At 39.8% G+C, this 72,089-nt stretch overlaps 1 protein-coding gene and 1 long non-coding RNA gene across 7 annotated transcripts in view; one reads left to right on the top strand and one right to left on the bottom strand.

Moving 5' to 3' along the window:
- Window positions 1–1,688, top strand: part of LOC142174157 (uncharacterized) — a 4,206-nt gene extending 2,518 nt beyond the window's left edge. The window contains exons 2-4 of the long non-coding RNA XR_012703495.1: window positions 1–752; window positions 832–973; window positions 1,040–1,688. The exon at window positions 1–752 is cut by the window's left edge and continues 999 nt beyond it. This is a non-coding gene — a long non-coding RNA (uncharacterized LOC142174157). The remainder of the gene's footprint in view (window positions 753–831; window positions 974–1,039) is intronic.
- Window positions 1,689–22,097: 20,409 nt separating this feature from the next.
- On the bottom strand, window positions 22,098–31,962 carry LOC107812177 (polyadenylation and cleavage factor homolog 4-like). Of its 6 annotated transcripts, none has more exons than XR_012703464.1 (7): window positions 31,431–31,962; window positions 30,677–30,778; window positions 30,327–30,590; window positions 25,066–25,758; window positions 23,691–24,641; window positions 23,056–23,576; window positions 22,098–22,310 (listed from the first exon to the last, which is right to left on the bottom strand). XR_012703464.1 is itself a non-coding variant. In XM_075239859.1 (7 exons), the coding sequence occupies exons 1-7, from the start codon at window positions 31,776–31,778 to the stop codon at window positions 22,269–22,271; spliced, it is 2,901 nt and encodes a 966-aa protein (XP_075095960.1). In that variant the 5' UTR covers window positions 31,779–31,962; the 3' UTR covers window positions 22,098–22,268. The 6 variants fall into 6 exon arrangements, 4 of the variants coding, with proteins under 4 accessions (XP_075095960.1, XP_016492698.2, XP_075095959.1 ...); XR_012703463.1 differs by having other exon boundaries at window positions 23,691–24,653; XM_075239859.1 differs by having other exon boundaries at window positions 23,056–23,556.
- Between the last annotated feature and the right edge of the window lie 40,127 nt (window positions 31,963–72,089).

The following is a 72,089-nucleotide window of genomic DNA, read 5'->3' on the forward strand; positions in this document are numbered from 1 at the left end:
ATGAATCCGAAGAAGAAGAAGAAGAAGAAGAAGAAGAAGAAGAAGAAGAAGAAGAAGAAGAAGAAGAAGAAGAAGAAGAAGAAGAAGAAGAAGAAGAAGAAGAAGAAGAAGAAGAAGAAGAAGAGAATTCCAAGTTAGTGGCATGTGTGTGAGGCAACATTGCATTACCTCAACCAAGGAAGGCTGCTGAGGGGGCAGTGACCGGGGCCTCCAAAACGGAGAGGGGCAAGGCCATTTTGCCCCAAGCTAGGGAGGTCGATAAGGAGACCATGTCCGGTATTCCTAGAGCAGAGGAAAATTCCTTGAAGGATGCATTTGGGGTGATTGATCTCTCTGAGTCTCCTTTATTTACCAATGCCAGGATCAACGAGGCCCATATGCTGAAAAGGCGTTCACACGAGAGGCCTCAAGGGGCGGCAGATTTTAGTAACTTCTTTGATGGCATAGAATCTACCACCTCGGAGGACGTCACCAGGTTGGGTGACTTATCGGTGCCAAAGAAGGCACTATTTTTGAGAGCCAGCGGGTCTTCTTCGAGTTCGAGGTTAGTGGACCGATTATCGGCTCCGAGTGCAGATCCTAATGGAAAGAAATCAATAATTATATCTATCCAGGAGGATGCCCGGGTTCTCTATGCCCCCGTAGGGCTTGCCAGCTATCTTTGGTTCCCAGTTACCGAAGAGGACAAAGCCAAGATGGACGAGGTAGAAGCGCCCTACCTATTCAATGAAGCCCAACAGATGTTAAATCGGGTATTTTTGAACGCCTCTTTGTTATGTACTTAGATTTTTAAGTTGCAAACAATCGTAACACTTTTCTTTATGCTTGCAGACCTTGGTACTTCACCATGAAACTTTCCTCCGATATCAGGAGGAGTTAACCCAACACGGGGGACGCTTACAAGCTTCTCAGTGAGAAACTTCAGGCCGAGCTAAAAGCGGCTCGGAAGGAGCATGTTGAATGGGTCGAGCAGGTAAGACGAGTACTTGAACATAGTGACGTTGATTCGGACACAGTGGCTAACGATCTAAATCTGCAGGCTCAAAAGAGACTTGACCAGATCGAGCAACTCCAGGCAGAGGTGAACACAGTGAAAGCTGAGGCCGAAAAGTGGAAGAAAAACATGGACCTCCTAGCCTCGGAAAAGGAGACTGCCAGGCACAACTGGCATTGATTGAGTCCCAGCTCCGGGATGTAGAGGAAAAGGCCTCAACTCATGCCAAAACAATCGAGTAGATCCAGTCTTAGCTAAGCTCGGCGGTCTCCAGCCAAGAAAATCTAGCCATGGAACTTGAGGCAGCCAGGTCGGACATTGTTGTGGTCAAGGACGAGGCTGATGAGAAGGTGGCCCAGCATAAAGCCGATGTCGAGGCGGCTCAGACAAGTGAGAAATTTGGTGGAGCATACGAAGTGGCTATCTCGAATGGAGGCCCTCGAGGGAGTTCAAGCTCAGAGTTTTGATCTGCTGGCTGAGATCGAGATTGCAAAGGTATCTGAAGCCAAGGCCAATAAGATGGCTTATCTTGAGAAGGAGGATTCCGAGGGGTCTGAAGATTCAGATGAAGCCGAAGGTGATGGAGACCCCGAAGGAAACGACGCGGCCCCCGATGAAGATTAGGTCACTTAGGATCTTTTTAGACGTTTTTGTCTTTTGTTTTTGAGGCCGTTTTGGCCACTGTAGAGTTCTATATCGGGTCCATTTGGCCATTGTAAAGATTTTTGGATAAATATATAAGGTTTCTTTCTCTTCAACTTTCGAATTTTCCTTTGCTTTATTATTTATGTTCACAAAGATCAAAATGCCTTTGCATGAAATAATTTAGGTTATGCTCGAAGGTTCAAACAAACCTCGCCTTTATATTATTCTATTTTAAGGCGTCTTGGGGGTTCGGTATTACTAGAAACCTTCTTCAAATGTAAGTAATTCGGATTATAGTTTGCCGAGGGTTGCCTTTATTACCGATTATGAAAAAAATTTCTTTTTTAAAGGCCTAGTTTTTTGTTACGGGTATCAGACGTCTCCGAGCCATGGTAATATGGTCGTAGCCTATTAGTTTAGGAGTCTCCCAGTGGACATGCTTCCCCGAGTTATTCGGTCTTGCCCAATATAACAGTCCTCGAGCAGAGGTGGTCGTGGCCTTTAAAATTCTAGGGTTGTCTAATAGGTCTTATGCCCCCGAGGTCTAGTAGCTTGGACCGTCCGAATTATTTTTTAGATGGTAGTCCCCGAGTGAGAGAGTGATCATTGGAACTCAGGTTATAAGCATCCTTTGGGATCGTTACCTTTAGGGGATCGGAAGCAGGAAACTCCTTAAGGAATGTAAAGAGGAAATTTTAAAAGACAAGATGATTGCAAGGAAGAGACTTCTCTTTAGTCTTGTGCATAATAATAACATATGTGTACATTCTTTGTGTCAGGGTTCGAGCAGCCTATGCGGGCATGGTTCGTTTGACTATTTGGCTCTTACAATAAATTCTATCGATCAATACCCTTCAGCTACGAAGTTTCTTTCCTTGCTAAAGTCGATATCCAAGGGTACCCCTCCTAGTATTCGAGGTTGATTGTAGAGGAGCCTCGGATACTATTAATGTGGTCTTTGACACCGATTCGTGATCGGTCTTTGATTCTAAGTTAACACGATCCATTGTTCCTCATAAAAAACCTTGCTGAAAAACTCATTTGGGACAAAACCAGTTTAAAGGAAAAAGAGTGCAACGCATACTTTCAGACCTAAAAACTTCGTACTGCTACTTGTCGGTCACCAGCAAGTGTTAGTCCAAAATATAAATAAAAGAAAATGAGTGGGGTCTTACCTTAGCAGTAATATCGTTTTAGGTGAGTTACATTCCAATTGCTCGGTATTTGTTCATTGTTCCGAGCTTGTAGGATCCTTTTTCGGTGATTTCGATGATATGATACGACCCTTCCCAATTTGGCCCCAACTTTCCCTTGTTCGGGTTTCGAGTGTTCAATGTGACCTTTCTTAGTACTAAGTCCCCGACGTTGAAGTATCGAAGGTTGGCCCTCGTGTTATAATATCTCTCAATCTGTTGTTTTTGGGCAGCCAACCACACAAGGGCAGCTTCACGCCTTTCATCCAATAGCTCCAGGCTCGTATTCATGGCCTTGTCATTTGATTCCATTATTGCATATCGGAATATGATACTTAGCTCCCCTACTTAGACCGATATTAGAGCTTCGGTGCTATATACTAATAAGAACGGAGTGGCCCCAGTACTGGACTTCGAGGTCGTATGATATGCCGAGAGGACTTTGGGTAGGATTTCCTTCCATTTTCCTTTGGTGTAGGTCAACCACTTTTTAAGGTTCTAGTGTATGGTTTTGTTGGTTGATTCAGCTTGTCTCTTCCCACTGGGTGGTAGGGTGTTGGTAGGATCCTTTTGATCTTGTGATCTCTAGAAACTTGGTCACCTTGCTACCGATGAATTATTTTCCGTTATCGCACACTATCTCGGCCGGCATTTCGAACTGACAAATGATGTGGTCCTAAATGAAATCGATGACCTCTATCTCTCTGAACTTCTTATATGCCTGGGCTTCGAACCATTTAGAAAAATAGTCAATCATAAATAAAATAAATTGGGACTTATCCGGTGCCCATGGAAGGGGCCGACGATGTCCATTCCCCACTTCATGAATGGCCATGGCGATAAAACCGAATGCAGTAGCTCCCCAGGTTGCTGTATTATCGAAGAATTCCATTGGAATCCATCACATTTTCGTACGAACTCCTTCGCATCTCTTTCCATATCGATCCAGTAATAACCTGCTCTGATCACCTTTCGAACCAATGATTCGGCGCCCGAATGATTTCCACAGGTGCCCTCGTGAATTTCCCTCAAAATGTATTCAGTATCTCCTGGTCCAAGACATACTACCAATAGACCATCGAACATTCTCCCTAACAAGGTTCCATCATCGGACAAACAAAATCAGGTTGTCTTTGTATGGAGGACCCTCGATTCTTTTGGTTCTGAAGGTACTTTTCTAGTTTCAAATATTCTACATATTTGTTTCTCCAATCCCAAGTCAGGCTTGTAGAGTTTTTATCGGTGTGACCTTCTTCTACCACTGATCTCATGAGTTGCACCACTGCTCCCAAATTAAGCTCATTGTCTTCAACCGATGATCCTAAGTTAGGAAGGGCATCGACCTTACTATTTTGATCCCAAGGTACATGTTGTAAGGTCCACTCCTTGAACCAATGTAATGCTACCTGAAACTTATCCAGGTATCTTTGCATTCGTTCTTCTCTGACTTCGAATGTTCAATTAGCTTGGTTTACCACGAGGAGGGAGTCGCACTTAGCTTCGATCACCTTCTTCCCCAAGCTTTTGGCTAGTTCAAAACCTGAAATCATGGCCTCATATTCGGCTTTGTTGTTAGTCAATTTTACAGTCCTAATAAATTGTCTAACTACATTATCTGTAAATGGCTTTAAAATGATGCCGAGTCCGGACCCTTTCACATTCGAGGCACCATCCGTAAAGAGGGTCCAGATTCCCGAGGACATCCCCGAGTTTACCAACAATTCTCGCTCGACCTTGGGTATTAGGGACGGCGTAAAGTCGGCCACGAAATCTGCCAAAAATTGAGATTTGATAGATGTTCGGGGTCGATGCTCAATATCGTATCCACTGATTTCTATGGCCCATTTGGCCAAAAATCATCCCGAGAGCTCGGGTTTGTGCATAATATTTCTCAACGGATAAGTTGTCACAACACATATGGGGTGACACTAAAAATAAGGTTTTAGTTTCCTAGAGGTGCTTAGCAAAGCGAGTGCCAGTTTTTTCAGGTGTGGATACCTAGTCTCGGACTCTTCTAGGGTCTTGCTAACATAGTAAATTGGAAATTGCATACTTTGCTCTTCTCGAACCAGGACTCCACTTACCGCTATTTCTGATACTATCAAATACAAGTATAGCTGCTCATCTGCTTTCGGTGTATGAAGTAACGGTGGACTCAATAAATACTGTTTGAGTTCCTCCAAGGCTCGTTGACACTTCGGGGTCCATGAAAAGATGTTCTTCTTTTTTAGCAGCGAGAATAATTGATGACTCTTATCCGATGACCTCGAGATGAATCGCCCTAGGGCAGCAATGCGTCCAGTTAATTTTTGCACGGCCTTCACATTGTCCACAACCGTGATATCATCGATGGCTTTGATTTTGTCGGGGTTGATCTTGATTCCTTGGTTGGATATCATGAACCCGAGGAATTTACATGATCTGACTCCGAACGTACACTTCTCCGGGTTCAGCTTCATATTGTACTTCTTCAAAATGCTGAAAGTTTCTTGCAAATGTTTTAAATGGCCCTATGCTTGTGAGGGCTTAACCAACATGTTGTCAATATAAAACTCCATCGATTTTCCTATTTTTTCTTCAAACATCCGATTTAACAGGTGTTGATAAGTGGCACCGACGTTTTTTAGTCTAAATGGCATCACGTTATAGCAGTACGTGGCGTACTTGGTAATGAAAGAGGTTTTCTCTTGATCATTCGTGTCCATCCGTATTTGGTTGTACCCGGAATAGGCATCAAGAAAGCTGAGGATCTCGTGGCCGGTAGTGGCATCGATTATGCAATCGATGTTAGGCAGGGGAAAGAAGTCATTAAGAAAAGCTTTGTTCAAATCCTTAGAGTCTACACGCGTTCTTAGTTTGTTCCCCTTTTTAGGGACTATCACTGCATTTGTTAACCAATCCGGGTATTTAACCTCCCGAATATACCCTATTTTAAGGAGTTTAGATACCTCATCTTTGATGAAAGCATGTTTGACCTCGGACTAGGGCCTCTTTTTCTGCTTGACCAGATGGAATTCCGGGTCCAGGCTTAGCTTGTAAGAGGTTATTTCCAGGGAAACCCTGTCATGTAAAGATGGGACAAAGTGAAACAATCCATGTTAGCTATAAGAAATTGAATGAGTTTTTTCTTTAGCTCGAGGGTTAATCCCGTGCCCAGGTATACCTTCCGATCGGGCAGATGTTTGATCAATATGACCTGCTCTAGCTCTTCGACCATTGATCTGGTAGTGTTGGAATCATCAGGGACTACAAAGCATCGGGGAACCCCGTTATCATCGTCTTCGTGAGTCCCCTGCTTGTCTGGTAGGGTCGAGGACAGCATCGGTGATTGCTATTTGGTCTCTTATGTTGCTTCTGAACTTGGTTCCTTTGATGATGAGAGTGTTGATATTGGAATTACTTCATCGACTGCAAACATCTCCTTTGCGGCTGGTTGTTCTCCATAGATTGTCTTAATCCCTCCCGGCGTTAGGAATTTTAACACTTGGTGAAGAGTCGAGGGCACCGCTCTCATGTTGTGAATCCATGGCCTCCCAAACAAGGCGTTGTATCTCATGTTGACTTAGATCACATAAAACTTGGCCTTCTGGATGGTCCAGACGGCATTGACTGATAATTTTATTTCCCTTTTAGTGGTTTCACATGCCATGTTGAATCCGTTCAAAACTCGGACTGCGAGCACGATTTGATCTTGTAGACCAAGCTATTCTACGACTCTCAACCAGATGATGTTGGCCAAGCTACCTGGATCAATTAATACACGCTTAACTCAATATTTATTTATGAGTATAGATATTACCAGAGCATCATTGTGAGGTTGCACGATCCCCTCTGCGTCCTCGTCATTGAAAGACAAGGTTCCTTTCAGTATGTAATCTCGAGTCTATTTTTCCCTTGTGATGGACACTTTGGTGCATTTCAACATCGGTCCTTGAAGGACATCGACTCCTCCAATGATCATGTTGATAATATATTGAGGTTCTTCTGGTTCGGTATGTTTGTTAGAGTCCCTATTTATGAAATGATTCTTGGCTCAATCGCTCAGAAATTCTCGAAGGTGCCTATTGTTGAATAACCGGGCTACTTATTCTCTCAACTGTCGACAATCCTCTGTTTTGTGGCCATTACTACCATGATATTTGCACATTTGGTTCGGATCTCTTTGGATTGGATCGGATTGTAAAGGTCGAGGCCATTTGGTATCTTTGATGCGTCCGATAGCCAATACGATGGCAGTCGCATTAACATTAAAGTTGTATTCCGATAATCGTGGTGCTTCTTTAGGTCCGATAGGCCTGTCAAAGTCGTTCTTGCTCATGGGCCCATAAGAGCTCTAACCTCGATCGCTTCTCCTTACATTTTGCATAGAACTTCGCCCAGATCCGCTGCTTCTACGATCTCCATTATATGGAAGGTACCGATCTCTGTTTAACCTCAATTCCCAATCAATATCTCTCTTGATTCTGTCGACGGGTTTGACGGGATAAACGGACCCGGAAAGAGCCCCAAGTTGATCGTCTTTGACCCTGATCTTTGATTGGTACCGATTATGAACATCGGACCAAGTAACAGCCGGGTACTCTATTAGATTCTGATTCAACTGTTGTGAAGCCATGGAGCTTCAAACATTGAGTCCTTGGGTAAAATCTTGAACAACCCAATCATCAGCGGCCGACGGTAGGTCCAGCCGTTCCATTTGGAATCGAGACACGAATTCTCTGAGCATTTCATTATCCTTCTGCCTTACCTTGAAAAGATTCGACTTCCTAGTTTCGACCTTGATGGCCCCGGTATGTGCCTTTACAAAAGAATCTGCAAGCATAGCAAATGAGTCAATAGAATTATGTGGTAAATTATGGTACCATATCATATCTCCCTGTCATGACCCAATTCTATTATAGGTTGTGATGGCGCCCAGCACCGTCTATAGGTAAGCTAACAGTGAACTAACCACATGTTTTCCCTTTTTAATAGATTCCCAAGTAATTAAACTTTCCTTAATGTAAAAGATTTAAGAAATAATAGATTGAAAATAAATAAAACGAAAGCAACTGAGTGTAATCATAAACATAGAAATAAACCAAAACCACAAGTCTACTAGAATGTGTGTGAAGACCTGGTGTCACAAGTGTATGAGCAACTAGTAGAATATACAAAAAGAATACTACTCTACTGTCTGAAACAAAATAGACAGAAAATAAGCAAAAGGAAGAATTCGGCTGCTGCAGAACGGCTCGGAAGGCAACTTGCCATGAAGACTCAAAGTGGCAACCAAGTGTGCGCGCCGGACTGATATCCAAATGCACTAACCTCAGATCCTGCACATCAAGTGCAGAAGTGTAGCGTGAGTAGTAAACAACATGTACCTAGTAAGTATCTAGTCTAAACTCGAAAACGTAGTGATGATGGATCAACTCCGACGCTTACTATGGGCCAACAATATAATAATATGAAATTCCAATTGAACATGAAATATATAAATGACAATAGAACTCAGAGCAAGAAATATATAAACAATCCTTTCACCATCAGTAAGAACCAAATCATTTTCCTCATTTAACCATTTAACCTCTCAAGCCAATGTAACAATATCAAATATACTAGGGCTTCTCGTCACGTCGTGCGTACGTAGCCCCCACAAATAAAAACACATATTATAAGTTCACCTATGGGGTTAATTCCCTCTTACAAGGTTAGAAAAGAGACTTACCTTGTCTCAAAGTCTACTTTTCGGTACAAGATTGTGCTCAATCCCTCAATTCGGTGCCAAAAAATCCAAAACTAATCAAATATTATATAAAATAGTCAATACATGTTCAAAAGTTCATATATTAACTGTCAAAGTGATCCTATTTGATGAATCCCAAAAATTCACCCCGAGGCCCACATGCCTATATTCCGGAAATTTTTGAAGAAAGTTGTTACCATAACCTCATAAACTCAAATATGTAATTTTCACTAAATTCCATAACAAATTTCGTGGTTAAATCCCATTTTTATCAAAAACCTAGGTTTTCACCGAAACCCATGATTTTCACTAATTTACATGTTATAATATACTCATAAACTATGTACTTAACTCACATTGTGTAGAAATTACTTACCTCAAAGTGCTAGGTGAAATCCCCTCTCTAAGAACTCCAAGAATCGCCCAAACAATGTAATGAATGAGCTTAATAGGTCTAAGTCCCGCATTAAAATGGAGTCTGCCTCCAGCGATTTTTGCTTTTGCGGTCGCTGGGCCGCATCTGTGGCATCGTTCATGCAAACCAAGGTCCGCTTATGCGGAAAAGCCTAAGATCGGTTGCTTTCGCTTCTGCGGTCCCGCTTCTGCGGCCAACCTACCGCTCCTGCGGCTCAAGCAACTTTTGCGATTACAGCCATCGCACCTGCACGTTCGCAGGTGCACAAACTTGTTTGCTCCTACAATCCTGGAAGCCTTGGCTAGTCTGCTTCTGTGGCTCATTTCTAGCACCTGCGGCAGGCCAAGTACAGGTGCGATCGCACCAGTAGCTGAAAGCTTCAGCACTTGCCTTCAAGTCCAAACTTGATCTGAGCCTCGTCCGATTAACGCCTGAGGCCCCGCCCGAACATACCAACAAGTTTAAAATCATAAAACGGACTCGCTCGAACTCACGGAACGCATAAAACAACATTAAAACTAAGAATCACACCCCAAACCAATTGAATTAAAAATATGTATTAAGTTCTTCAATTTACTCCCAATGCGCCGAAACGTACTTAAACTACTCGGAATGACACCAAATTTTGCGCGCAAGTCTTAAATGACATTATGGAACTATTCCCGATCTCAGAATACCATTTGGACCTCGATATCACCAAAACCTACTCCAAACCAAATTTAAAGAACTTCAAAACCTTCAAAGAACCAACTTTCACCATTAGGCATTGAAGCGCTCTCGGGTCATCCAAAACCGATCTGAGCACACAACCAAGTTCGAAATTATCATATGAACCTATTAGAACATTCAAATCCCGATTCCGAGGTCATTTACTCAAGACGTTGACTATAGTAAAACTTAGCCTTTTTAGCCAACCTTAAGGAACCAAGTATTCTGATTTCAACCCGAACTCTTCTAAATCTTGAACTAACCATCCCCGCAAGTTATAAAACAGTAAAAGCACATACTGGAAGTCTTATTTAGGGGAAATGGGTTCTAGAAAGCAAAACGACTAGTTGGGTCGTTACATTCTCCACCTCTTAAACAAACATTCGTCCTCAAACGGGTTTAGAATCATACCTGGAGTGCTGAATAAGTGTGGATATCTGCTCCGCATGTCCTCCTCAGACTCCCAGGTTTCCTCCTCGACTAGTTGGCCCCTCCACTGAACCTTTATCGCGAAAATCCTCTTGGATCTCAATTGGCAGACTTGCCTATCAACATTGGAAACTGGATCATCCTCATAACCCAGGCTCTCATCTAACCGAATCGTGTTGAAGTCTAACACATGAGACAAATCGGCATGGTACCTTCGGAGCATAGACATGTGGAAAACCAGATGAACTCCCGACAAGCTGGGAGGTAAAGCAAGCTCATAAGCAACCTCTCCAACTTGTCTCAACACCTCAAATAGGCCTATAAACCTTGGGCTCAACTTTCCCTTCTTCCCGAACCTCATGATCTCCTTTATTGGTGAGACTTTCAAGAGAACCTCCTCGCCCACCATAAATGATAAGTCACACGCCTTTTGATCCGCGTAACACTTATGTCTAGACTGTGCTGTGCGAAGTCGCTCCTGAATTAACTTTACCTTTTCCAAGGCATCCTTCACCAAATTAGTGCCATATAACTTAGCCTCATCGGGTTGAAACCAACCGATGGGAGAACGACATCACCGACCATATAAAGCCTCAAATGGAACCATCTCGATGCTGGACTGATAATTGTTGTTGTAAGCAAACTCAGCCAAAGGTAAGAATCAATCCCACTGCCCTCCAAAGTCAATGACACATGCTCTGAGCATGTCCTCCAAGAGTTGGATGAAATACCGTGCTAAGCTCTACTCGGGTCCCCAACTCACTCTGTACTGCTCTCTAGAAATGCGAAGTAAACTAAGGGCCTCTATCTGATATGATGGAAACAGGCACACCATGCAACCGAACTATCTCCTAAATATAAATCTGGGCCAACCTCTCTGAAGTATACGTAGTCACAATTGGAATGAAGTGTGCCGACTTGGTCAACCTGTCGACAATGACCCAAACTGCATCAAACTTCCGCAAGGCCCGCGGCAACCCAACTATGAAATCTATAGTAATGTGCTCCCATTTCCACTTCGGTATAGACATCTGCTGGAGTAGGCCACTTGGCCTCTAGTGCTCATACTTAACCTGCTGGCGATTAGCCATCTAGCTATATACTCAACTATGTCTTTCTTCATCTGTCGCACCAATAATGCTGCCTCAGGTTGTGATACATCTTAGTAGCACCTGGATGAATGGAATACCGAGAACTGCGTACCTCCTATAGAATCCTTTCCCTGAAGCCATCGACAGTAGAAACACATAGACGACCAGGAGTCGTAGAACACCATCCTCACCGATAGAAACCTCCTTGGCACCACCATGTAGTATCGTCTCTCTGAGAACCATCAAGTGCGGATCATCAAATTGTCGAGCCTTGATCTGCTCCAATAGTGAAGACTAGGCAATGACGCATGCAAGAACTCGACTGGGCTCTGAAATACCCAACCTCACAAGTCTGTTAGCCAAGGACTGGATGTCCAAAGCTAGTGGCCTCTCCTCTACTAAAATGAATGCCAAGCTACCCATACTCTCTGTCTTTCTACTCAAGGCATCCGCGACCACATTCGCCTTGACCGAATGATAAAGAATGGTGATATCATAATCTTTCAGTAACTCAAGCCATCTGCACGACCTCAATTTGAGATTTTACTTGAACAAATGCTGCAAGTTGCGATGATCAGTGTAAACGTCACAGGACACCTCAATGCCTCCAGATCTTAAGAGCATGAACAATCACGGCTAACTCTAAATCATGCACAGGGTAATTCTTCTCATGGATTATCAGCTGATGTGAAGCATATGCAATAACTTGCCCCTCCTACATCAATACACAATCCAAACCAACACGTGAAGCATCACAATACACCGTATACATCCCAGAACCGGATGGCAACATTATAACTGGTATTGTAGTCAAAGCTGTCTTGAGCTTCTGAAAGCTCGCCTCATAATCATTGGACCAACGGAACGGAGCACCCTTCTGGGTCAATCTAGTCAAAGGTGCTGCAATAGATGAGAAGTTGTCCACATATCGGTGATAATAACCTGCTAACCCCAAGAAGCTCCTGATCTCATTCACCGAAGTGGGACGAGGCCAACTCTGAAATGCCTCAATCTTCTTGGGATCCACCTTAATATACTCTCTTGATACAACATGCCCCAAGAATGCTATAAAATCTAGCCAAAACTCACACTTGGAGAACTTAGCATATAGCTTCTGTTTCTGCAATGTCTGAAGCACCACTCTCAAATGATACTCGTGCTCCTCCATGCTGCGCAAGTAGATCAAAATGTCACCAATGAAGACAATGACAAATGAATCAATGTATGGCCTAAACACCTTGTTTATCAAATCCATAAACATCGTGGGGGTATTAGTCAAGCTGAAGGACATCACTAGAAACTCATAATGGCTATATCTAGTACAGAAAGCAGTCGTCGGAACATCTGAGTCCTGAATCTTCAACTGATGGTACCTCGATCTCAAGTCGATCTAAGAGAACACCATAGGACCCTGCAACTGGTCAAAAAAATCATCAATACGTGGCAACGGGTACTTGTTCTTAATGGTAACTTTGTTCAACTAGCAGTAATCAATGCACGTCCGCATAGTCCCATCTTTCTTCTTCACAAATAACATTGGTGCACCCCAAGGTGACACACTTGGTTTAACGAACCCTTTTGCTAGCAGCTCCTCAGGCTGCTCCTTTAATTCCTTCAACTTTTTCGGAGCCATACGGTACGGTGGGATAGATATAGGCTGGGTACCTGGAGCTAAGTCAATGCAGAAATTGATATCACCGTCTGGTGGAATGCCTAGAAGGTCAGAAGGAAACATATCGGAGAACTCCCGGACTATTGGCACTAAATCAATTGCCGAAGTCTCTGCGGTAGTATCCCAAGCATAACCTAGATAAGCCAAACAACCCTTCTTGACCATACGTCGAGCTTTCAGGAAAGAGATAACCTGACTAGACGTACTAAAAGATGAACCCTTCCACTCCAATCTAGGCAACTCTAGCATCGCTAAGGTGACAGTCTTGGCATGGCAATCAAGGATGGCATGATATGGGAATATCCAGTCCATACCCAGGATGACCTCAAAGTCGGTCATATCAAGCAATAGAATATCCGCTCTAGTCTCGTAACTACAAAATATAACCACACAGGACCGATAGATCCGATCCACAATAATAGAATCGCCTACAAAAGTGGACACATAAATAGGAGTACCCAAGGACTCACGAGGAATATCCAGGAAATGAGCAAACAGAGATGACACATACAAATAGATAGACCCTAGATCAAATAATACTGAAGCATCCATACCGCAGACAGAAATAATACATGTGATCACGGCATCTGAGGTCACTGCATTTGGTTTGGCCAGAAAATCATAGAACCTAGCTGGAGCACCGACTGAATGGCCCCCGCCTAACTGAACAATAGCTGGTTGACCTCTCCCTGCCTGGCCTCCACCTCTAGGACAGCCCCTACCCGCTTTCCCTCCACCTCTGGGCGGTCGGACGGCTAGTGTTGTAATCATGGGTTGATGACCCTGATATATTGCCTTGCCCCGAAGTCTGGGACAAAACCTCTTCATGTGACCCGGATCCCCATACTCGTAACAACCCCTTAGTGTTATAGACTGTTGCCTGAAGTTTGACCCTGATGTATGGCACTAAACTAGGCGCTGGAATAACCCTGATGGCCTGAGTATCTACTGGAAGAACCCTGAATAGCTGGTGGGCAGTAAGAACTCTTTGGCATGGCACTGAAATAGGGTCGCGCTGGAGCACCCCGAGGAGGTGGTGGTGCCAGATATGTTGGCCTGCTAGGCTGACCCCTCCCAAACTGACCTCTGCCCCCATCCGGGGCACCTTTAAACTCTCCCAAAAAATGGAACCGCTTATCCCGCTGCATCTGCTCTCTACCTCACTGGCGGTATCCCTCAATCCTCCGGGCTTCTCCACTACAAGCTTATAAGAAGTCCCTTCTCAACCTCCCAAGCCATAGTGGCCTGAATACCTTAGTGCAACCCGGCAAAAAATCTCAGCACTCTCTCCGCGTTAGTAGGAAGTATCATAAGTGCATGGCGAGACAACTCAGAGAATCTCTCCTCATAATTGGTCACTAACATCTGACCCTGCTGGAGCTGCTCAAACTAACACCACAACTCTTCCCTCTGGGAGGGTGGAATATACCTATCCAAGAAAAGGCATGTATACTGATCCCAAGTCATGGGTGGAGAACCTGCTGATCTGCCGAGAAGATGTGACTGCTACCGCCTGCGGGCCCTGCCCTCCGATTAGAAAGTAGTGAAATCCACCCCATGAGACTCTAATATACTCATGTTGTGCAATCTGTACCTGTACCTATCAATGAAGTCTTGGGGATCCTCATGTCGCTTACACCCGAAGATAAGAGGGTGAAGCCAGGTCCATATATCCAAAATCTTCTATAGCTCGTCGGTCGCAGCTGGTCTAGGCTCAGGTGCAGCTGCTACAACTAGCTGGGCCCCGCCTAATGGGTAGTGTACCTGGGGTCTGATATACTGTAGTTGCATGCCTAGGAGCCTGAGCAGTAGGGGTTTGTGCTCTCCCTCCCTCCTGAGATGTGGTTGGGTCTGCTGGAAATAAACCAGTCTAGGTCATAGAATCCATGAACCGTAGCATACGACCCATAACCTCTTAGAAATCTATAGGGGTTGGCTCTGGTGCAGGCACATCTCCCTACTCCTCGATAACGGGATCTTCTACTAGATCCGCTGGTGGTACAGTTGAGGCAACTTTAGGACGTCCTCATCCCCTACCTCGGGCTGGTCACCCGACCCCTGCCTCGGCCTCTAGCAACAGGGGGGAGCAGCTCCTCCCGGTTCTGGAACATCCGTTGTGTGCATTGTCACCATATGTGAGAGAATAAGAGAAAGACACTTAGTATAACATCAACTGCATGATAGAAGATGAAAAAAGAGTAGTTTCCTAACACCCTATAACCTTTCCAAGATAAGTACAAACATCTCCGCACCAATCCGTAAGACTCTATTAGGTCTGTTCATAACTTGTGAGACCTACGTGAACCTAGTGCTCTAATACCATGTTGTCACGACCCAATTCTATTATAGGCCATGATGGCGCCCAGCACCGCCGATAGCAAGCCAACAGTGAACTAACCACGTGATTTCCTTTTTAATAGATTCCCAAGTAATTAAACTTTCCTTAATTTAAAAGATTTAAGAAATAAGAGATTGAAAATAAATAAAACGAAAGCAACTGAGTGCAATCATAAACATAGAAATAAACCAAAACCACAGGTCTACTAGAGTGTGTGCCAAGACCTAGTGTCACAAGTGTATGAGCAACTAGTAGAATATACAAAAAGAATACTACTCTGCTGTCTGAATAAAAATAGACAGAAAATAAGCAAAAGGAAGACTTCGGATGCTACAAAACGGCTCGAAAGGCAGCTCACCATGAAGTCTCAAAGTGGTAATCAAGTGTGCGCATCTGACTGATATCCAGATGCATCTGCCTCAGATCTTGCACATTAAGTGCAGAAGTGTAGCGTGAGTACATAAACAATATGAACCCAATAAATATCTAGTCTAACCTCGAAGAAGTAGTGACGAGGGGTCGACTCCGACACTTACTATGGGCCAACAATATAATAATATAAAATTCCTACTGAACGTGATATATATAAATGATAATAGAACTCAGAGCAAGAAAAAAATAAACAATCCTTTCACCGTTAGTAAGAACCAAATCATTGCCCTCATTTAACTATTTAACCTCTCAAGCCAATGAAACAATATCAAATATAATAGGGCTTCCAGTATTATTACGCACGAATTATGCCGATGACATACGGCCCGATACAAATATACATGTACATTACTGTGTGCACTACCGAGGGTCGAATGACACAAACCATATATGCATCTATTAACCTGTCGAGGCGAATAACCCGCTCTCATGAGAGTAGTAAAAATTTACCCCGCTCGCGGAATATACTTGAGACGTGGTTGAACATAGATTTCTCAAGTTATCACAATATCCCTCAATTCTTTTCAAAATAAGAAATTCAACTAGAAACTTTTAAATCTTGAAATCATCAACCTCAGCTCTATTCAAGACAATTAATAAGCATAATCAAATAACGGTGTCAACAAAGTATGGTGTAATCCTAAAACTACCGGACATAAGCATGAATAGTAGTTATGCACGTACTCTTGTCACCTCATGCATACGTAGCCCCAATAAATAGAAACACATATTAATTAAGTTCACCTATGGGGTTAATTCCCTCTTACAAGGATAGAAAAGAGACTTACCTTGTCTCAAAGCCTATTTTCCGGTCCAAGATTGTGCTCAAACCCTCAATTCGATGCCGAACAATCCAAAACTAATCAAATGTTATATAAAATAGTCAATACTTGATCAAAAGTTCATATCCTAACTATCAAAGTGATTTCTCAATCCTATTTGAAGAATACCAAAAATTCACCCCCGGGCGCACGTGCCCGGATTCTTAAAATTTTTGAAGAAAATTGTTACCCATAACCGCTTGAACTCAAATATATGATTTTCACTAAATTCCATAATAAATTTCATGGTTAAATCCCATTTTTATTAAAAATCTAGGTTTTCACCTAAACCCATGATTTTCACAAATTTACATATTATAATATACCCATAAACTATGTATTTAACTCATATTATGTAGAAATTACTTACCTGAAAGCGCTAGGTGAAATCCCTCTCCAAGAGCTCCAAGGATCTCCCAAACAATGAAATAAATGAGCATAATAGGTCTAAGTACCGCATTAAATTGGGGTTTGCCTCCAGCAATTTTCAATTCTGCGGTCGCTGGGCCGCATCAGCGGCATCGCTCCTACGGACCAGGATCCGCTTCTGTAGAAGAGCCTAAGGCTGGATGGTTTCACTTCTGCAGGCGGGGTCCCACTTCTACGGTCCCGCTTCTGCGGCCAACCTGCCACTCCTACGATCGCTGCCATCACACATGCACGTTCGCAAAACGTTAAATCCCGATTCCGAGGTTGTTTACTCAAAACGTTGACCAAAGTCAAACTTAGCATTTTTAGCCAACCGTAAGGAACCAAGTGGATTTCAACCCCAACTCTTCCAAATCTCGAACTAACCATCCCTGCAAGTCATAAAACAGTAAAAGCACTTACGGGAAGTCTTATTTAGGGGAACAAGGTTCTAGAAAGAAAAATGACTGGTCGGGTCGTTATACTCCCTTTGACAAGGTCTCTCCGAATTTCTTTAGTAAGACAGATTCAATCTTATCATCCTCTAGATCATTCCCTTTGATGGCACATGTTTAAGAGGTGAAATGCATGTTCGTGTCAGTCGTTCCATTGTATTTAGGAATCTCGGGCATGCGGAATTTCTTAGGGATCGGCTTGGGAGCCGCGCTCGAGGGAAAAGGTTTCTGCATGAACTTTTTGAAGTCCATGCCCTTCAATATCGGCGGTGCTCCCCATTTGTCGACCCTAGAATTGTAGGTTTCCACCTTCTTGTCATTTGCCTCGATCTTCTTCTCTCCCGACTCAATTTGTTTTGTTAGTTCCTCGAGCATCTTCATGATTACAGGATTGGTCCCCGATTCCTTCTCATTCGATCTCCTTGAGACCGATTAAACTTTGTGGACAACTTCCTGGGATGGCTTGGGCTTTAAAGCTGGGTTATCACTGCCTGCAGAGCCTGCAACATTTCGAAGATCACCCGCAAGTTGACTCCGCCATCTTCGCCACCATGTGTGCTTTGAGCGGTTGATCGAACATCCCTACGGACGTTGTCCTCAGGATTGGTGGCCAAATTTGCATCGATGGATACATGTGAACTGACATTGATTGGATCTGCACCCGGGGCTCTATCGAGATCGACCGAGGGTACGTTGTTCCCAGGTGCTACGTTATCATTTTCACCGTGGTGGCCGAAATCATTGTCAACGTGTAGGGGTGCTGACTGAGAGTTCAACATTTTGATCCTGGAATAAAAGACACTCCAAAGAACAAGTGTAAAATAGTGTGTGTTATGAAAGTTTGTATCAAATAACCACTATTATCCTTGGCCCCACGGTAGGCGCCAAACTGTTTACCCACAAATTCGGATAACAATTGAATTTATACGCGATTTTAAGGATACGTGATGTAACTTGACACAAATTGAGAAAATAGATTAATATTGAAATTAATGACAGAAAAGTAAATGCAAACCACACAAGTTGAACAGTCTTAGCCTTGAAGGTTGGTCAACCTTGAGTCCAAAAGTGCCTCAAGCGATGCTGGAATAGAATGATAAGGTAATAGGAATGAGAAATAACAGTGTATTGCTTATGCGTGTTAGAATGTGTCTTACAAATAATTATACCCCCTTTATATAGTAGGGGAGTCCTACTCTAGATACAATTCTATAAAACGTAACAAATCTCATAATTTGTTGCCCCTCCTTGATGCGTGCCGAGATTTCCGCCGTGATATTCGACCGATTGCGGATATTTTGGCCTTACGTTATTTGGTCCGATAACATTTCCTCGATCTTGTTCGGAGTCGGGTTGGTTCCGGAGTCACGGGCTCAATGATCTTGAAGACGTATGCTCTAACTCTGTAGCTTGCTTCGATATAATTCGGGATCGATCTTCAACCCATCACGTTTCAGTCCCGATCTGTCATGCAATAGATGAGCCCGGTTTCGATCGTATACAATGTCAAAGCTGAAAAACAGAGTCCAAAATTCAAATCTCTCTGTAGTGTATGTGGTGTTTTTATTTTCAAGTTTCGGAGGGGGTTAGTTTCATAGTGTCACAAGTAAAGTTGCAATCATAATTGGTTATCTTCCCCGGATTAAACAAGATCTTGTATTTGTGTCATTCAAGGAATACAAAATTTAAAATAATAGATTTAACTTATGAATTAAGAGGCATTTCCTTCGGATCCGTATTTTCTTTCATTTAAAGTTTTTGTACACCTCTTGAAAAGGATATTTCTCCTGAAATGTTTCACTCAATTAACCGACCATTAAGTAGAATAGTAATGATAGATTTGGAGAAAATTTAATAAACAACATAACTTTTATTTTTCTTAAATGTCAAATATTTTAAATCAAATTCAATTTTACAAAACGATTAATATTTGCGACCGGAGAGAATAATACTATAACTTAGTGTAATTGAAGTTTTTAAAGATTTCGAAGCTCTATAGAAATATAATAGTCTCAAATATTCTGAAATTTTAGAACATGAAAAGTAAAGGTTACATGAATAATTAGGATAAAGAGAGTATAAATTAACAGCCAAATCAAATTGTATAGATTATGTGCCAGACTGCAAGTTATGGAATACCGAAAATGTCATCGCACTGACGACGTCCATTTGTAAACGCAATTGCCGATTTTCTGATTGATTACAATTTCATATTAACAGACAAAAGAAGTTGCACAAACGACAGATATTGCTCACATGTTTTTCTGCAAACAGGTCAGGTTGAGTAATAGATGTGTTTGATATAACAAATATCTAACTGATAATCTGGCCAAATACTAAATATAGTAGTATATCTTATTTCTTGCATAAAACTCTGCAACATTAATGCATCTCTTAGTATCATTTTCACTTTCAGCATAAATAATAAATGCATAAATTAAGTTAAAATATAAGATTAATTTGGATGGATTAATTTAGGATTTAATAATATTGAATCATTAACAACTAGAATATTGGATGTTGAAGAGATGTTTAAGTACGCAAATACGAAGACTCATAAGAAGACCTTTGTTGGCTATACTAGGTTGTGTATATCAAAGTTTCGACTTTAATTTGTTTATCTAATTAGAGATTGTAGAATTCTTAGTTGCTTTCTGTGACGGGCTTGTTTACCACAGCATTAGAAGTTAGAAAAAAATTGCACTTACCTAAACATATATGATGGATCTTTAGCTTTCAGAATCCGTTATTATTTCGCATATGAATTAGTATGAAGTTGGACAGAAACAGACTTTCATCCAGACAGTTTTAACATTTCTCTTCCTTTTCTTTTTAACATGAAGAGAAAAACAGATGCTCTGTGAATATATTATGACCATGAATAGAAAAGAAATTTGTCCTTCGTCATTTGAATGCAAGTGCTGTCAATCTGCAATCAATAGAGACTAGTGATGTTGCCCAACAAACTTTTGGATTCGAGTATAACACATTAACACTTTAGTAAAACTTGGGCATAACGATAAAATGTCAAAAAAATATTCATTTCTTTTTCAACGTCAACGAAATTATATAAAATGGACAACATGATGAAGGTAGCACCATTGTTTTTATGAGACACAAGATCTAAGAACTATAGTTGTACACCAAGTACGAAAGTGTATACAGGATTTTAAGTCATTATGTGTGCAAAGTACTATTGCACCAACTACTATTTGGTAGCAGTGGATGCAAACTCAGTATAACTAACAGATCAATTTAATTTTGGAAAATTAACTTCAGCATGTCCATGGATTTAAGGCCCTTTCGGAAGTAGGACGTAAACTTCGGTGAAACCAGGTATAGAATTAGCGTTCACTACTACAGTGATAATGTTTGGCTTCTTCGGACCATAGTTGTTTTTCTTATAATGTACTAACAAGATTTTCTAATTCCAGCTATTCCAATTGATAATTGTTGTAATTATTTCCACGAGTCACTCTAGTTCCAACTAGCGGAACCATAACTCACGTTATATACGTTCAACTAAGCCGATTTACTGTCACTTTATCACATATCCAAATAATCAAAGTACTGCAAAGAGCTTCAAAACGATTGTCTCGGGAGTAGTCCAATGAAAATCATGTCTAATTTGTTAAAACCAAACATGTACATCAAATCAGAACCAAAAAAAATCACAAAATAATGCTCTATAAATCATATAGGAAGTAATTAAGTAGTTAATCAAGGTGGCAAGAAAGATGAGTGAAAAACGATCGACCGGACGGTATAGTTGGGGAAATGGTTGTTTCTTACATATTTTGGACTATCACTCCATGGAAGAATATGTTACAGCTAAAGTACAAACGGAATGAACTGTTTAAACAAGATCCTTGAACAAATGTGACAGCGTCACCACAGAAAAACAGAATCTCTGAAAGGACTTTCCATCTAACTATAACATTCAATTCGCACTATCATTGGAATTTGAATTGTTAATAGACTTTATTAAACTCGTTTCCCGTCCTTGTGAATCTTCATTTGCCTTGGGATATTAAAATATTTCCTTTGCAACCCATTTCCTTTGCAACCCAAGTGAATAGCCAATTCTTTCCCTCAGAACAGCCTGATTAGCTTCAGCCATAGCAAGATCTACCATTTCTTAAGGAGGGAGGGAACAGTTACAACCAGCATTTAGACCAATGCATCATAATTTTGCTTGACCACACAACGTTAGTTAAATGGAATTACTCATTAAACAGTACATAGATCGCCACCACTATATATATATTATAGCAACCACGCACATATGAGATTGGCCCCCTCTCGAGCACATAACAAATACCAACATATTTCATTGAAGCAGATTACTAACTCAACAAGGAGAACTGATAAATACCATATCACACAGCTCTTACAACATCAAACTGTATATGCCTCGATAATTCAGTAAATAGAAAGAGTTCATATTTTTACATCTGATAAGGACTAGAAGTAAATCCTAATTGCATTGCACCTACAGTAGATTTATTCTTGCTCCCAACATTTCCCTGCAGAAAAATGTAGATTAATGCTGACACAGCACCAGCTTGCAGAAGATCATCGGAGCACCCTGTGCCTCCTGCAGAAACTTCTATGTGAAAAGGAGAAAAAATGGATTATACCCGCAAATTTGTTAACAGTCAAAGGATGCAAAAAGCACCTTCGCTGGTACAGCCTCTCAAAGTTGAAGAAAATAATAACAAATGAAAGAAGATCCACAAGGGAAGCAACAATAGAGAGAGCCAGTATATAAATGCTCCAAGACTGTATGAAACCTTTTTTGACAAGAAGCTTTGATGTTACAACTCCTGTACATGTACACGATTCTGGCATGGTACCTAAAAATAATCTAAAGAAAAATACTATCATGGAGGAATCTCAAGGTAAAGTTACAATGCACCTAGAAGCTAATTTAATGAAGCTAACTCCGCATTCGTTTCCTCTGACTTCCATCTTCCAGACCCTAGAGAAAATCAATTTCCAAATATAGAAAACAAATTAGAAACCTTAAACATTAGCCCTGAATCAACAAGCATATCCCCAGCATTTTGGGAAAAGTAAATATACAAGCAAGTCTTGAACATTTAAACAGTTTTGAGATTTAAAAACGCACCAGCAATTATGATAACCACTAAATACTAAGTAATGACTTTCAGGAGCTACAATTCCTCTGTCTCCACAACTTGCACCTAGCTATAGAATCAGCCACTCATGTTTCGCAGGTAAACTGTGTTGCTTTTTCTAATCACTTAGAAAGGCATGCACTATTTGTCACCAAGTACTAAACAACTTCAAGAACAAACTATAGAGATTCAAGCTTTGAGCTACTAGCCAACTTTATGTCCTCAACCACCTAATAGCTGTTAGGAATACGACTATCAGGGAATTTTTTTTTTTTTTTTGATAAGGTAAGATATTACTAAAAGCAGTATCAACAAAATACTGCAATAAATACAAAGAGCTAGACTTGGTACAACTATCAGGCAAATTAAAGGCACTACCGATTGAATTCCATTTTACGTGTAGGTAAGATATTCAGGAATAAGACACAATGATATTTAACATGCAATCAAATCATCTAAAGCAACAACTCCTCAGTCCCAAACAAGTTGGGGAGTCCCAATCAAGTCATCTAACCCCCCCCCCCCCCACACACACACACACACACAAAAAAAAAAAACAGAGAGGGGGGGAAGAGGGGAGCCCACCTCATCCACTCTTCTGGAGTCCTCATGTGGAGTTGCACTAGATTCAGACCTGCATTTTGCATGAATAATTGGACCCAACTGAGACTTTTCCATTCCAGCAGTTGACCCACTTGGTGCATTCATATAGACGGCCCCCTTATACATCCATTCTTCAGTCTCGTCACTGTAAAAATCATCAAAAGGCTCTCCACACAGTGCACAAACATTTTGCTCATCATCAGCAGGCACGGCCAATTCTTCATCATCCTTCTTTTCCACAACTTGCTCAGCGGGTAGAAACCCAGGAGCTGCATCAGATCCCAAAGCCTCCGTACCACTAAACCACATATTGACACTCACAAACCACTTACGAGAAGACTTCTGCTTGCGATTTTTTGATACTCGATTCTTAGTTACATGCCAATCCATGTGACTGCTGTGAGCCTCTTGGCATTTAAATCGTAGGCCACAAGTTTTGCACTGTCTTGGAAGATCGGCATATAAAGCAGTTACCGCAGAATCCTGACGAACCTTAAGGAGATCTGGATTAAAATCAAGGCCCACAGAATCCTAAAAATTGAATCACATGGCTGAGAAAAATCTTCACGAGAAAATTGACAGTTGAGAAAGCTTGACATAGAATAAATATCCAGTACCTGTGGGGGAGCCTGATTTGTCAACGAAATCAAACCTTGGGCCATGAGTGAGCTAATCAAGCTTGAAAAGCCCCCTGCCGGAGGGTTAGGTGTAACCTGACCTAGATTTTGGGATGTTGGCGTGAATTGAGATGACATGGGAAGTGGGCCTCTGGGCAAAGGTGGTAAGGCCCCTGACGAGAATTGTGAAGATGTATTTGGGATATTAACCAATGGCAGAGGCACCTGCGTACCTGAAACTGGCAGGGGCATCAGAGTACCTACAGAAGAACCAGGACCCTGTGGAGTGTATCCATAAATTGGCGGTAATAGCAAATGGTTCGAGGCTGGAAGTGAGGCACTTGGAACCGTAGTCTGATGCATACGCTGAGAAAACAATAGCTGAGATTCTGCTGAAGCCACTTGTTCAGAGTTTTGAAGACTTGCAGAAAATGATGCAGGATGTTGACTAGGAAATTGCGGAAACTTGATATATGAGTTGCTCTTCGAATTATCAATCTGTTGCCCAGGAAGAACTGACTTGTCCAGATTATGATTGACAACTGAACTGCTAGCATTCTTTACTTCAAAAGGACTTCTGATATGTTGATGAGGCAGAACAAAAGGTTTTGAAGTCAAAGATTGGGGATTATGCACATCTGTGGGAGGCCATGGTACAATCGGGACCCGTCCAGTAATAGCCCGAATATCCTGAACTGAAAAGTCAAAAGTAGGATTCATTCTTGGCGGAATATATGGCGGCCTCCAAGTATGTCCATCGGCAACCAAATTGCTAATCAAAGGATGCTTTGGTTCACCAGTCACTAATGAGATTCCACTTCCTTCAACCTTTAAATGTCTTTGATGCAACAGTGGCACATTTTCTGGAAGTTTTTGAAGATAATGTGAACCTGAAATCAGAGATGTCTCATCGCAATATCCAGTAATTTTATTTCTCGCCCCTCGACCAGACTGCCAAAAGAACTGACATAATTTCAATATGAAAAAAAAACATTCTTTTCCGCGAGGAAACAAAACCATGCCCTTACAAGACAAAGGAGCAAATGAATTTACTTATGGTGCATTATGATGATATCTTGACCAGGAAAACAAATGTTAGAATTACAGGTCCAGTCCACAACTGTGAAATAACTCGCTTACATGATAAATAGACCAAATAAAGCCACTAGGCTCCAATTAGGTTTGTTTAAGCCAATGAGAAGGCAGAAAAAGAATTCCAATCTGAACAATGGGCTGAAGATAAGATAACCAGAAATGCTGTTACGGGTAATTTTTATTGCTCTTATATCAGAGACATCAACAAAGTTTGAAGAGCATCCACAAGCAAAAAAAAAAAGGAAAAGATAACTGCATGCGACAAGACATCAATACTAACCGAGTGAACATCATCCAAGGAAGAATCATGAACTGACGAATATTGTCCTCGATTAGACCAGCTCCTTCTAGGATCAGTCACTAAAGGCACAGCATGTTGTGAATCTAAGCCAGGTCTCGTCCTAATACTCTGAGGATGACGAATAGATGTTGACAAATCATTAAAAGGACTCTGATCTGCTAAAGTTGGACTCATATCTTCCCAATTGAATTCTTCCTCTTCAGTATTTTGCCACGTCTTTACGGCTATCCTTTCGCCTAAGCTATTCATAGCAGCATTCCCCATCTTTCTTTGCCTCTGATTGGCTAATTTTTCCCTTTCATCAATTCCATAAGCATCAATCAAAGCTCTAGGTCCTTGAAGATCAAAATCCCTGTTCAGACCATATTTAACAGGAATGTCTGGTTGCTGATTGGCATCATCAGGCAAAATTCTCTGCCACTCATTCCTCTCATCATCTCTACCTCTTACTCTGTTAAGCCCATAATCAAGTGCAGAATGAGATGGTGAGGCCCCTTCTCTGAGTCCTATGGCAGAATTATCCACTGCAAACTCATCAAGGGTGGGTGACAATGACCTCGCGGGCCCCACTCTATAAGGAGAGGATGACCTTGCATTCCTTGAAGCTGTAGACAAAACTTGCTTAGCTTCCAGATCTGAAGATATATGGCCTGCAGGATTTTCAGCTCTAACCTGCAACAGTCAAACTTCACTGTGAGAAATTCTACTCATCATCACTTTTTGCAGTTAAAAATCCCTCCACATGTTTGACACCGAAGTGTAAATCTATTAACAAGTATAATAAAGCAAGGTGGCCACTGTAATTCAACTTTGAAGCCTATAACATTTTTCCAAAATAGTACCCTTAAATGCAAATAATTTACACATTTAGGCTCGTTATTCAATGACAGATGAAGATGTTACCCAAAGGATTAAAACTAGATGGTTGAAACGGTGCTACTGGAGTGTTATGTGATAGAAGTGCCTACCTAAGTGAAAGGTAAGTTCTATCTAACAGCTATAAGACCGACAATGTTATATGGTAGTGAATGTCGGGCTACTAAAGTCCAACATATCCACAAGATGAATGTTGCAAATATGTGAATGCTACGATGGAGGTGCGGTCAAAACAAGATTAGATGAGATAGAAAAGACCACATTCTCAAGAGGTGCAAGCAGCACGCATTGAGGATAAATGAGAGAAGGTCACTTGAAATAGTTTGATCATGTCTTGAGTCGCCTTACAGATGGCATCGGTCCGGAGGTGTAAAACTATGGTAAATGAAGGAGTTAAAAGGGAATGAAATAGACCTAAAATCATATGGAAAAAAGTTGTCTCGAAAGACATGCAAATTTTGGATTTTGGAATCAATGCAGACTTGCTAAAAATAGGGCACAATGGAAGAAAAAGATCTCGTATAGGTTATACTTACTAGTTAGGAATAGGATTTAAATTTGTCAGAGAACTTCTAAAATTATTACTCCCGTTGTTTCAATTTAGATGACAAACTTTCCTTATGAGTTTGTTCCACAAAGAATGAAACATTTCTACAATTGGAAATAATTCAACTTTAAACTCTTCATTTTACCCATTTCAATGGAAGAAAAAGATCTCGTATAGGTTATACTTACTAGTTAGGAATAGGATTTAAATTTGTCAGAGAACTTCTAAAATTATTACTCCCGTTGTTTCAATTTAGATGACAAACTTTCCTTATGAGTTTGCTCCACAAAGAATGAAATATTTCTACAATTGGAAATAATTCAACTTTAAACTCTTCATTTTACCCATTTTACCTTTAATGAGAAGCTTTTATAACCACACAAATGTCATGGCCCCACAAAGCTTTTACCCCTTAGCTGTTAAGACCACAAGTTTCAAAAGTCTTCTTTTTTTTCCTTAAACTCCGTGTCGAGTCAAAGTACCTCATCTAAATTGAAACGGAGGGAGTACTATTTTTCTTTTTATATTACTATTATTTCTATATATAAAACTATTTTTCACTAACACTCTCATTTTATTTTGGTATGATGATGATATGAGCAGAGCTTAAAGAAAGAAGTGAGTATTCATATCGCCGATCCCAACTTTGCTTGGGACTGACTCTCAATAGTTGTTGTTGTTGTAATACCCTTATAACTACCTAATCTATATGACATGTCACTTACTATGCTTGATATACAGCGAAACACTTTGAGATCATTGGGTAGTCATCAAATCTACTTGTCTCTCCTAGCTAGGAGACTTGGACGGAGGGAAGGTAAGTGCACATATGCAACCCTTCAATATCGAATTTGGTGTTATAACAAGACATATTTTTAAGAAACACCCAAAGCACAACTTTCTAGTTGGTGAAGTGAATAAGAAATTACCAAATAAAGAAAGGTTCTGGATTTTTATGTCAGATACTGGAGAGAGCAGGAAAACTAAGGATTTATCTTTAGTCTAAGTGTTATTTATTATGCAAATGCCTAGAAGTTTCTTTTTCTAGAATCTCTATTTGGAGCTATCCAGTGTTATTAGCCATCGGTTTGTCTACTAAAGTAATGAAGCCATGCGAAGCAAGGGGTTATCGACTTATCACTTTAGAAAGTGTGTGATTCGAACAATGACACACAAGGTGATCCCAGCAGAAAAGTTGGGTTCTTTAAATCTCAACTTTAAGGAGTTCTATTTATATCGGCATTATAGTATGATAGTGAAATTAGGTATTTAAATTACAGTTTGATTATTAAATTACCAAATTCTAATATATTTGATATTGTTTACTTGTGTAAGCTGTGCACTTCATTTCAAAGAAGCGCACGCTTCACATCTCACTTTCCATTTCAAGTCTTATATACTTTATCGCTTTTTTGCACTTTTCGCTTTTAAAAACACTGGATTATCTGTTCCCTTTTTTTCCGTTACTCCCTATGTTCCGGTTTTGGTGGCACTATTTACAAAAGATTTGCACAAAAGTACAACCCAACACACTGCATTGCACCTACGTAACCATGTTTTTAAGTTTACAACCATATATCTCATTGTTTTTGGCAGCAGTGTATTTACACCTAATATACAATATTATACACTCATATAACACTGTATACAAATTTTGGATTACATCTCCTACTAACTTCAACTCACGAAAAAAATCACCAAATAGCATACCTATTCACCAAATAGCTTCAAATTCTAACCACAACTTCCAAATGACATCCCCAACGGACCCCAATTATCAATTTGTCAAAAATTTCAATCACAAACCCCATTTATGAGTTTTTATGCTTTTAAAACCCCCAACAATGAAGTTTTAAATTTATCACGTTAATATACCTAACAATGTTTAAATCTGTGATGATAAACATGAATATCAGTCTCAAATCAGTTTCTAACTCAGATCTTCTTAATACCTTGTTAATAGGTGAAAAGAAGTTTCAAAATATATAAATAAAAAAAATAGGCTAAACTAAGTTTGAGAAAAGAATATTCGCTAAAATTGGATGGGGAAGTACCCCACCTGTAATTATTTCACTATTTCCTTTGTACCCAAAGAATGACACATTTATATTTGAAAACAATCAGCTCTAAACTTCCTATTTTACCCTTAATTTTATAGCCACAACAATCTCATGGCATGTTTAAGATCACAAGTTTCAAAAGTTTGTCTTTTTTTAACAAACTTCGTGCCCAGTCAAACACTGTCGCATAAATTGAAACGGAGGGAGTACTATAGACACTTGTAGCAAAATTAAAAGGTACAACATTGCTTCAATCCAAAGCTAAAACGGGTCCACTGAATCTTCACTATCTATTTCGTTTTGAAGTATTTTATACTATGATCATCAAGAATTTAGTTAATTGACGAACTATACACTAGTCGTCAACCTACCCCAGCCCTTTTATACGAACTTGGGACTAGCAATATGAGCAAGCTCACACAAATTTATTTGAAGAAAAAAAAGAGAATATTGGACACACGTCCAATCTTGTCGCATGGCTTACTCGAGAACAACTTGAAAACATGGCATTAGATTGATGTCCATACTTAATAGTAATTGCTTTGACTATAGTATGTACACCTTTTGTTCATCGGTATCCCCGAAGGGACTAGTCCATACACCATTTATGTTCTTAACCATAGCAAGAAAGATCCTTAATTGCAGGTTCAAAATCCAAATACATACCAATAGATTCAAAGAAGAAGGTTTTTCTCACTTTGTTAAGCAACAGAGAGAATATCCAAAGACCCCAAAGTTTCGATTTGGGACTATTTAGTGACAGGTATAGGACGTGCGATCAAACAGAAGAATTAACATGTCCTAAATGTTATTTACATAAAAAAGAATGGACACACGTTTACAGGCTAAAAAATGTGCGGCTAGTTAAGCTGCTCGGACTCTTCACTTTTGGTGCTACACCCGTGTCGACACGACGTGGCTGTGGACGCGGGCGTGGTATCCATATCGGATATGATCAACCGATTTTGGGTACTTTGACCAAAATTGAAAGAGAAATTCGGGACAAATATAGTAATTTTTTAAATCAAAACAAAAGCTAGGGTGAAATTGAAGAAAATGTAATACTTTACATATAGAAATTTCTATGTTAGTCATTATCCTTTTATCTCCATGGATTCTCCTCTTGATCAGTATTTTCTCCTTCTCATAATACCTTGTAAGCTTTCCACATAATGTCTCATAGTTTAGACATATTTTTATAACTCTAGTTTTAGATTTTGAATTAATTTTAGCCGAGTGTCTGCACCTATATTCATATCCCCTTCCCCCCAAATAAAAAAAAATCCGGAACAATCCGACTTCTAGATCCACACCCATATCGGACACTCACACCCGAGTTCGAGCAACTTAAGCAGCTAGAGAGTGTGCTTCGCGTATTATTTTTTTCATCAATGATCCAACTTGCATATTAATCCTTTTCCAGACTCAGCTTTACTTGTTCCTTCACTACCTAGATCTCCCAAATTGAAAATGGGGCAGAAGGCTTTAAACTTTTAAAATGCCAAGATTAAAGCCCTCTACCTACTCTTGTTGAAGACGTTTTCATAATTGTGGCCACCTCCTTAAATCTTATTTAACCATTTGGAATATTGGGTATGGATATGAGAACCAAGGGGGAACAGATGAGCAATTAAAACAGATACTTAATACAGCACCAGAAAACTTAAAACAATCTGCAGATAGAGATAATTCAAACGAGAAAACTTGCTAAAGGGAATAGATGTCAAGTCGGGAATAAGGATTCACTAAAAGCTTACTGAATCAATAGTGGAGTGCCCAAGCTGACGCCTTGCTTCCAAATATTTTGGATTTACATGAATGCCATGAGTTGGTCGCGGTGATTCAGATGCTCTTGATGAAGTCAAGCCAGAAGATTGTTGGGCCCCCGACTGGGAAAACTGGAGGCGAGTCTCAATTTTGCGGAGGACAGGTGCTGGGAACACAGTTGACCACGTCCCGAAGAGGTGGCGCATTGCAGGATGCATGCTAGGGTGCACTTGCCTGTATGCCTCACAGAAAACCTTGGAAATAGAAATATTAAATTAAATAATATAAAGTGGTACAACAACACCATAACAATGAGCCAAAACCTGATAATTTTACTCACCTCAGGTAAATGGGCAGAGAAATGCCTGACATAATCCCTGCCAATATTCTTTACAATACTATCCAGAAGGTATAATGAGGGTAGTTTCTGTTCTACTGGGACCTAAAAAAAGAGAATAAACTGAGAATGCAGCAAACTATGGGCAACTAGTACATAAAAATGACAAGCTACAAGCAAAATTTTACTGGTTCTCCTGACAGATAAAAAATAAGAAAATGCAGAGACTCTACTTGTAAACATAAACAAAATGAGTGCACACTTCTTTGACAAATTTTCTAACAAAGTACTGGTCAGATTTAGCTTAACCTAAACAGTTATTACAGGTGATCAATAGAGGTAATGAATGGTCTAAATGCACTTGATTAGTAATCCTTAAAACTCAAACCCTTGTGAACTTGATAATTTTCAAAACGAGTAGGGAGACAATTAAGATTTCAGCTATAATCCTTAAAACTCAAAACCCCTGTGAACTAGATAATTTTCAAAACGAGTACAAGGTCAGCTGAATCATGACAAGATAATATCCCGGATTTTGGAGCTGCGTCATTCAGCTCTACAAGTATCTGTCAACTGGAGTGGGTTAAAGCATCTAATTTTATTTGAAATTACTTATCCCAAGGACTTCCACACCATAACTAGTACATTTTCATACTAGAATTCAGTTTAGCATTCACAGAATACGTGGCAATAAAAGTAACCGTTGCAGTAAGCGGCATTCCAAAACCCTAAAAACAGAGTAGAATAAAACTCTTACCTCAAGAATGCGAGAACAAATGGCGTCAGCGATGCCTTGACCGTGTTCTCTCTGTTCGCCGGCAATTATGGTGAGGTCAGTAATGACAGGCTTAGAATTGAAAGTTAAATCGGACAAAAAGAGCTCGTAAAGCCTAACTATCTCGTCCATGGTCGGGGGCAACACGATAACATCATCATCGTCGTCGATGACCGGCATAGAGGAAGCCCTAAGTTCCTCCTCTCTTTCCTTTAAAGCCGCCCTAAATCGTTCGATTATAGAAGGTGACGGCAAGGGTTTTGGTGGCGCCGCCACAACGGCATCGTTTTGGATTGGCTTAGAGCTCGCAAAACCGCCGGCTAAAGCCATTGAGTTAGGGTTAGGGTTTAAGCCACCGGTGACGGAGGGGAAGGATCCGGGGTAGGCGGGGTGTTTAGAAGGAGAAAGAGAGAGGGATAGGTGTTAAGTTGTGGTGGGTGCCCATTAGAGGGAATGGGAGCCCCCCGAACTGAACTGATAAATCCATGTCCTAAAAGGACCAAATTGCTGTAATAAGGAAAAATATTGTGAATAAATTGCTTCCCAATATTGTAATAGGAAAAGGTCCTTAAATGCCCCCTTTACTATTAGAAATTGTTTAAAATTACATATATTGTTAGATCAGAAGTAACCCTATTGTTTTATTATTCAAACACATATAACCCCTAATTTACACGTGGCACGCATCCAAGATTGTTGGTCCATCTAATCTTATATTACACTTGACTTGTCCCGCTACCCAGTACCCATAACCTTACCCTCTCCAACCAATTTAAAGCCCGAGCTCTAACCTTATGAACCATATTTCTTGTCCTTTATTGGAGAAATGCTTATTCGTATCGCCAACAATCTATATTTATTTTGATAGTGTAATAGTTTGTTGTAGATCTATCTAAAAAAACGTTTACTGTAAACTCTCTAGATATGAGGATTCGTCAAGAAGGAGACCCGGATACAAAAAAATGGAAATAAACCAATTCACAGTTTTAAAAACTCTTTTGCATCCTTAACACATACATGTTCTCGACGAGGCAGCATGAACTTCCTTATGAACCAATAATGTGCAGAAAATAAATAAGGGGATGAGCTAAACAACAGTGATCTAGACTAATAATTTTTGGTTGCTCGATTCTCCATTGTTGGAGTAGTCTATGGAAGTAATACATTTGTTCTCTTAATAAAAAATCTTCATTTGGGGACTTCCTTCATATCCTATGACTTAAGACTATTTAATATTTTTTTTGGAGAAGTAATTGAAATCGAACACCTAAAAGACTTTCCCCTTACTATATTAACGTCTTCCTTGACTTTCACAACTATGCATCTTTTAGGTTTTCTACGTTTGTTTTCTTTTATTCTTTTTTGGGTTGGGATTTAGGGTGGGTTGGGGAAGGAGACAGGTTTGGTCAGAATCAGAGTTGTCATTGCATATGCTAGAGCAAAGTAGAGACTTCAAAGCTCACATCACTTATTATGTTGGGTGTTTTTGGTCATCTTATTCTATCACTCTTTTTGCTGGATTCTTTCAGGTTGATCTTGGATGTTATAGAGGAGTTTGTGGGGATGAAGGTAAAGGAGAAGATGATATGGGCAGATAGGAGGTGGGCATGTGATATGTTAATTCTGTCAGCTAGGCCAGTGGTAGAGTGGGGAGGAGCTTGAAGGAGAGGGCATCAAGGGTGTTGGAGTTTGTTGGGTTTCTTTGAGGTTGATCGTTCATAAAGTTAGGGTTCAGACTTTGAATTTGTTGAAGAGGGTTAGGTTAGGGGTTCTGGGTACCGGGTAATGGGGCGGGTCAAGTGTAAAATAAGACCAGACACTACTAAAAAACCAGGGTTTAGCGACGGACAAAATCTGTAGCTAAACAGAAAAATCCGTCGCTAATCTCATTTAGCGACGGATTATCAAAAGATTCTTCTAGCAACGAGCATTTTAGCGACAGATTAGCGACGACGTTCGTAGCTAAATCCAGTTTTTTTTGTAGTGAGATGGACCAACAATCTTGGATGAGTTCCACATGTCCAGTCCGTTAAGTTAGGGGTATATGTGTTTGAATAGTAAAACGGTAGGGGTATTTCTGATCCAATAGTATAACGGAGGGTAATTTTAAACAATTTCTAATAGTAAAGGGGTATTTCAGGACCTTTTCCGGTATGACTATATGTGTAGTGTGTACATACCTGTTTCTATTGATGCGCCTTATTTTTCTTTTTTGCTCTATTTTAGAAGAATTCGTATTTAGTGTATGTTTTAAATTTTAATATTCAGAGTTTACTACAGGAATAAAATAGTACTTGTTAAAAAACTAAGCTTGGAGGAGAAAGGTGTGTTGGTTGCCTATATTAGGGCGATTAAGGATATGTATGATGGAAGTAAGACCCGGGTTAGGACAGTAGAAGGTTACTCGGAGCATTTTTCGGTTGTTATGGGGTTACACCAAGGATTCTGCGCTAAGTACATTCTTATTTGCTCTGGTGATGGACATACTAACATACCATTTTCAAGGGGAGGTGCCATGGTGTATATTATTCGCTGATGACACAATTCTGATTGATGAGACGCAAGGTGGTATTAACGAGAGGCTGGAGGTTTGGAGATAGACCCTTGAGTCTAAGGGTTTCAAGCTGAGTTGGACCAAGACGGAATACTTGGAGTACAAGTTTAGCGCCGAGCCGAGGGAGGCGTGCATGGACGTGAGGCTTGAATCATAGGTCATCTTCAGTAGAGGCAGTTTCAAGTACCTTAGGTCGGTTATCTATGGGGATGGGGAGATCGACGAGGATGTCACACACCGTATTAGGGTGGGGTGGATGAAGTGGAGGTTAGCGTATGGAGTCCTGTGTGATAAGAAAGTACCACCGTTACTCAAAGGTAAATTTTATAGAGCGGTGGTTAGATCGGCCATGGTGTATGGGGCTGAGTGTTGACCAGTTAACAACTCACATATCTAAAAAAATGAGAGTAGCAAAAATGAGGATGTTGAGGTAGATGTGCGGGCACACGAGGATGGATAAGTTCAGGAATGATGATATTCGAGAGAAGATGGACGTGGCTCCCATTTATGAAGATGCGGAAAGCGAGACTCAGATGGTTCGGGCATACAGAGGAGAAGCCCAGATGCACCAGTGAGGATGTGTGAGCGGCTGGCTTTGGAAGGCATGAGAAGAGGTAGGGGCGGCCTAAGAAATATTTGGGAGAGGTGATCAGGCAGAACATGGTGCAACTTCAGATTTCCGATGGCATGACTATTGATAGGAAGTTGTAGAGGTCGAGTATTAGGGTTGTAGGGTAGGGTCGTAACTATTTGAGGCTAGTCTAATAGGATTTTTGTCTTAGACTGCTAGTGGTTAATATTGTATTCTCACTACTCTTTCGTTTTATAGTGTCGGTTCTATTTACGGGTTATTACTACTATTTTCATCTATTTTTTGGCTTTTATAATGTTGTTATTATTCATTTAGTTTCTATTGATGGTACTGATATATTGTCTCTTTTCGTCTTTTTGAGCCAAGGATTTTTCGAAAACAACCTCTCTACTCCCTCCGGATAGGGGTAAGGTCTATGTACACACTACCCTTCCCAAACCCCACTAATGAAATTTTACTGGGTCGTTGTTGTTGTTTTTAAAAAACTAAACTCAAAATAATAGTATGAAACAATAAAATAGACAATAGATGTAGAGAGGAAGATAGAACTTTCTTATTTTATCAAGTGATTTCCAAGTCTCTACAATATCACTTCTCATCCTCTATTTATAGTATTACATAGAGGTATATAAAAGAATGACATAAACATGACATTAAACATTTTAGATCATGGAGAAAGATCATGTGGGTGGTTATGGAGGTATGAAAGTACAACCATAATTCCATAAGTATTGGAGTAGTAAGAGTTATAGAGATGATGGAGAAGATTAGTGGGTATTACTCCTTTATTAAATTATGGACATCCACTATTAGATAATTATTTATAATACTCCTCCTTGGATGTCCATATATAACGTGCCTCGTTAAAACCTTACTATGAAAAACCGTGTGGGAAAATAATTCTAGTGAAGGAAAAAGAGTACATATATCTAGTAGTACGCATTACTTGCTGCCTCATTAAAAACCTTGCCAGGAAAACCCAGTGGGATAAAACCTTAGCTAAGAAAAAAAATAGTAGAACGCGTATTTGCCTCCCCCTAATGGAAACATCAATTTATTTCTCCAAAATAACGCATTCTGGTCATGTATACCAACTTCTCAAATATTGTGGTTGCTCATACTTTATTGAACAGATCCACCAAATTATCAAGCAAACAAATTTGTCGAACATCTATTTCACCGTTCAGTGAAGATTTTGTCTGATAAAGAACTTTGATGAAATATTTGTTTTATTCTGTCATCTTCAATATATCCTTCTTTCAATTGACATAAGCAGACATCATCGTTTTTACTATTATTGGAATCTTCTCTTCAAAGAAAAATCACACATGTGTTATGTGTTGAGTCATTTGCTTTATCAGTTGCTAGTATATTGGCATGACTTGAATAAGTATCAACAACTGACACTGCCTTGTGAAATAAAAATATGGCAGTACCCTCACATGCGAATAAATTGTTTGAATAACGAACTTCAGGAAATGCCTGCATTTGCATAACCAACAAAACCTTGACAATATTTGTTAGAATAAATAAATCTATATCAAGAATTTCTTTTGCAATATAATACTAATCGTATTCCAATATCTCCACCACATAGTAGTAAATATATATCTCGCTAGCATATTATTATACTCATAATTTTAGCAAGATACATTCGTGCATCAATTGCTCTAAGATACTCATGTACGCCATGATTGCTCTAATCCATATAAGGATTTGCTGAAACTTTACTTAATAAATTTGTTGGGAACCTTTATATGCTTCAAAACAATTAAAATACTTTCAAGGATTTATATTATACGCATATCAAATGTATTGTCAGACCAAAATCTGAAATGACTGCGTCCACCGCAGGAGAACATGTCTCCATATAATCAATGTCAGGATATTTACAAATCTTCATGTGCCACAAGTCTGCTTTTTGTCTATCGACGTGATTTTTCATTTAACTTTTCACACAAGAACACATTTATACCTTCACTGGCTTTATACTTTCAGGTGTTGGGACTATTAGTCCAAAACTTCACATTTTCCAAGTGAAGTCAATCTTGATTGCGTATTTTTTTCATTGATCAATCATTTAATTGTCCAAATTCCATGACAGATTTGAGCTCAAAATCCTCGTCAATATTAATAAAATTTAACGCCATATTATATCAACAATATCATCGAAGATCACTTTATATATGTTCCATTGTTACCCAATAAAGACAAAACTAATTGAGATCTCTTTGTCTCATTATTTTCAAGTACCTGGGCCTCTCCCATGAGGTCTTATAAAGTGTTATATCGTGGTGTTCTTCTAGAGCACTTGCCTCCTTATTATGTCCATCTTGATCATTTGCTCATCTCCTTCTTCAGGGAATTTTATCTTTGGAACCGATTAGTCTATTACGCTTCATGCATGCCATAGACTCTATCCAGCATGGATTCTATTCTATCTGGAGCATTAACAGGTGAAATATGACATTTAGCTTTGGGTCAGCAAATGCGCCTGACAATATTTTGTAAATGAATTATCACTTGAACTTCAAGTTCGCATTTTGTATGAGGGTCTAGATGTACTCATATTAATTCATGCCATGTATTATTTTTTCATCTGTCCATTTTATCCCCCTGATGTTTGGATCACCAATACATATCCCAACCTTCTTTGGAAACCCCTTTATGCATTATGGTGGGATAATAAAATCATAGCACATCCATATTTCTAGATAAAAATTATTTTATTTCTGACCCTGAACCAATTGTGATAGGGAGAATTTATCATAACATGTTGGCTAGATGCGTACAAGTGTTGTTGTATATTAAATAATACGCCTCATTCCAAATTTCTTTTTGGGAGTTTTGTTCTCACAACTAATGGTTTAGCTATAATTTGGATTTAAACCAGCATTATCAAGATAATTATCATAAGTTATATTCTGGAATTGTGCTCTAATAATTTGAGCAATCAACCTTGCAAAAATCAAATTGCAAGTTGATAACAAACGCACATGTGACCATACAATAGATGCATCTATTAAATTCATATAATAGTGAACGGTCAACATGGCAGGTGACTGGGCCCATATATATATCACCTTTTATTCGTTCCAGAAATCAAGGGATTCAATCCCAACCTTAACTGGTACATCATGAGAATAAGCAACACAAGAGAATTCTTGAAGAATCTTTTGTTTCTTCAATATTTGCCGATGTGAATCCTCAATTAAATTTCGCATCATAATTGAACCAGGATGGCCAATCAGTCATGCCAACTAATATTTGTTCCAGTAAACCTCTAGTTTACTCGTGGCATGTGATTCCATCATCATGCTTATACTTGTGTAGTACAAATAGAAGAAAAGTTGGGTAGCTTTTATATTTATCCGGTATAATTATAGTAATATGAAGATATTCAATCATCATTTCATTTATAGTCTCAATAGCCAACCACTTTGGCTAATACATTTGAAACTCAAAAAGTTTCTTTCGAGACTTACTACATTATCAATGTCATGAACAATTTTGTTCATATGGGTAGTAATAAATTAGATCTTATGGATCTTTTAATTAATATTGTACTACAAGATCTTTTGTCACACCATCCAAATGTTGAATATCTCCTCCACGGGAAATATATATATTATTATTGTCATGGTCAAAATCATCATAAACAAAATTATTTATTGTTTTAATTTTTCCTTTAATAACTTTTTATAAGGCATGATAAAATATTTTTGGCATACCACATATACGCGACCAATGACATATTGTCACGACCCAAAATTCAAACCGTCGTGATGACATCTAACCCAACCGTCTAGGTAAGCCAATTAATAATAAAACACAATATAGTGATACTAATATGAGTCAAAGATGGGATAACTAAATTTTATACAACTCCCCAAGGACTGGTAATACAAGTTATGAGTCACTAAGACTTAGATCTTACAAAACTGAAATAAAATAAATACAACGTATGTTTGAAATGTAAATGAACAGAATTCGAATCTAAAGCTACCAAGGACAAGTGATAGTCATAACTGGGACGCAGGTACATCTTCAATGCCAGCCCTTGCCATACACAGCAGCATCAACACCAAGATCTGCACGCAAGATGTAGAAGTGTATTATGAGTATAACCGACCTCATGTACTCAATAAGTATCCTAACTAACTTCGGTGAGATAGAAGAAAGAAGAACTATAGATGATACTCACTAACACCTGTGCAGTTTATAATTTCAACAAATATAGGACATATATATAATCAAATCAGAAAATCTCAAGTAAAACAATTTTGATGCTCATAGTTCTTGGTTTTTAAAGTGTTCTGCTTAGGCAATAATCCAACATATAAGGAAGATATGCAAGTAAATCAGGTAAGTAGTTAAAGAAATTGCAAGTAAAGATGACATGCAATAACCAAATATCAGCCTGTTGCAGCGCGCAACTCGATCCAATAACAGTAACCAACTCTCCCAGAGCTCGCATCAATCAGAAACCCGTTAGTTTCTCACAATCCGAGTGTACACCATCAAGAGAGAAACATGAGAGGGTGACCCTAAAGGGATGGATCTGTATCCACACGTTGCATGGACAACTCATGTGCTGGACGGACAACTCACGTGCTAATAATATCAACTGTACGGATAACTCATGTGCTATAATATCAATATCTGGATCTGTACGAACAAATCACTACTGCAGGACAAATCACGTGCTAATAATATCAACCGCACGGACAACTCACGTGATGTACGGACAACTCACATGTTGCAGGGACAACTTACGTGCTATAATATCAATATCTGGATCCGTACGGACAACTCACGTGCTGTACGGACAACTCATGTGCTAATAGTATCAATTCGCCCAGCATGGTCACAAGTATAACAACATAATTCGTTGTCGTGGTCACAGGCACAATATCATAATTTGTCCAACATGGTTACAGGTATAACAACACAATCCGCCCGATGTGGTCACATGCATCCAGTTCAATCATATCACACAGGAGCAAATAAACAGGAATACATGTATGTGATGAATGAATAACAAATCTCATACTCCTAGACTGGTATAAATGACATGCTAAAGTATAGGCATATGTAGAGTGTGCTATCATAGCTCAAATCGACAATTTCGTCACGGAATAGCATTTATCAAGTTCATTCAGGGATTAAACCTCTATGTAGCCTCAAACGCGGCTCAACTAGTTCACACAATGTTACATATATGAGAAACATCATAACTTAAAGCTTAACAGTCAATTCTAGGCTTATCATAGCCTAAACATAACCCGAGCATGGATAAATACCCCTGTTGTCAGCACATGGGTTCAAACCCCATGCATACGCGTACCCATAACACGTAGCTATCACAAATAATTCAGGCAACTAGTGTCTCAACCAAGTTTAGATAGGATTCTTACCTCAAACAAGCTAAATCTAATACCGAAAAAGCCAACCAATACTCTAGAAAAACCATCACGCGCGTACCGACCTCCGAACGGTTTGAAACTAGCCAAAAGAAACTAAAGAACATCAAACAATACCAAAGGAAACAAACTCAATCGATAAAGGTCGAATCTTTAATCAAAAGACTCAAAGTCAGCCAAAAAGTTAAACTCAGGCCCACACCTCGGAACCCGAGAAAACTTATAAAATCCGACAAGCATTCACTTACGAGTCCAACCATAATAGTTTCACTCAAATTCGACTCTAAATCAATGTTCAAAACTCAAAAAATCCCTTTATAAAATTTTAGACAAAATTCCCCAAATTTCACTTTGAAATCATCAATCAAATGCCAAAAATAAAGATGGATTCATGAAATATAACCAAAATCGAGTAGAGAACACTTATCCCAATTCATGTGGTGAAAATCGCCTCCAAAATCGCCCATATCTGAACTCCCTAACTTAAAATATGACCAAATGAACAAACCCCCGATATTATATGTTTTTGCCCAGCTGTTTTGCCTCATTTCTCGCGCTAAACGATCCCGAAACTTGTTTTTGATGCCTCCAATGGATTTATTGTGAAATTTCAGTCAAGTTCATGTCACTACCCGAATTACCCACTGTCGGGACCGTGATGGCGCCTAACATTGAACCCGCTAGGCAAACCAACGTTATTGATTATTCTACCTTTTTACCTTTATCTTTAACGATTTACCAAATTAATGCAAGCATACAACGGAATTAGAAATACGGAAGATCGTAATTTAACAGTTTAGCTAATACTAATACGAAACTCATAACAATACTCCACCCAGAACTGGTGTCACAATCTCACTGACTATCTACGAATACTACAAATAGGGTCTGAACAAAGTAAATACATGTCTGTCTCTGAAATAGAAAAGAATATAAAGAAACAGGATAGAAGGGGACGTCAAGGCCTGTGGACGCCTGCAGGACTACCTCGGGTCTCCGTTGGACTGAAGGCATCAACCTCTAACTATGGTCCATATGCTCCAGTACCAGGATCTGCACAAAAGAGTGCAGAGTGTAGTATCAATACAACCGACTCATGTACTAAGTAAGTGTCGAGCCTAACCTCGGCAAAGTAGTGACGAGGCTAGGACACAACAAACAACATAACCTACAGTTAAACAATATCTAACAGAATAATAGTAATAGAATCAAATCAAAAGTAACGGGAAGGGGCAACATGCTTTAGGGGATACCAACATAAACAATCACAGAAATAATGGAATGAAACAATTAATTGAACGGATAACAACAAGAAATCATAACAAACTGGTAATAAATGCACGGCATCACCCTTCGTGCTTTTACTCTCAATCCTCACCATGCAATCAATAATGAAAATGTACACGGCATCACCATTCGTGCTTAATCTCTCTTCCTCACCATATAAATATTAGAAATGTGCACGACATCACCTTTCGTGCTTTATCTCTCTTCCTCACCATATGCATCAATATTAATGTAAATGTGCACGGCATCACCCTTCGTGCTGTATCACTCTTGCCTCACCATATGCATAAGTATGAATATGCATGGCATCACCCTTCGTGCTTTATCACTCTTTCCTCACCCAAACAATGGCAACAATTAACATCCCGACAAGAGAATCAACAATAAAAATAAATACATCCAGGCAAGGGAATCAACAATAAGAATTAAATACGTCCCGATAAGGGAATCAGCTATAACCAATCTTGTTCCAACAATTAAACTTCACAAATGTACCTCAACTGGAGCCAATGCTCAACGATAGACAAATACTATGAAAAATGATCATAAGTTTTACTCAACATGGATAATCAACAATTTAGGCATTTATAGTACTTATCAAGAATCACAACGATTACAATTTAAGACTCACGAGCATGCCTGACACCAATGTATAGATACTCGTCACCACACCTATACGTCGTACACTACACTAGCACATAGCAAATAAGGCACAACACCTATTCCCTCAAGCTAAGGTTAGACCAAACACTTAACTCGATTCCACGGCCACGAATCAAGCCTCAATTATCGCTTTCCCTTTTGATTCCACTTCCAATTCAATTGTATCTAGCCAATATTAATTTATTAACATCAATAAATGCTAAAGAACTCATACCCAATGCTTCACTATAGCTTTCCCAACATTTTCCCCCAAACCCCAAAAATCGACCCCGGGCCCGCTTGGTCAAAACTCGAGGTTCGGACCAAAACCTGAATACCCATTCACCCACGAGCCTAAATATGCAACCAGTTTCGGAATCCGACCCCAAATCGAGGTCTAAATCCCCAAATTTGTAAAATCCCCAATTCTCTAAAAAATCCTTAATTTCTACCCTTAAAGAACAAAATTTAGGCCTAGAAATCTAATGGGTGTTGATGAAAAATGAAAGAAATGAGTCTAAGAACACATATATATGGTTTGGTGATGAAATCCCCCTTCAAAAATCGCCCAAGGTCTGATTATAGAGAAGGAGATATGAAATTTTAGCTTATTTCCCGTTCTGGTTCTGTTTTAAAAAGACTGGGTAGGCCTTTTTCGCGTTCGTGAAGGGCCTGCCGTATTCGCGAAGGGCTACCTTTCTCAGTCTTACGCGATCGTGAGTTCTTTCACGCATTAACGAAAGGTATGCCCCCTGACCTTCGCGGACCAATGTACGTGTTCGCGTAGAAGAAATGATAAATTCTCAACCCACCTCCATTTTACTATACGCGTTCGCGTGACACAGGTCGCGTTCGCATAGAGCAGCCCCCCAGTGCTCTGCGTTCGTGATCCTGACTATGCTTTCATGCCGAACAAACCCTGCCCTAGCCCTGATTACACTTTGCGATCGCGAGAGTGGCGTCGCGATCGCGAAGCATAAAATGTCTGTGTACCAGAAGCAGCAAAGATAGCAGAAGTTTCTAACTCCAAAATATCCTGAAGCCTATCCGAAACTCACCCGAGCCCTAGGGGCTCCAAACCAAACATGCACACAAACCTAAAAAAATCATACGGATTTACTCGTGCGATCAAATCGCCAAAATAACACCTAGAACTACAAGTTTAGCATCAAATCAAAGAAAAATCTCAAGAACTCTTAAAGTTCCATTTTCACAACCGAGGGTAGGATTCACGTCATATGAATTCCGTTTCTTACCAAATTTTACAGGCACAACTTAAATACCATATTAAACTTGTACTGGGCTCCAAAACTAAAATACGGTCCCGATACCCTCAAATTCAAACATCTTTAAATTTCCAAAAACTCTTATAATTTCAGTTAAATAATTTATTTCAAAAATTTATTTCTCGGGCTTGGGACCTCGGATTTCAATTCCGGGCATATGCCCAAGTCCCATATTTTTCTACGGACCCTTCAGGACCATCAAATCATAGGTCCGGGTCTGTTTGCCCGAAATATTGACCGAAGTCAACTTAAATTTAATTTTAAAGGCAAAATTAGCATTTTCTCAAATTTTTCACATAAGGGCTTTCCGGATATACGCCCGGATTGTGCACACAAATCGAGGTGAGACAAAAGGAGGTTTTTAAGGCCTCGGAACACAGAATTGGATTTTAAAAGAATGTAAATTCCGGGCATACGCCCAAAAGGTCATCATATTCTCCACCTCTAAAACAACCGTTCATCCTTGAACGGATATAGAAAAGTACCTGAGTTGGAGAATAGATGGGGATATCGGCTTCGCATATAGGACTCGGACTCCCAAGTAGCTGCCTCGATAGGCTGACCTCTCCACCGCACACGAACCGATGGATAACTCTTCAATCTCAACTGACAAACCTGTCGGTCTAGAATAGCCACCGACTCCTCCTCGTAGGTCAAGTCCTTGTCCAACTAGACAATGCTGAAGTCTAACACGTGGGATGGATCGCCGTGATACTTTCGAAGCATGGACACATGAAACACTGGATGCACAGGTGATAAACTCGGCGGCAATATAAGTGTGTAAGCCACCTCTGCCACTCTATCAAGGATCTCAAAAGGACCGATGAACCTAGGGCTTAGCTTGCCCTTCTTCCCAAATCTCATCACGCCCTTCATGGGCGACACCCGAAGCAACACCGCTCTCCGACCATGAATGCTACATCACGAACCTTACGGTCGGCATAACTCTTCTGCCTAGACCGGGCCGTATGAAGCCTATCCTGAATGATCTTAAGCTTATCCAAGGCATCCTGAACTAAATCTCTACCCAACAACCGAGCCTCTCTCGGTTCAAACCACCCAACTGCCGACTAACACCGCCTACCATACATGCCTTGTAGGGAGCCATCTGGATGCTCGATTAGTAACTGTTGTTGTAGGCAAACTCTGCTAATGGAAAGAATTGATCCCAAGAACCTCCAAAGTCAATAACACATGCTTAGAGCATATCCTCCAAAATCTGAATGGTATGCTCGGACTGTCCGTCCGTCTGAGGATGAAATGTTGTGCTCAACTCGACTTGCGTACCAAACTCATCCTGCACTGTCCTCCAAAATTGTGAGGTAAACTGCGTACTCCGATCAGAAATGATTGACACGAGCACACCATGAAGACGAACGATCTCCCGGATATAAATCTCTGCCAACCACTTAGAAGAATAGGAAAATGCCATAGGAATGAAATGCACTGACTTGGTCAGCCTATCCATAATAACTCATACTGCATCGAGCTTCCTCTGAGTCCGTGGAAGTCCAACGACGAAATCCATAGTGATATGCTCCCACTTCCACTCAGGAATCTCAATCTTCTGAAACAAACCACCCGGTCTCTAATGCTCGTACTTTACCTGCTGACAATTCAAACACTGAGCTACATACGCAACAATATCCTTCTTCATCCTCCTCCACCAATAATGCTGCCGCAAGTTTTGATACATCTTAGCGGCGCCCGGATTAATATAATACCGGGAACTATAGGCCTCCTCTAAAATCAACTCACAAATTCCATCTACATTAGGCATACAATCACGACCCTACATCCTCAAAACTCCATCATCTCCGACTGTAAACTGTCTGACACCTTTGTGCCACACTATGTCTCTAAGGACAAGCTGACGATCATCATACTACCGATCTCGGATACGCTCAAATAATGAAGAACGAGCGACCGTGCAAGCTAGAAAATGGCTGGGCTCAGAAACATCCAACCTCAAGAACTGATTGGCTAAAGCCTGAACATCCAAAGCAAGTGGCCTCTCATCGACCGGAATATATGCAAGGCTGCCTATACTGGATGACTTCCTACTCAAAGCATCGACCAGTACATTGGCCTTCCCCGGATGATACAAGATGGTGATGTCATAGTCTTTCAACAGCTCCAACCACCTTCTCTGCAAATTTAGCTCCTTCTGCTTGAACAAGTATTTCAAACTCTTGTGATCCGTGAACACCTCACACGACACACCGTATAAATAATGCCTCCAAATCTTCAACGCGTGAACAATAGCTGCTATCTCTAAATCATGAACTGGATAATTCTTCTCGTGAATCTTCAACTGCCGCGAGGCATATGCAATAACCTTGTCATTCTGCATTAACACCGCACCAAGTCCAATACGAAATGCATCACAATATATTGTATATGGCCCTGAACCTATGGGCAAAACTAACACCGGCGCCGTAGTCAAAACTGTCTTGAGCTTCTAAAAGCTCGCCTCACACTCGTTTGACCACCTGAACTGGGCACCCTTCTGGGTCAACCTGGTCATCGGGGCTGCAATAGATGAAAACCCCTCCATAAACCGACGGTAATAACCCGCCAAACCCAAGAAACTCCGAATCTCTGTAGCTGATGTGGGTCTAGGCCAGTCCTTGACTGTCGCAATCTTCTTAGGATCCACTTGAATACCCTCTAATGATATAACATGACCTAAGAATGCAACTAAACTCAGCCAGAATGCACATTTTAAAATTTTTGCGTACAACTGACTATCCGTCAGAGTCTGAAAAATGACTCGAAAATGCTGCTCGTTCTCCTCCTGGCTGCGGGAGTAGATCAAAATATCATGAATGAAGACAATCAGGAAGGAATCCAAATAAGGCTTGAACACTCGGTTCATTAAATCCATGAAAGCTACTGGGGTATTAGTCAACCCGAACGACATCACTAAGAACTCATAATGCCGTTACCGAGTGCGGAAAGCTGTCTTAGGGACATTGGATGCCCTAATCCTCAACTGATAGTAGCCAGATCTCAAATCAATCTTTGATAATACCTTGTCACCCTGAAGCTGATCAAACAAATCATCAATCCTCAGCAATGGATATTTGTTCTTGATGGTGACTTTGTTCAACTGCCGATAATCTATGCACATCCTCATCGACCCATCCTTCTTCTTAACAAACAATACTGGCGCACCCCAAGGCGAGACACTCGGTCTAATAAAGCCTTTATCCAGTAAGTCCTGCAACTGTTCTTTTAATTCTTTCAACTCTGGCGGGGCCATACGATATGGCAGAATAGAAATGGGCAGAGTGCTTAGAGCAAAATCAATGCAAAAGTCAATATCCCTGTCGGGTGGCATCCCCGGCAGGTCTGAAGGAAATACCTCTAGAAACTCACGAACAACGGGAACAAAATCCATAGAAGGAACCTCAGCACTAGAATCACGAATATACGCCAAATAGGCCAAACATCCCTTATCAACCATACGTCGAGCCTTCATATATGAGATAACCCTGCTGGTAGAATGACCAGGAGTCCCTATTCACTCCAAATGAGGCAACCCCAGTAATGCTAAGGTCACGGTCTTGCCATGACAATCCAATATAGCATGATAAGGGGATAACCAATCCATCCCCAAAATGACATCGAAATCCACCATGTCGAGTAGTAGGAGATCTACATGGGTCTCAAGACCCCCAATAACAACCATACAAGCACGATAAACACGATCTACCACAATAGAATTACCCACCGGTGTAGACATATATACAGGAGCACTTAAAGAATCATGAGGCACAACCAGATAAGGGGCAAAATAAGATGATACATAAGAATATGTGGACCCTGGATCAAATAGAACTGAGGCATCTCTACTGCAAACTAAAATCATACCTATGATAACTGCATCGGAGGCTTAGCCTCAGGTCTGGCTAGAATAGCATAACATCGGGGCTGGGCCCCACCACTCTGAACTACAACCCTAGGACGGCCTCCTACTGGCTGGCCTCCACCTCTAACGGCCTGACCTCCACTTCTAACACCTCGACCCCCTACCTCTAGCTGGTTGAGCGGGCGAAGGAACACCTGGGACTGGAACCATAGCACGAGAACCCTAGTGCTAATAACTGCTCGAGGTTTGAGGGCAAAATCTAGCAATGTGCCTCGTATCGCCACGAGTATAGAAAGACTTCGGTTGCTGAGACTGCTGACCCTAAAACTGACCCTGACGTCTTGGATAACCACCCTGAAAACTTTGGAGCAGAGGTGCACTGATAGGAGTTGGTGGTGCATTGTAGGGCAACTGATCAGAATACTGCATATGAGAACCATGACCACCTAGAGCACTGTGAGAAACCTGAAGTGCTGACTAAAACGGCCTAGGAGGATGGCCTCTACCAAAAGCATCCCTACCTCCAAACGAAGCACCACTGAATCTGTCAGAATGACGAGGCCTCTTATCAGACCCCTGACCGCTCCCCTGAGCTAGAACCATCTCAACCCGCCTGGCCATATTGGTCGCATCCTAGAAAGAAATCTCGCTACATGTCTCCTTAGCCATCTGCAGTCTAATAGGCTGAGCAAGTCCCTCAATAAAACTCCTTACCCTCTCTCTCTTGGTGGGGAGTATCAAAAGGGCATGATGAGCCAAATCAATAAACCTCATCTCGTACTGGGTGACAGTCATAGAACCCTGCTGAAGACGCTCGAACCGCCTGCGATACTCCTCTCTCTGAGTGACGGGAAGGAACTTCTCAAAAAATAGCTGTGAGAACTGGTCCCAAGTGAGAGCTGGTGATCCAGCTGGTTTGTCCAAACAATAATCTCTCCACAATTTCTTGGCGGAACCTAACAGATGGAAAGCAACAAAGTCGGCCCCATTGGTCTCCACTATCCCCATGTTCCGAAGAACCTCATGACAACTATCTAAATAATCATAGGGATCCTCTGAAGATGTACCACCATAGGTTGTAGTGAAGAGCTTGGTGAACCTGTCCAACCCCCACAAAGCATCGGCAGACATAGCTACTCCATCACCGGTCTGAGCTACTACACCCGGCTGAACTACTCCAACTGACTGAGCTACTGGAGTCTGAAACTGGGGAGCCAACTGCTCCTGAGTGCGGGTAGCGGGAGTCTGTGCTCCTCCCCCATCCTGAGAGATAGTTGGTGCTACAAGAAGTAAGCCTGCCAAGGTGACACTCTCCATAAGGTCCACTAGACGGACCAGAGCATCCTGGAGTACCAGGGTGGCGATGAACCCCTCTGGGACCTGAGCTGGGCCCGCTGGAACTGTCTAGGTCGTAACCTCATCATCAAACTCTACATAAGGCTCCGCCGCTGGTGCTGCTGCTCTGGGCTGAGCTTTGCCCCTGCCTCGGCCCCTAGCACGGCCTAGGCCTCTGCCCCTCATGGGAGCTGCTATTGGGGGCTCGACTGCTGATCAACGGATGAAGAAGCACGTGTTCTTGCCATCTGCGAAAGAAGAGATTAGAAGTTCAATTAGCATTAAGAAACCAAATCGCATGATAGAGAAGAATAGATGTGAAGTCATTCCTAAACTCCGTAGTCTCTGGGGGATAAGCACAGACGTTTCCGTACCGATCCCTCAGACTCTACTAAGCTTGTCCGTGAATTGTGAGACCTAAGCAATCTAGAGCTCTGATACCAACTTATCACAACCCGAATTACCCATCGTCAGGACCGTGATGGCGCCTAACATTGAACCCGCTAGGCAAGCCAACATTATTGATTATTCTACCTTTTTACCTTTATTTTTAACAACTTACCAAATTAATGCAAGCATACAGTGGAATTAGAAATGCGAAAGAACGCAATTTAATAGTTTAGCTAATACCAATACGAAACCCATAACAATACTCCACCCAGAACTGGTATCACAATCTCACGGACTATCTACGAATACTACAAATAGGGTTTGAACAAAGTAAATACATGTCTATCTCTAAAATAGAAAAGAACAGAAAGAAATAGGATAGAAGGGGACGCCAAGTCCTGCGGATGCCTGCAGGACTACCTTGGGTCTCTGCTGGACTGAAAGCAGCAACCTCTAACTATGATCCGTATGCTCCAGTACACATACCTATGGTTTGGTGATAATATCCCCCTTCAAATATTGCCCAAGGTCTGATTATAGAGAAGGAGATATGAAATTTTGGCTTATTTCCCGTTCTAGCTCTGTTTTAAAAAGACTGGGCAGGCCTTCTTCGCATTCGCGAAGGGCCTACCGCGTTTGCGAAGGGCTGCCTTTCTCAGGCTTACGCGATCGCGAGTTCTTCCACGCGTTCGCGAAGGGTATGCCCCTTGACCTTTGCGTTCGCGGACCAATATACGTGTTCGCGTAGAAGAAATGACAAAATCCCAGCCCACCTCCATTTTACTATACGCGTTCGCGTGACACAGGTCGCGTTCGCGTAGAGCAGCCCCCTAATGCTCCGCGTTCGCGATCTTAACTATGCTTTCGCACTGAACAAACCCAGTCCCGGCCTTGATTACACTTCGCGATCGCGAGAGTGGCGTCGCGATCGCGAAGCATAAAATGTCTGTGTACCAGAAGCAGCAAAGACAACAGAAGTTTCTAACTCCAAAACATCCCGAAGCCTATCCGAAACTCACCCCAGCCCTCGGGGCTCCAAACCAAACATGCACACAAACCTAAAAACATCATACAAACTTACTCGTGCGATCAAATCGCCAAAATAACACCTAGAACTACAAGTTTAGCATTAAAATCAAAAAAAATCTCAAGAACTCTTAAAGTTCCATTTTTACAACCGAGGGTCCGATTCACGTCATATGAATTTCGTTTCTTACCAAATTTTACAGGTACAACTTAAATACCATATAATACCTGTAACAGGCTCCAAAACTAAAATACGGGCCTGATACCCTCAAATTCAAACATCTTGAAATTTCCAAAAATTCTTATAATTTTTGTCACACCTCCTTTTTCACCCGCACCGCTTCAAAGGGGCGCGGAAGGGAGTTTTTCCAATTAAAGGACAATCGAAAAGAGATTTATTTATTTATTTTAGAGTCACCACTTGGGAGATTTATGGTGTCCCAAGTCACCGGTTGAATCCCGAATCGAGGAAAATATTGACTATGTTTAACAGTCTGCGCGCCAAAAATCCGGATAAGGAATTCTGTTAACCTGGGAGAAGGTGTTAGGCATTCCCGAGTTCCGTGGTTCTAGCACGGTCGCTCAACTGTCATATTCGGCTTGATTATCTGATATAATACATGTTGAACATATGTGCGAATTTTAACTTTTAACCGCTTTTATCATTATTATTATTTTAACAGAGAATTGCAACATCGTGAAAATATATCTCGAACCACGTCACATCAATGTGCCCGTGGTTATCGACATATTTTGACTCTGTTGAGATTTGGATTTGGGTCACATAAATGTGCACCCGAGTTTAAGAAAATAAATTGTTAAAGGCGCGCCTAAAGCGACTAGCGTATCATTATTTTGGGTATGGCCGTGAAATTTGCTAAACGCCCGATCCTGAAGTCTATACAATTATTAACCATTTATTGAGGGCCCCGCAACTTGTGCATTTTATTGGGTGAGGCTCATCTCATTTATTTTAAAAAGGATAATCCTAAAGTGCCTACATTTTTTCTATTAAATTTGTCTCTAAAAAATGAAAGAGAAAAGGTCCTAATTTATTTACATGCTTACGAGTTGTTATAGTCGGGTTCCGAACGCAATTTGTTAAATCAGAATGTAAACACAATATGGACAGCCCGTTGGCCAACGTGGACCCAGGCCCAACGTGTATGGCACAAAACTGGACCTGGGCCATCTCATTCATATGTTACTACCTAGTTACATTATACTAGGCATGTTCACAGTTTGTCAAATTAAAAAAAAAACTTAGCAATCTAATTTTAATCCTAAACCATTTACATGCTGAAATTAACCAATAGTATCTAGCTAAACAATATTCCTACAAGTTCCGAAACGGTCTATTCGTTTAATGAGCTAACTGTTGAATGTTTAAGAATAGTCTAAATCAGCTAACATGCTTTTTGAGACATGATAATCATCCAACAATAACGAACTAACTGGACAGAGTTACTACACCATTTATTTATTTTTTAGGCAATACATAGACAGTTTGTCCACTAAGCTACTGTCAGATATTCCATTATATATATTAAACAACTACATGATTCTGATATAGAGGAAGCTAAATAATGTATATATACAAATAAAATTCAGAATATAACTAAGATAATTCAGAACATCAACTCTTCATTTCATATTCATGCTTCATGTTTCAGTTTACAGTAACCAGCATGTCAGTTGTGTACCTGATATTGGAAGCAAAAGAAAAGGAAGATCAGCAGGAATGCAGTAGCATACAACAACAGCAACACCCAACAACAGATTTAAAAACCGAGCAGAAATCCAGCAACAACCAGTGAGGTAGTAGCAAATAACCAACCAAACTCAAGGAACAAACCAAATGAACATCCAGAAACACCAACAACAATCAACGGGCAGAAACAAAGTGAATCTTTTTCAGATTGAAAGACCAGTTAATGTTTAACCCTTAATTTCTGAATCCGTATATCTAGTGTATTCAGATTGTATATCGGGTGTATACTACACTCTCTTTAAATTTCCAGAATGTTTTTTCTGTTCCGAAATATCCTCAAATCTCTCTTAATATTCAGAAAATCTCCTATTCTCTCTCAATATTTTCGGAATCCTCTCTTTTATTTGTGTCAAGCTCCCCCATTTATTTACAAACTTCCAGCATTTAAAATTAAATCCCACTATCTTCTATCCATCCCCCTTTAACTTCCCACTACCTAATGTTTTATCCCCCACTATATTAAAAATGTATTAATTCTCACTAACACATATCTTTCCCTTATTTAAATCACTTATTGCCCCACTACCGCATGTTTTGTCCCCAACTATATTAAACAATGTATAAATTCCCCACCATTGTCCCCCACTACGTATTATTTTAATATTATTTAAATATTATTTAATACTTAGTGGACAGAGCACTCATTAATTATTTTTAAGACTCCTTTAAAATCCCGAAAATGCCCTTGAAAATACTACAATTTACCATTCTACCCCTGAAAATACTACAATTTACCATTCTACCCCATCAGCTATAACCAATTTACCTAATCAATCTAACCAAAATACAGCAGCTATAACCAATTTCTAATCAAATTTCGTCAACAAATTTAGGCTAGAAACTCAATATTTTTGACTGAACAATATTTTTAACAACAAACATACTTTCAGATTCAATAACAGTAACAAATTGAATATAACAAACAAGTAGATTCAAATCTCTAAACTCAATAATCAATTGGACTTCAAATTAAATCTAACAACATTACAACCAACAATTTCTATATTAAACTAAACAAGAACATAAAACAAACTGAAGAAATAATAAAAAATGATAAACAACAAACAAGAAAAGAATCAAACATATAATGATTTCAGATCCGAGAATATTAAACGAAATACGGACAGAAATGAAACTTAAACCAACTAACCGGAAATGACCAACGACGAACTCGAACGAAAACGGAAAACTCGAACCAAGACTGCCAACGACCTAACAGATCTCGACTTCAATGAAAACCCACCTTCTCTTTTAACCTTCACGAACTCAAACTGGACCTCACCGAACGACGAACAACAAACGGACTCAAACAAAAACCAAACGAAACCTTGATAGAACTTCGCCGGACTTTAATCGGATTGCTTCGCTTTTCCTCCGTGTGTGTGCGTGTGGTCGTGAAAGCAACAACAACTATGTGTGATCGTTCATGGTTGAGCTGGGGACGAAGAAGAAGGAGCAGCAACGCAGCAACACTGCTGCTCGTTAATGGCGGACGGGGGAGGGCAGTAGCAATGGTGGTTTGGACGTGACGACGACGACGGGGCTGCTGGTTGGGCGACGATGGTGTTGTCGACTGGTATGGCGTTGACAGTGGAGCTGGAGCTTGGAGACGGACTGGAAGATGGTCGTCTGAGAAGATGAAGCAACAACAATGGCTGCTGGAGATGGACGGTGAGGCTGGGCTGTGTGAAGGGAGGTGGTCGTTTGGATGAAACTGGTGGTGGTTGCATGGCTGGGATGGTCGTTCATGACTGGAGGTCGACGGGTGGTTGTTCATGGCTGGAGGTCGACGAGGGGGGGAGGGCTCGACGACGAAGAAGACGAAGGAGCTTGGGCAGCAGCTGCCATGGGGGTGAGAGGGTTGTTGGGCGGGTGGCTTTAGGTTTTCTTTTTTTAGGGTTTTTTTCAAAACAAATGTCCAAATGGAAGAAAGGGTAGGGGTGTTTGCTTGGGGTTATGGGGCGTACCGGGTCGGGTCGACCCGGTAGGAGTTTATTTGGTTTGGGCCATGGTTGATTTAAATTAGAAGGTGACCCAATTCGATTTTCTTCCTCTTTTATTGCTTCTTTTTTCTTCTTTTATTTTTTCTTAAACTAAAACTAAATTCTAAAAATCCTAAATTATCCTATAGAACTAAATTAATTTATAAAAGTGCAAATTAACTCTCAATAACAATTAACATACAATTAAATAGCAATTACGATAAAAATCACACAATTTGGACATTAAATGATAAAAATGCAACGTACAATATTTTTATAATTTTTTGTTCTTGTAAAAACAAACTTAATTACTTCTAATTGCAAACCTAAATCCTAAATGCAAATGCGACATATTTTTGTATTTTTTATTAATTTAGCAAATAAACATGCACAGACAAAATGCAAACAATACAAGAAAAATAACACAAAATTCACAACAATTGCAAACAAACAAAAAATTGTTTTATTTTTGGAATTTTTTGGGAGTAATTCTCATATAGGGCAAAAATCACGTGCTCACAATTTCAGTTAAACAATTTCTTTCAAAAATTCATTTCTCGGGCTTGGGACTTCAGAATTCAATTTCGGGTATACGCCCAAGTCCCATATTTTTTACGGACCTTCCGGGACCGTCAAATCATGGGTCCGGGTCCGTTTGCCCAAAATCTTGACCGAAGTCAACTTAAATTCAATTTTAAAGGCAAAATTAGCATTTTCTCAAATTTTTCACATAAGGGCTTTTTGGATATACGCCTGGACTGCGCACACAAATCGAGGTAAGACAAAAAAAGGTTTTTAAGGCCTTAAAACACAGTATTGACTTTTAAAACAAGTGCATAGTGAAGCTTTTGAATCACTCCATTTGACCTTATAATGAAGGAGATATGTTGGTTTTAATATTTTGAAACAATGCAGATTTTTTAAATACGAATTCAGTGACAATTTCGTAATTAATCTAGGAAAAAATCCGGCAATCCAATTCTTAGTAAAATGACCATAAATTCCTCATATGATGTCGAAACTTGATGATTCCAGTTGTTATGCCTCCAAAATTACGATACGGATCTATGCTTCAATCAAAACAAAAATTGGAGCTCATTTGCTTAATGTGGTACCATTATGCTTGAAGAAACAATGTCGAAACATAAAAACGAGCGGAACACAACCCAAACATATCTGAAACTCACCTGAGCCCCTCAGGACCCTTTCAAATATACCAACAAGTCCCATAACATAATACTTATTTGAGTCCTTAAATCACGCATAACAACATCAAAACCACGAATCACACCTCAAATCGAACTTAATGAACTTTGAATTTTTCAAATTTCACAACTCGTGTTGAACTTATCAAATCAACTTGGAATGAACTCAAATTTTGCAAACAGGTCCCAAATGACATAACGAAGCTATTTCAATTCTCGAAACAATAATTTGTACCCGATATAATCAAAGCCAGCTCCCGTCAAACTTATGAATATTCCAAATCTTCAAATGTCACAACCCAATTTCCAAACTAGGTCGCGATGGCACCCAACATCGAGGTTAGGCAAGCAAAACTTAACCAACTAGTGGGTTCCATTGATGTTACAAAAACATTTCCAACATTTACTTAGATTAAATTTAAAACATTCAGTAATAATGAATAGTTTAGGCAATTTGAAACTGAAGTGACCATATGATGTCATAATTAAGTGATTACATTCCAAAAGAATAATCTACTAATGTGTGTGCCAAGACCTGGTGTCACAAGTATATGGGCATCTAGTAGAATATACAAAAGAATATATCTATCCTACTGCCTGAAATAGTATAGACAGTCAAAAAAAGACAAAAGCGAGGCTCCATCATGCTGCCGAACGGCATCGGAAAGGAGCAGCTTACCGTGGAATTTCGACCAACTATCAAGAATTCGCACTAGACGGGTAGCCAGATGCACCCGCCTCATACCCTGTACAATTAAGTACAGAAGCGTAGCATGAGTACATAAACAATATGTACCCGGTAAGTATCTAATCTAATTTCGAAGAAGTAGTGACAAGGGGTCGATTTGACATTTACTAGGGTTAATAATGTGATAATATGAAGTTCAATATTCCAATTCACAAAGTACATAGATAGAAATAGGTTCAAATAAGAAATAATAATGAAAATCCTCTCATCAATTAGTAAATCTAAGCATTTCCTTCTTTTAAAATAAGTGATCTTTCAAATAACAAATCATACGGATTATAAGAGGTTCCGGTTCCATTATCACAAAATTTCCAAGCGTTCGGTCCGAACCAACATAAAAGTAAACTGTGCACTGCCGAGGGTCGAACGACCCGAACTATATATTTACAATTACCAACCTGCCGAGGCGAACAACCCACTCCCATGAGAGTAGTGGAAATAATCACCCCGCTTGCAAGATATATTTGTGACACGGTTAAGTATAAATATAACATAAGTGTTTCTTTAATTCTTTTCTAAATAATTATTTACATGAATTCCTTGGAATCATAACATTCTCAATGAGGTTTCGATTAATGCAATTCAACAATTTATAATCATAGAACAATACCCACAAAGCATGGTGTAAGCCTAGAACTACCCAAACATAACAAGAATAGTAGCCACGTACGGACTTTCGTCACTTCATGCATACGTAGCCCCCTACAATCAAATCACATATTAATTAAGTTTACCTATGGGGAGATTTCCCTCTTACAAGGTTAGAAAAGAAACTTACCTTGTTTCACGGTCTACTTTCCGGTCTAAGCTTATGCCCAAATCCTCAATTCGACGCCAAAGACTCCAAAACTATTCAAATGGCATAAAAACTAATCAATATAAGCTTAAACGTTCATATCCCAACCATTAGAGTGATTCCCTAATCCAAATTACAAGATTCCTCAAATTACCCACGGGCCCATGTGCCCGGATTCTAATTTTTTTTGAAGAAAGTTATTACCCATAGCCGAAGGATCAAGAATATATGATCTTTACTCCATTCCATAATAAATTTCGTGGTTAAATCTTATTTTTATCAAAACCTTATGGTTTACTCTAATCCCATAATTTTTCATAAATTTTCATGTGTTAATCTACCCAAAACCCAAGTATTAAACTCACATTAAGTAGAAATAACTTACCTCACGATGCTAGGTTGAAATCCCCTCTTTGGAAGCTCCCAAATCGCCCAAGTGTAGAAGTGAAATAAAATAAATGGCCTAAGTCCCATTTTTAAAAGTTGTGTCTAGGCCTCTGATGTCACATTTGCGACAATGTCGCAAATGCAAAGGTCGCAATTGCGACCAAACCTTCGCAAATGCGAACCTGGGCACCCCCTGCAATGATCGCAAATGCGATTGGAGGGTCGCAAATGCGGACCCTGTTGGGTTCGCAAATACGAACATAATGTCACAAATGCGACCACTGCCCCAACCCAGGCTTCATCGCAAATGCGAACATTTCCTTGCATTTGCGATACCTGCAACTCCACCCAAAAAAACCAGAAAAACTGGGGTGTTTTCACTCCCAACCTACGCCTGGAACTCACCCGAACCCTCGGGGCTCCACTCCGAATACTCACACAAGTCCAAAAGCATCATACAAACTTGCTCGTGCGATCAAATCGCTGAAATAATATTTAAAACTACGGATTTAACACCAAAACGCATGAAATCCTTAAGAACATTTGGAATTCCTATTTTTACAACCGGACGTCCAAATCACATCAATTCAGTCCTGTTTCTCACCAAATTTCACAGACATGACTTAAATATTATATTGGACCTATACTGGGCTCCGGAACCAACATACGGGCCCGATGCCAACATGATCAAACATTATTCAATTTCTTTAAATCCTTAGATTTTCAGTTTAACAATTTTTAACAAAAAATTATTACTCGGGCTAGGGTCCTCGGAATTTGATTCCAGGCATACGCCCTGTCACGACCCCGGTTCGCCCTCCATGAACCATCGTAACGGCACCTAGTCTCTACGACTAGGTAAGCCTAACAATACGAAAAATAAACCAAGTTGCAGAAGAAACAATTAAAAACCGAAATGGTGAAATAAAACAACGTTCAAGAGTGCCGCTCGGCATACACAATATCAACTCTAAAAAACTAATACATTTCCCAGAACCCGGAATCTCATGAGCACAAGCCTTGGAATGTCTACCAGTATCTAACTCCAGAATATCTAACAAGGAAAGAAAAATACAGAAAGGCTAATACTTAAAAGGGAGAGTAAAAAAGGGACTTTTCGATCTGTGGACGCGGCAGATATACCTCAGAGTCTCTACAAACGCCTCGTCTCAAGCGTGATAAGTCTGCGTGGAGGTACCTGGATCTGCACATGAAAAACAAGCATAGAAAGGGCATGAGTACACTACAACGGTACTCAGTAAGTGCCAAGCCTAACCTTGGTCGGGTAGTGACGAGGAAGGTCAGGGCCCTACTGAGATTAAATAAAAATATACGGTGTGACAGTATAAGATAAAGCAGTAAAATTGAAAGATAACGATAAGAATTAAAATAGGATAATAAAGATAACTACAACTGAAACAGAGGCAAAAAATTCACAAGGAATACCACTTGTCACAAAGCAAATAACCGGGAATCTCTCAGTATCTCGAGAATCTCTTTGTACCCTCAATATATGTCAGGAATCTCTTGGTATCCCGAGGATGTGATGACCCGGCCAGTTGTCTCATGAGTTACCACCCTATTTTCCCCATTTCTGCTTCTTATTGCTTTGTATAATGGTTCTATATGTGATCGGGTTAATTGGTTAGGGTTCGGAAAGGAATTGGAAAAGTTTGAGACATTTAGTCTCTTTTGAGGAAGGTTAAGTTGAAAAAGTCAACCGGATGTTGACTTATGTGTTAGAGGGATCGGATGTGAGTTCTGATGGTTCGGTTAGCTTCGAGAGGTGATTTTGGACTTAGGAGCTGTGAGCACATGATTTTTGTCCTATGTGAAATACTCCTACAAATTAAAGAAATAGTTTTTTTCCAATTGTTTACAATTTTATAGGATTTTTGTAGTAATTTTTTGTTAAATTGTTTGCATTTCTGTGCATGTTTACTTTTATTAAAGTCATAAAAAATACCAAAAATATCATGCATTGCATTTAGACTTTTTGTTCACATTTTAGGATTAATTAATTAATTAATTAAATAGTTGCTTTATTAAAAATAAAAATCACAAAAATGGCTCACTTTTACATTCATAGCTTTTAAATTTTGGATTATTAATTTTTTCTCTTTAAATTAGGATCAACTAATTTTTATAAATTTTGTAGTTAGATAATTAGCTTAATTTCGCAATTTGAATTAATTTAAGAATTTAATTTAGATTTTTTAAAATTAATTAAAGGAAGAAAAGGAAATTGAAAAAGTTGTTTTTAAATTGAATTGGGCCAAACATTTTAGAAGTCCAAATTTTCCCCCAACCAAGCCCAAACCGGGTCGACCTGGACCCAAGATATGGACCCCTTTCTTCTTAAACTAACCTAGAATCCTAATAACAAAGGAGACCTAGACCCCTTTTAGCGATCCGCCGCTAGAGCGTAGACTCCCCCTCATCGGATTGAGAGTTTTCTGCTCTCACATTTGAAGACCTTTTATCTTCTCCAAGCACACAAGAGAACCAGCGGTTTCTTTTCAAAAAAACCCTAGGCATTCTTCTTCAAGACCAAAACATCTAAGTAGCAGAACCCTAGGAGCAGAGGAAAACTTCAGTCGTTGAATAGAAGAGACCAACGACCCTATGCTATCTTCTTCTCCGGGAAAAACCCTAGGCGAACTCCACCATAGCAGCCGTTACCCTAGCTCCATCTTCTTTAGATAAGAAACAACTAGCTTCCATGGTTTCTTAACAGAGAACACACAAACACGACCTTCCCTCGTCCAAACAACACCCCCCTTATCTTTTTCTCTTCATACCCCATCAGCTTCTTCTTCTTTAGCAGCGGCGAACTCACCGGAAATGCCGTGACACACACATACACGCACGAATAGTAGAGAGGACATGGAGCTGGCAGCCGCAAAGCTCCCCAAATAGTCTATTTCCATGATTGTTCTGGTTCCAGGTATTAACGTTTCGAGTTCGTCGAGGTCCGGCGCGTCGAGGTTTCTGTTCCCAAACGTTTTCAGATTCAAGAGTTGTTGCTTTCAAGGCGCACATCACAAATCTGTACTGTACTTTGATTTGCAAGAAAATGTTGCTTATTTGGTCTAAATTCGTTTAGCGTGATTGGTTGAATCTGCTTCCATCTTGTTTTAACATCATGAACATCGTAGTTTGCTTTAGGCGCGCTAGTTAAATAAATTATCATAGCTATGGGTACGGTTCCCGTGACGTAGTTGATGCCTAATTTCTAAATTTGGGGGTACATTTATGTGACCCAGCCCCAATTTAATCTTGTTAATAAAATAAACATATTGTGGATCGTGGGTACGGTTCCCGTGACATGATTCGCAACGTGTAAATCAAATAATTAGTTGTATAACAATTGGATTATTGAAAGTGGTTTAAAAGGAATAAAATGCACATAGGTTTCAAAGATGTTTTAAAATCAAATAAATAGGACAATAATAATAGTTGAGCGACCGTGCTGAAACTACGGAACCCGGAAATGCCTAATACCTTCTCCCGGGTTAACATTCCTTACCCGAATTTCTATGTTTCGCGGACTGTAAAACAAAGTTAATCTTTCCTCGATTGGGGATTTGAACCGGTGACTTGGGACATCATAAATTATCCCAAGTGGCAACTCTGATTTTCAATAAATAATCTTGTTTCGATTGTCACTTAAATTGGAAAAAACTCCCTTATACTCCTTCGCGGGGTAGTAAAAAGGAGGTGTCACAGCTCTGATGACTCTACTAGGGACAAGAACCTAGAACCTCTGGTTCAGGGTTCAAGAATTCGAGCTTAGAATAATTGATATATTTGGCTTTTATTTATTATCTGATTTTATTTACATATTTGGGCCTAATGTGCTAAATATTGCTTTTTACCGCTTTGATATTATCTGAACTGTATAAAAACTGCTACGAAACCTTTCTCTTCTCATCTTCGGGGAAGTGCACGTTGGCGTGACTTCTTTTCTGTTAGTGTCATACCTTAAATTAGAAAGAGGCTTGGACAAGTTACAAAGCCGGATGACCTTTTGGTTCCCGGTACGTAGCCCCCCCCGGCTCGAGTTGTCCGCTCGGGTACACTAGTCTAGCACAACATACCCAGGTTTTGAACCTGGAATAACTCAGCCTCATGCCGGATCCCTAGTAGTAACGCTTTTTTGCATCATGTGCATTTGACTTTGGGGACTCAACACAGGGGGTGGGTCCGTCTAGGACAGGTGTACCCAAAAAATAAAAGACCATCTTGATGCATCTTATGTGCTACATGTTGCATTTCTTCGAGGGTAAAATGGTCACTTGGCGGACCAATGATGGCTGAGGGTAAATGAGAAAAAAAAGAGGGTGAAGTGTAAAATAAAGCAAGTAGCGCTCAGTTATAATTTTCTTTCATGCTTTTTCAAGAAAAGACCAAAAAATGAAAATGAAAAGATCCAAAAAAGATTTTGCACTTTCCCATCATTTTTTCAAAACAAAAAATAAAAAAAAGATAAAAAGAAAATACAAAAAGATTTTACATGTTTCATCATTTTTCAAGAAAAAGACAAAAATATATTTTCTCTAAATTAGTTATTTTTTTATTTCTCGCCCCGTATCCAATCTGCTCGAACTACGCATACCTAATTCTCGTATTTCGGGGCATGATACGTAGGCAACCCACATAGAGTTTGGTCTTCCAAGTGAGTTTAGGTTCTTGGATTTGCGGGGTCTTAGCCAAATTTTGCACTTCTAGCCACATCTTGGCCACATAAGTCATTTTGCAAAAATAGCCTCAATTATGTCTTGCATGCGTCCAGTAGGGAGTGTTATTGTCTCACATAGCATTCTAGGTCTTTAACTTTATTTTGTCTTAATTTTCTCATACAGGTGTGGATCTACTTACCGGAGTTTGGGCATGACAGATGCCTTAGGACCATCCAGTCAGGGTCGATCATTCAGGAGTTTGCTTAAGGAGATTTTTTTAGTTATTATATTTTGAGTTTGTTGTTCTTTTTTATGTCGTCTTTTACCTTCTGGTTTTGTACAATAATGTCGAATTTTTGTTATTGTACTTTCTATTTTGTATTTGAAAACAGTGTTATAAATATATAAAAAAAACGATTTTGCGTTTTATATTTCTGTTAGAAATTTTCTTTAGAATACTAATTCTAGAAATTAAAAAAAAATAATCTTTTGAGGTGGTTTTCCTTAGGAAGTTAATATTTAGAACTCAAAATAAAAAATTGCTTTTGTACCTCCTTTTAGTACGTTAAGACTAAGAATTCAAAAAAAAAGTTTTCTTTAAGGTATTAATTCCAAAAAATCCAAAAAGATTTTCTTTTGAGGTTCTTCTTTGGGAAATTAATGAAAAATGAAAAAAAATTCTTTTTATTTTCATTAGAACTTTAGGATATTGTACATAGAAGGAAAAAAGAACATACTTTATTTTTGGTTTACCTTCAGACTTTCTCCTTTAGATAATCAAAACTGAAATCCAAAAAGATTTTTTATCCTTTTCATTTCTTGGTTCGAAATCCTTTTTTAAGGACGTCAAACGAAAATTTAAAATATTTTTCTTTGGTTCATTCTTTAGATTTCCTTCTTAAAAAAAGACTCAAAAATATTTTTCTCTTCTAGGGTTTTTTCCTTAATAATTTCCCATAGAGTATTTGTTTCAAAAAGAAAAAAAATACATGCTCATTAAGCTTGAGTTTAGAATAGGTTATAGAACATTCAGTCTAAAAAATTAAAAAAAAAGATTTGCTTCTTTTGTTTCTCTTTTCTCATCATAGTAGTCATTAAGGTAAAAAGAAAAAGAAAAGAAGAAAAAGAAAAAGAGAACGTTAGTTTGTTTACTTTATTCTCGATCTTCCCGAACTACGCAAAGATCTGATTCATGCGGCGTCATGATACATAGGCAACCTACATAGGGTTCGATATAATCATTTTTTTTACTAAAAGAAAAAGAAAAAAGGGAAACAAAAAAGAAAAGAAAAAAGAGAGGTGAAATTACGGGATGTGAGAAATGTGAGGAAAGGAAAGAGTGATAATTAGAAGGAAAAAAAGAGAAAGGAAAATGAGCAAGCCAAGAAGTGCTAGAAAAGAAAGAAAAGAGAAGATTGAAATGAGCAAAACTGGGATGATGCCAAGTGACCTTGTGGCCCTCGAAGTCATTTTAGAACCGTTAATTGTTGCTAGGTGCATTACACGCAATGTGATATTTTTAGCTGTTAAATGCCCTAATGCTAACAAGATGACCCAATTTTGTTCCTTTTTGTTATCTTCATTGAGCAGAATGATGGTTGATTTGTGGTTCTTAAACTGGTAACTCTTCCATACAACACAAGGTCAAAGAGCAAGGTAGCCATGACTAGCAAAGACTTGGACACGAGAGTTGTTGACCCTTCGAGGGAGTTTGTGGAGTCGGAGTCTAAATTGAAAGGGGAGGTTCAAATGTTGAAACAACAGATGGCAGAAATGTATCAATCTTGGATTAGGAGGCATTCTCCACCTTCATTCCCCACTAACTATACTGAAAACCTTGCAACTATCCCACCACTATCACAAATCCAGATTCCCACTACTGCTGATATCTCCCCACAACCTTTTCACACTCCACCCCCAGAACCACCTCGAATCCCGCTCCTTTGACCACTCATGTTTTGGTAGCTCATCTACCTTCTACCTTTCCTCGATCCTCTAACGAGATTGTGTTCAAAGTCCCCGATGCCAAACACTATGCTCCAGAACCAACTTTCAAAGTCTCGGATCCATACTCTCACGCTCCTTATTTTGAGCCTCCCGGTGAAACTGAAAAGCCTGCTAATACAGTGGAGCAAGATGAGATATCCAGGAAGGTAAAAATCTTATAGCAGTCTTTAAGAAATATGCAAGGGATAGGGAGCCAAATGAGCGTGTCTTACAAAGACTTGTGTTTGTTTCCTGACGTCCAACTGCCTGCTGGGTTTAAGATGCCAAAGTTTGACTTGTATGATGGGCACAGAGATCCCGTAGCCCATTTGAGAGGTTACTGCAGTAAGATGAGAGGCTTCGGTGGGAAAGACAAATTATTGATGGCGTATTTCAGTCAGAGTCTGAGTGGGGCAGCTCTGGAGTGGTACACCCACCAAGACGTTAGCAAGTGGTACACATGGGATGATATGGCTCATGTCTTTGCCCGGCACTTTCAGTACAATATAAAAATTGTCCCGGATCGCATGTCCCTCACCAATATGGAAAAGAAGCTTAATGAAAGCTTTAGGGAATACAGGCTCAGATGGAGAGAGCAAGCTGCCAGAGTCAATCCCCGATGGAAGAAAAAGAGATGGTTGAGTACTTTCTTCAAGCTCAAGAGCCAACTTACTTTGGGCATTTGATCACGGTTGTGGGTAGGCCTTTTAATGATGTGGTAAAAATGGGAGAAATGGTAGAAGATGGGCTGAAGTCGAGCAAGATCATGAGCTATTCTGCTTTAAAAGTAACAACACAAGCAATTTAGAACGACATAGAAAGCTTGCTGGGTTAGAAGGAACACAATGATGTTGCATGGTTGTTTCAGAGTCACGACATGGTATGATGTTGCCAAAGGGTCTGCCTCACCAATATACCCAGCCTCAACTCCAACCCGAAACCTATCCCCGAGCTTCACATAATCCATCTCAGTATTATCCTCTAAACAATGTCCAGTCATCTGTCCAACCACTAGGTCACTCCCTATGGCGAGCGCCAGCACCACATAATGCATTCTTGCCTTCACAACATTTTCGAGCACCCAACAACCCTAGAAAACAGGGGCAGAGAGGGGAACAAAGGCAAAGAAATAGTTTCATACCAATCAGGGAGTCCTACACAAGCTTGTTTAAAAAGTTAAAGCATTCTGGCCTAATTGAGCTGCTTCTCGGCTATCCTCCAGACCCATATGCAAAAGGTTTTGATCGTACTGTACGATGTATGTACCACTCTAACGTCCAAGGGCATAGCATTGAATATTGTCGTGCTTTGAAAAGGGAAATAGAAAGAATAATTCAAGAAAGGGTAATTGTGATTAAGGATAGTGACAGGGAGCATGCGAATCCTCTTGGGAACTTGCTGACTGAAGTTAATGATATTGAAGTTGTTAATGGTCTTGGCAATATTGATGTGGAACCCAGTGGCTAAGATGCCATGCTTGGTAATTGGAAAGATGCTCCATCTCTTGGCTAGTTGGGGAGGAGTCTTGATGGTTTATTTTGTTGTTATTTCTGTTGTCCGGGTTATTTTCAGGGTTGTAATCCGGATATTGTCTTGTAACTCAAACCCTTCTATCCTTTTATTTTGCCTAGTTTGTTTAGTTGTAGTAGTTCGTTTAGTGTTGTCTAGTTTTTTTCCAGGGTTGTAACCCCAACTTATTTTACTTGTTTTGTTGTCCAAATCCTTTTACCATCTGTCTAATGCAATTTCCTATTTTCTGTTAATTCTAGTTAGTGTTTGTTTAATTATCTTTACCTTTTATAGTTCTTTTCCTGCTGTCTCTAGTGACATGATATGCACGTGTAATTCTCAGCTTGGTCTTAAAAGTTAGTTTAGTCATGAAGCAATAAAATAATTTTGAAGATAATAGGTACATTTGAGGAAAATAAGTAAAGGCATTTTGAGATCACTTCAAGCCCGAATTGTGTGAAACTGGGGCAGATAGAACATAAAGAAACACTATTGAAACGCATCCTGCCGCATTAGGTCGAAGCTAAAGGCAACTTTGCCCCAAATTGGTAGGGGCCGTTCATGGTAACGAGAGTGTTGTCCAGTGGTGCTTTGTATTTAACATATGTAGAAGACAAATGTGTGGATATGGTTATCAATTCTGATGTAGTCAAAATATATTATGTATGATTTCTTTGGTTTGTTTAATTGTGTTGTTTGTATTTGGCATGCTTTGAAGATTGGAATGACGAAGGCATTTTATTCTATTATCTAAACACTTTATCCTTTGTTGCCCTTTTGAGCCTTATTTATTTTCTTTCATATCCCTCTTTTGGAATCAGTAGCAGAGTTTAGAAATATAATACAGAAAAAAGGAGAGAAAAGAAAAAAAAAGAGAAAAAGAGAAAGAAAAATGGAAAAAGTGTAAAGAAAAGAAAAGAAAAAAAGAGAGAGAGAAAAGTACAAAAACAAAGCAATTCCTATGTCATGAACTATGTTCGACCTGATTCCTTTTAAGGATACGTAGGCATCCTCACGGTTCAGTCCCATCAAAATAAAAATTCAAAAGTCCCCAAGCAAAGAAACTGGGGCAGAAGTTGTGGTTGTTGTAAGAGATCTGATTCCAAAAGTTGTAATTTGAGCCCTTTTAAGCTGTTTTGAGCCTTTATCCTTTCTTTCTAAACTCATCCCAAAGCCCACATTACGGTCCAAAGAAAGACCTTCCGATCAATCTTTGAGTAGTGCCAAGTCAAGCGAGTTAGAGGTATGATTCACATCAGGGGCAACACTTTGTTCTACACAAGGAAAACAAAAATGAGGGAATCTTATTGGTGGAAACCTTCACAGGCACCATAAGGCGACGGTAAGTTGAGAAAAAGAACAAAATACGAGAGGCTTGATGGTGAAAACCCTTCGGGCACTACAAGTCGAATAAGGATCGTGAATCAGATAGGACAATCGGAGCATTGAAGCCCAGTTTCATGGCAAAGAGGTACAACAAGAGTTGAGCAGTAGATTTACTTGACAGATTAGGCCACTTAATCCAAAAGTGCATGTTATGGCTATTAGAGTTGGTATCCACATCTGATAAGTTTCTACTTTGTAGTTTTCTTGTTAGGAATCATCTCTTTCCATTGTCCTTTACTATGTTCCTTTTGCCTTGTTTACTCCCTCTTCCTGAGTGTGTTTGGTCAGAATAAGTGAGAAATGACTTCAAAATTTGTTACCAGCTTTCCAATTGCACAACGCAAAGTCTGGCTAGTACATCAAAGTGGTATAAGTCAAGAAAGAGCAGTATGCGCACTGAGTTGGAGATGTTTGGCGTACTTTGGGATTCATGTGAAATACAAAGATTCGGTATATGTCAATTTTGAGCACAATGCAACAGATAAAGGGTATTGGGTTTGAATGAATCAGAGGTATTTTCTATGATAAGGATGACAGAGAAAGTGGTTAGTCAATGAACAAGCAATGTCTTTCAAGTTGAAATCAAAGTTATCATGGCAAGTGAAGGAGCAATCGCCGCAAAGTCAAGGCCACAAACCAACCACCATATTTAAACTCACAAGTTTTCTTTGTCTGAAACAGGGACGAAAACTAGGTTTATATGAAAGCTTGGAAGCTTGAAATTTTCAGGTGTAATGCCCAAATTTTGCTTACGCAAAGGCTATTGAGAAAATCACACATCACCCCCAGGAGAAACACTTCATAGTTTGGGTTTTCAAGTTATATTTTTTTGTAGGAGACTCACTTCCTAAATTTAGATTTTACCCTTAAGAGACGCACTTCCTAGTTTGGATCATATGAGTTTTAGTCACTGAAGTTTTCACCCTTAGGAGACGCACTTCCTATTCTTGGTCATTTAAATTCACCCCTAGGAGATGCACATCCTAGTTGGAGTCATTGGAATTTTACCCGTTAGGAGATGCACTTTCTAGTAGGGATCTTTCAGATTATACTTTTTAGGAGATGCACTTCCTAGCTTTGGTCATTTAAATTCATTCCTAGGAGACACACTTCCTAGTTTAAGTCATTGATGTTTCACCCCTGGGAGACACACTTCCTAGTAGGGATCTTTCAGATTATACTTTTTAGAAGATGCACTTCCTAGCTTTGGTCATTTAAATTCATTCCTAGGAGACGCACTTCCTAGTTTCAGTCATTGATGTTTCACCCCTAGGAGACGCACTTCCTGGTCTGGGTCTTTCAAGTTATGTTTTGTTATAGGAGACGCACTTCCTAAATTGAGAATTCATTCGTAGGAGACGCACTTCCTAGTTTGAGTCATGGAAGTTCTACCCCTAGGAGACGCACTTCATAGTCTGGTTTTGTCAGTTTATATTTTTGTTTTAGGAGACGCACTTCCTAAATTGAGATTTCACCCCTAGGAGACGCACTTCCTAGTTTGAGTCATTTAAGTTCGGCCCTAGGAGACGCACTTCCTAGTCTGGTTCATTGAAGTTTTACCTGTAGGAAACGCACTTCCTAATCAAGGTCTTTCAAGTTATTCTTTTAGGAGACACACTTCCTAAATTGAGAGTTCATTCATAGGAGACGCACTTCCTAGTTTGGTTCATTCAAGTTTCACCCCTAGGAGACGCACTTCCTAGTTTGGTTCATTCAGGTTTTATTTTTAGCAGACGCATTTGCTAGTCAAAGTTTTTGGGTTTTACCCATAGGAGATGCGCATCCTATTCTAGTCTTTAGTTTACTCTCATCATTGCATCACTAGTATAAGTGGTTTACAATTTTGTTAACAACTCACAAATCTTCCTAGTGCAAACTGGGGCAGAAAATTTCATTTGTTTTGTTTGTTTTGATTGCAGGCACCCACATGGAAAACAAGGGAACACTGAAAGTTTCAGCAATCAGGCGCCCACCTGGAGAACAAGGGAAAACATATTAATTTTCACGGAAAAGCAGTTCAAGTTCAGCAATCAGGCACCCACCTAGAGAACAAGGGAATACAACACGAGTTTCAAGAATAGAAAGCAGTTCAGGTTCAAGCAATCAGGCACCCACCTAGAAACCAAGGGAAGACCGTTCAAAGGAAAAGCAGTTTCAATAGAAAGCAGTTCAGGTTCAAACAATCAGGCGCCCACCTGGAGAACAAGGGAAGACAGTTCAAAGGAAGACAGTTTAAAGGAAACACAGCCTCAAGGGGAAAGCAGTTCAAGATCAGCAATCAGGCGCCCACCTGGAGAACAAGGGAAAGTAAGTCAAGTTTCAAAGAAAAGCAGTGCAAGTGTTAGAAATCAGGCGCCCACCTGGAGAACAAGGGAAAACAGTTCAAATTTCAAGGAAAAGCAGTGCAAGTGTCGGAAATCAGGCACCCACCTGGAGAACAAGGGAAAGCAGTTCAAGTTTCAAGGAAAATAATGCAAGTGAGGGAAAACAGTTCAAGTTTCAAGGAAAAGCGGTTTCGAAGTAAGATAGTTCAAGTTCAGCAATCAGGCGCCTACTTGGAGAACAAGAGAAAACGGTTCAAGTTTCAAAAGAAGACAATTCAAGTTTTGGCAATCAGACACCTACCTAGAAAACAAGGGAATTCACTTCAGAATGCAATTCAAGTCAACAACAAAAGAAGCTCGCACCAGGAATGCGAGTCAACAGTTCGAGACGATCAACAGAAGTTAGTCACAATCCAGAATAAAAAAAAAAGAAAGGCAAGAAGTGAATCCAAATGCAGAAGTTGATGAAAGATGTGAGCTGCTCAAGACATGACTGAAGTCATAAGCATGGTGTGTTCGGTTTTTATCTGAAAAGCTGAAGAAGAATGAATTCGCACCCGCAATTGGCAAGCGTCAAGGTTCAAATCCAAAGTCTGCATGAAGAACCATTCAAGACTCAAGTTCAAGCTTCAGAAGACTTATAGATATGAATCTTGTAACTCATAGTTTACAGGCTTAGTTAGTCTTTTTCATTTTTTGATTTTGATGTAATAACAGGACCGCGAACCAGAACCTCGACGGAATGGAACCTCGATCGGCTCTCCACCTTTGTATACTCCCTCATCTCACTCACCTCTGAACTACACTGACATGATTCCTTTATATCCAAGGATATGTAGGCAACCTCGGGAGCAAGGTTCGGTCAAATCTTTAAAAATGCTTCCTACGGAGTATCCAAACGGGCAAAAATCACTCGTATTCGCTCACTTTATCTTTGCCCGAAAACCCTTTGTGTTTTCGAGTAAAGAGGGGCAGCTGTGAGCAAGTAATTTTTGCCATATGTGAAATACTCCTACAAATTAAATAAATAGATTTTTTCCAATTGTTTGCAATTTTATAGGATTTTTGTAGGAATTTTTTGTTAAATTGTTTGCATTTCTGTGCATGTTTACTTTTATTAAAGTCATGAAAAATATTAAAAATACCATGCATTGCATCTAGGTTTTTTTGTTCACATTTTAGGATTAATTAATTAATTAGTTGCTTTATTAAAAATGAAAATCACAAAAATGGCTCACTTTTACATTCTTAGCTTTTAAATTTTGGATTATTAATTTTTTTCTTTAATTTAGGATCAACTAATTTTTATAAATTTTATAGTTAGATAATTAGCTGAATTTCAAAATTTGAATTAATTTAGGAATTTAATTTAGATCTTTTAAAATTAATTAAAGGAAGAAAAGAAAACAAAAAGAAAAGGAAATTGAAAAAAGCTGGTTTTAAATTGAATTGGGCCAAACATTTTAGAAGCCCAAATTTTACCCCAACCCAGCCCAAATCGGGTCGACCCGAACCCAAGATCCGGACCCCTTTCTTCTTAAACTAACCTAAAATCCTAATAACAAATGAGACCTAGACCCCTTTTAGCGATCCGCTGCTGGAACATAGACCTCCCCCCCCATCGGATTGAGAGTTTTTTGCTCTCACATTTGAAGACCTTTCATCTTCTCCAAGCACACAAGAGAACCAGCGGTTTCTTTTCAAAAAAACCCTAGGCATTCTTCTTCAAGACCAAAACATCTAAGTAGCAGAACCCTAGGAGTCGAGGAAAACTTCAGTCGTTGAACAAAAGAGACCAACGACCCTATGTTATCTTCTTCTCCTGGAAAAAACCCTAGACGAACTCCACCATAGCAGCCGTTACCCTAGCTTCATCTTCTTCAGATAAGAAACAACCAACTTCCATGGTTTCTTAACAGAGAACACACAAACACGGCCTTCCCTCGTCCAAATAACACCCCCTTTATCTTCTTCTCTTCACACCCCATCAGCTTCTTCTTCTTTAACAGTGGCGAACTCGCCGGAAACGGCGTGACACACACACACACACAAATAGTAGAGAGGACATGGAGCTGACAGCCGCAAAACACCCTAAATAGTCCATTTCCATGACTGTTTCAGTTCCAGGTATTGATATTTCGAGTTCGTCGAGGTCCGGCACGTCGAGGTTTCTATTCCTAAACGTTTTCAGATTCAAGAGTTGTTGCTTTCAAGGTGCACATCACAAATCTATATTGTACTTTGTTTTGCAAGAAAACGTTGCTTATTTGGTCTAAATTCGTTTAGCGTGATTGGTTGAATCTGCTTCCATCTTGTTTTAAACATAAGCATAATATTTAGTTTGATTTAGTTAACTCCTAAAACATGGGCATTATCTTGTTTGAATTAAATAAGGACTTTGATATATGTTGTGTTTGGAGATTTTCAAGGGTGTTGCGAGCTTCTGTGTGTTAAAGTTGCTGCTAAAATGTCACAACATATTTGAGAAGATTTCTACTTCTCACTGTGATCTGAATATCCATTTACTACGGCTACACTAGCTGCCATCCACACTCGGTTCAAATTCATTATCGTGTATGTTTCTTTATTGATTGATATAAGAAATGATAAGTATAGTTCTCCTTAGTCAATTGAGTTATAGTTTAAATTAGTATTTTTAGTTGATATTTTCTCTATGAGCATGCCTAGGCCGTTAACATCATGAACATCGTAGTTTGCTTTAGGCGTGCTAGTTAAATAAATTATCATAGCTACGGGTACGGTTTCCGTGACATAGTTGATGCCTAATTTCTAACTTCGGGAGTATATTTATGTGACCAGGCCACAATTTAATCTTGTTAATAAAATAAACATGTTGCGGATCGTGGGTACGGTTCCCGTGACATTATTCACAACGTGTAAATCAAATAATTAGTTGTATAACAATTAGATTATTGAAAGCGGTTTAAAAGGAATAAAATGCACATAGGTTTCAAAGATGTTTTAAAATCAAATAAATAGGCCAATAATAACAGTTGAGTGACCGTGCTGAAACCACGGAACCCGGGAATGCCTAATACCTTCTCCCGGGTTAACAGAATTCCTTACCCGGTTTTCTGTGTTTCGCGGACTGTAAAACATAGTCAATCTTTCCTCGATTCAGGATTTGAATCGGTGACTTGGGACACCATAAATTAGCCCAAGTGGCGACTCTGATTTTCAATAAATAATCCCGTTTCGATTGTCACTTAAATTAGAAAAAACTCCCTTATACTCCTTTCGGGGGTAGTAAAAAGGAGGTGTGACATGAGCGTGATCGAAAGGAGTTTTGGTGGTCCGGAGTAGATTTAGGCTTGAATTGGCGAAAGTGGATTTTTGGCGATTTCTGGTTGGTAGGTGAGATTTTGATATAGGGGTCGGAATGGAATTCTGAGAGTTGCAGTAGTTCCGTTTGTGTTATTTGGGATGTGTGTCCAA

Source organism: Nicotiana tabacum, chromosome 20 (genome assembly GCF_000715075.1).
Source record: "Nicotiana tabacum cultivar K326 chromosome 20, ASM71507v2, whole genome shotgun sequence".
Taxonomy (NCBI): domain Eukaryota; kingdom Viridiplantae; phylum Streptophyta; class Magnoliopsida; order Solanales; family Solanaceae; genus Nicotiana; species Nicotiana tabacum.

What these genes read in the sequence shown, in the direction of transcription:
- LOC107812177 (XM_075239857.1), bottom strand. Translation starts at nt 31,778, where the DNA reads ATGGCTTTAGCCGGCGGTTTTGCGAGCTCTAAGCCAATCCAAAACGAT. An exon ending in TCTCTGCCCATTTACCTGAG is followed by an intron (nt 30,591 to 30,676) that starts GTGAGTAAAATT and finishes TCTATTTCCAAG; the next exon opens with GTTTTCTGTGAGGCATACAG. An exon ending in CAAATCAGGCTCCCCCACAG is followed by an intron (nt 23,605 to 23,690) that starts GTACTGGATATT and finishes TTCAATTTTTAG; the next exon opens with GATTCTGTGGGCCTTGATTT.